Here is a 72,089-nt window from a genome sequence, read left to right as displayed (position 1 = left end):
ATAGAAACGGATTTTTTTAAAACAAAAATACAAGAAAATAAATCTACACCCTTGTTTATTTATTTATTTGTTTATTTCCTTTTCAGCTGATTTAAATCCTTGAGGGGAACAGCATCACACAGGTTCTGTGGCCAATGGCTTTAGTAGGAAAGTTTATTTGTAATTTGGCACAAACTATGCCACTGTTTCCATGAGCATGAGTTACTTTTCCCCAGATGACTCTGGTTTTGTTCAGCTTGCCACCAGTAGTCACCATGTTTTTCTTTGCTTTGTACACATAAGCACATCTCTTGCCTAGATAGAATTCAGTTTCATCTCAAGCATAAACACTGTCAATTTTAAGAAGAGCTGTGTGCTCCCTCTGGTTCCACAGACACTGCATATAGCCAGCAAAAATGGCTTTGGACCACAGCCTTCTAGACATATTTGTCATCATAGGAGTCCTGTTCCCAGCAGGCTTCCACAGGTTCCAAGATGGTGGAAAGAGTGATAGAAACTGATTTTTGAATGTTGATTTTGTATTCCACAACTGTACTGAATTTGTTAATTACTTCTAATATGTGTGTGTGTGTGTGTGTGTGTGTGTGTGAAGTCTTTAGGATTTTTTACATGTGAGATCATGTCATCTGGAAATATAATTTTGTTACTTCCTTTTCAATTTAGATGCCTTTTATTTCTTTTTCTTGCCTAATTGCTGTAGCTAGGACTTCCAGTATTACATTGAATAGAAGTGGCAAGAGTCAGGAGTGGGCATTCTTATCTTGTTTTTGGTCTTTATTTTTATTAAAAAAATTCTTTTTAATGTTTATTTATGTTTTGAGAAGAGAGAGAGAGAGAGAGAGAGAGAGAGAGACAGAAAGAGGGAATGAGCAGGGGAGGGGCAGAGAGAGAAGCAGACACAGAATCCGAAGCAGGCTCCAGGCTCTGAGCTGTCAGCATAAAGCCTGACAAGGTGCTCAAACTCAGAGACTGCAAGATCATGACCTAAGCCAAAGTCAGATGCTTAACTGACTGAGCCACCCAGGCACCCTTTGTTCTTGGTCTTTAAAGGAAAATCTTTCAGTTTTTCACCTTTGAGTATGATGTAAGCTGTGGGATTTTTATATATGGCCTTTATTATATTGAGATACATTCCTTCCATACCTAGTTGAGAGTTTTTCATGAATAGGTGTTGTCAAGTACTTTTTCAACATCTATTGAGGTGAAAACTTTTTCCTTCATTCACATTAATGTGATGTATCACACTGAGTTTTTAATTTAAATTTTAGTTAGTTAACATACAGTGCAATATTGGTTTAGGAGTAGAATTCAGTGATTCATTACTTACATTCAACACCCAGTGCTCATTACAAGGACCCTCCTTAGTACCCATCACCCATCTAGACCATCCCCCCTCCCTCCCTCAACCCATAGTTTGTTCTCTATCATTAAGAGTCTCTTATGATTGTTTCCCTCTCTTCTCTCCCTCTCACCCTCCCCACATGTTCATCTGTTTTGTTTCTTAAATTACACATACTAGTGAAATCATGGTATTTGTCTTTCTCTGATTACTTATTTTGCTTAGCATAATACATTCTAGCTCCATCCACATTATTGCAAATGGCAAGATTTTGTTCTTTTTGATGACTGGGTAATATTCCATTATATATACATATACCACATCTTCTTTATCCATTCATCAGTCAGTGAACATTTGGGCTCTCTCCATAGTTTGGCTATTTTTGATAATGCTGCTATAAACATTGGGGTGCATGTACCCCTTCAAATCTGTATTTTTGTATCCTTTGGGTAAATACCTAATAGTGCAATTGCTGGATCACAGGGTAGTTCTATTTTTAGTTTCTTGAGGAACTTCCATACTGTTTTCCAGAGTGGCTGCACCAGTTTGCATTCCCACCAACACTGCAAGAGGATTCCCTTTCTCTTCATCCTTGTCAAAACCTGTTGTTAATTTTAGCCATCCTGACAGGTGTGAGGTGGTATCTCATTGTGGTTTTGACTTGTATTTCCATGATGATGAATGAAAATGTGTCTGTTAGCCATCTGGATGTCTTCTTTGGAAAAGTGTTGATTCATGGCTTTTGCCCATGTCTTCATGGGTTATTTGTTTTTTGAATGTTGGGTTTGATAAGTTCTTTATAGATTTTGGATAATAACCCTTTATCTCATATGTCATTTGCAAATATCTTTTCCTATTATGTAGGCTGCCTTTTAGTTTTGTTGATTGTTTCCTTTGTTGTGCAGCAGCTTTTTATCTTGATGAAATCCCAGTCGTTCATCACTGCTTTTGTTTTCCATGCCTTCAGCAACATGTCTAGTAGGAAGTTGCTCCAGCCAGGGTCAAAGAGGTTGATGCCTGTGTTCTCCTTAGGATTTTGATGGTTTCCTGGCTCATATTTTAGGTCTCTCATTCATTTTGAATGTGCTTTTGTGTTGGTGTAAGAAAGTTGTCCAGTTTCATTCTTTTGTGTGTCCCCATCCCCATTTCCCAAAACCATTTGTTGAAAAAAACCATCTTTTTTCCATGGGATATTCTTTCCTGTTTTGTCAAAGATGAGTTGACCATATAGTTGTGGGTCCATTTCTGGCTTTTCTATTCTGTTCCATTAATCTATGTGTCTGTTTTTGTGCCAGTACCATACTGTCTTGATGACTACAGCTTTGTAATATAGCTTGGAATCCAGAATCGTGATGCCTCTAATTTGTTTTTCTTTTTCATGGTTGCTTTGGCTATTTGGGGTATTTTGTGGTTCCATACAAATCTTAGCATTATTTGTTCTAGCTCTGCAAAAAATGCTAGTCGTATTTTCATAAGGATTGCATTAAATGTATAGATTGCTTTGGGTGTATGGACATTTTAACAGTGTTTGTTCTTCAAATCAATGAGCATGGGATGCTTTTCCGTTTCTTTGTGTCCTCTTCAATTTCTTTCATAAGCTTCTATAGTTTTCAGAGTATAGACCTTTTACCTCTTTAGCTTAAAAATTTTTTTTTAAAGTTTATTTATTTACTTTGAAAGAGAGAGAGAGCATGAGTGGGGTAGGGGCAGAAAGACAGGGAGAGAGAATTCTAAACAGGCTCTACACTGTCAGTGCAGAGCTCAACACAGGCTTAAACTCACAAACTGTGAGATCATGACCTGAACCGAGATCAAGAGTCGGCCTCTTAACCAACTATGCCACCCAGGCACCCCTACCTCTTTAGTTAGGTTTATCCCTAGGTATCTTATTGTTTTTGGTGCAATTGCAAATGGGATAGATTCCTTGATTTCTTTTTCTGCTGCTTCATTATTGGTGTATAAAAATGCAACAGATTTCTGTATGTTCATTTTATATCCTGTGACTTTGCTGAATTCATGTATTAGTTCTAGCAATTTTTTTGGTGGAGTCTTTCAGGTTCTCTACCTAGAGTATCATGTTGTCTGCATATTGTGAAAGTTTGACTTCTTCCTTGCTGATTTGGATATTTTTTATTTCCTTTTGTTGTCTGATTGCTGAGGCTAATACTTCCAATATTATGTTAAATAGTAATGGTGAGAATGGACATTCTTGTCTTGTTCCTGACTGTAGGAGAGAGGCTCTCAGTTTTTCCTCATTGAGGATATATTAGATGTGGGTCTTTCACATATGGTATTTATTATGTTCAGGTATGTTTCATCTATCCTTACTCTGTTGAGTGTTTTTTATCAAGATTAGATGCTGTATTTTGTCAAATGCTTTTTCTGCATCTATTGACAGGATCATATGGTTCTCATCCTTTTTTTTCTTTTCTTTTTTTATTAATGTGGTGTATCACATTGATTGATTTGTGAATATTGAACCAGCCTTGCAACCCAGGAATAAATCCCACTTGATCATGGTGAATAATTCTTTTTATATACTGTTGAATTAGATTTGGTAATATCTTGTTGAGAATTTTTGCTTCCATATTCATCAGGAAAATTGATCTATAGTTCTTTTTAGTGGGATCTTTGTCTGGTTTTGAAATCAAGGTAATGCTGGCTTCATAGAATGAGTTTGGAAGTTTTCCTTCCATTTCTATTTTTTGGAACAGTTTGAGAAGAATAGGTATTACTTCTTTAAATGTCTGGTAGAAGTCCCCTGGGAAGCCATCTGGCCCAGGACTCTTGTTTGTTGGGAGATTTTTGATTACTGATTCAATTTCTTTGCTGGTTTTGACCTGTTCAAATTTTCTATTTCTTTCTGTTTCAGTTTTGGTAGTTTGTGAGGAATTTGTCCATTTCTTCCAGATTGCCTTGTTTGTCGGTATATAATTTTTCATAGTATTCTCTTATAATTGTATTTTGATGGTGTTGGTTGTGATCTCTCTTCTTTCATTCATGATTTTGTCTTTTTGGGTCATTTCTTTTTTATTTTTGATAAGTCTGGCTAGGGGCTTATCAATTTTGTTAATTCTTTCAAAGAACCAGCTCTTAGTTTCATTGATCTGTTTTACTGTTTTGTTGTTGCTGTTGTTTTTTTGTTTCTATATCATTTATTTCTGCTCTAATCTTTATTATTTCCCTTCTTCTGCTGGCTCTAGGCTTTATTTGCTGTTCATTTTCTAGCTACTTTAGGTGTAAGGGTAGGTTGTGTCTTTGGGACCTTTCTTGCTTCTTAAGATAGGCCTTAATTGCTATATACTTTCCTCTTAGGACTGCCTTTTCTGCATCCCAAAGGGTTTGGACTGTTGTGTTTTTATTTTCATTTGCTTCCATGTATTTTTTATTTCTTCTTTAATTTCTGGTTAACTCATTCATACTTTACTAGGATATTCTTTAACTTCCATGTATTTGAGGTCTTTCTAAATTTTTTCTTGTGGTTGACTTCAAGTTTCAGTGTTGTGAATTGAAAATATGCATGGTACAATCTTGACTTTTTTATACTTGTGTAGGGTTGATTTGTGACCCACTTTGTGATCTATTCTGGAGAATGTTTCATATGCACTCAAAAAAGAATGTGTATTCTGCTGCTTTAGGATGAAATGTTCTGAATATATCTGTTAAGTCCGTCTGGTCCACTGTGTCATCCAATCCAAATCCATTTTTTCCTTGATGATATTCTGTTTAGGTGATCTGTCCATTGCTGTAAGTGGGTGTTAAAGTCTTCTACTATTATTATATTATCAATGAGTTTCTTTATGTTTGTGATTAATTGATTTATATATTTGGGTTATTTCAACTTGGGGGCATAAATATTTACAATTGTTAGCTCTTTTTGATAGCTAAACCCCTTATAATGATATCATGCTCTTCTTCATCTCTTGTTATAGTCTGTGTTTTAAAATCTAGTTTGTCTGATATAAGTAGGGCTACTTCTGCTTTCTTTTGACCTCCATTAGCATGATAGATGGTTTCCCATTCCCTCACTTTATTAGCACCATGCTCTAACCAACTGAGCTCACTGGCCACCTGCTCCATTCCCTCACTTTAATCTGCAGGTGTATTTAGGTCTAAAATCAGTCTCTTGTTGGCAGCATATAGATGGGTCTTGTTTTTTTTTATCTTTTGATTGAAGCATTTAGTCCATTTACATGCAGAGTGATTATTGAAAGATATGAATTTAGTGCCATTGTCTTGCCTGTAGAGTTAGTGTTTCTGTTGATGCTCTTTGGTCCTTTCTAGTCTTTGTTGCTTTTGGTCTTTTTTTTTTTTTTTTCCTTCACTCAGAGAATTCCCCTTAAAACTTCTTGCAGGTTGGCTTATTGGTCACAAACTCCTTTAATTTTTGTTTGTCTGGGAAACTATCTCTGTTTCTATTTTGAATGACAGCCTTGCTAGATAGAGTATTCTTGGCTGCATATTTTTCCATTCAGCACGTTGAATATATCTTGCCACTCCTTTCTGGCTTGCCAAGTTTCTGCAGACAGATCTGCTACAAACCTGATCTGTCTTCCCTTGTAGGTTAAGGACATTCCCCCCATCCCCCCTGCTGCTTTCATAATTCTTTCCTTGTCTGTGTATTTTGTGAATTTGACTATGATATGTCTTGGTGATGGCTGGCTTTTGCTGAATTTCACAATATTCTCTGTGCTTCTTGGATTTTGATATCTGTGTCCTTACCCAGATTAGGGAAATTTTCAGCTACAATTTGCTCACATAAGCCTTCTGCCCCCTCTTCTCTCTCTTCATCTTATGAGACTCCTATGATACAAATGTTATTATATTTTAATAAATTGCTGAGTTCCTTAAATCTGCCTTTGTGATACCTGACCTTTGTTTCCCTCTTCTTTTCAGCTTTATTATTTTCCATAATTTATCTTCTGTATTGCTAATTCATTCCTCTGCCTCATCTGTCCTCATTTTTATGGCCTCCATTTGAGTTTGCATCTTGGCTACAGCATTTTTAATTTTCACCTGATTAGATTTTTGGTTCTTTTCTCTCTGCAGAAATGGATCCTGTGGTGTTTTTTTCAAGCTCAGCCAGTAGCCTTATAATCATTGTTTTAAATTCTAGTTCAGACATCTTACTTATATCTGTGTTGACTAAATCCCTGGCCATCATTTTTTCCTGTTCTTTCTTTTGAGGTGAATTCTTCTGCCTTGTCATTTTGGAGGAAGAAAAAAACAATAAAAATAATAGAATGAAATAAAAATTAAAAAAATTTAAAAAATCAAATAAAGGAAGCTAGATCCTAGGTGTATTTTAGTCTGCTTGTTAAGAGAAGCTAGATATAAAGAAGAGAAAAGAGAAAAGAAGAGAGAAAAAAATTAAAAATTAAAAAATAAAAAAAATTTTAAAATGGGAAATATTGCTCCCTCTGTATCAAGAAACAAAAGAAAAGAAAAACAACAACAACAAAAACAAAACTAGAAGCAACAAAAATAAAAACAAATGAACAAGCAAACAAAAAACCCAAATGAAGCTAGATCCAGTTTTCCCTAGAGGTGAAACTTTGTAGCAGTCACTAAGCTCATGGAAGGGATTTGTTCTGGTCTTCTGGGGGAGGAGCCTGTGGCTCTGATTCTCAGGCTTACTCACTCTAGTGGAGATGTACCCGGAGGGCACAGTGGGGCAGGGCTTGGTGTAACGGCTTCATTCTCCAGTTGGTGGCTCACTGGGGTCCATCAGTGTTGGTGGGCTAATGGTGAAAATGACTTCGCCCCACTCACTACTCCAGAGTGGGAAATTTGTGCCCTCACAAATGAGCAATCAGTCACCCCTCTTGTGTTCCCTGCTTCCAACAGCTCTCTGCATTTCCCATGTCTGTGTCTGAGCTGTCTCCCTACTAGGTGGCACCTTTCTCCAGAGTTTTATCTCAGATGTGGCTGTGTTTCTAAACTCCACAGTTCAGAGACTCCCACAGTTTGGACCCTCCGTGATCTTCTGGGAGAGGGTCTTGCCACACTGTGACCAGGGCTGGCTTGTCCCAGGAAATGGTTGTGCAACCATGCAGAGGCAACAGCTCAGAATTTATGGTAAATCACAACACACAGCCAGTGTCAGGGTTTGCTGCCCTCAACCAGTGTCTTTTGTTCCTATATGGGTGAACGTGGTTGCTTGATGGTGCCCTCTGTGTCTTTTGCCTGCGGAGAAGCCATATCACCTCTACCAAATGCACTCTAAGTAGGGGAACCACTTCTCCCTGTGCAACCTAGGGGATCCTCACACTGTGTTGCCCCCTACCGGAGCTCCATCTTTATTCCTTACAGGAGCACCACCAGGGCCTGACCTCTGAAACTTCAGACTCTGTGCCCCACTGTTTATAAAAACTGGCAGTATTGAAACCCTCTCCTTTCCCCCCTGTTAATGGTTTTGGGGAACTGCTCTCTTTCCCCTTCTGTCTTTCTTCTCTCCATGAAAATGGCTCCCTCCCCTCTGTTCATCTCCCCCAATTCACCTCTGCACCACACCACATACCTGCTGTGTTCTCTCCCTCAAATTATGCAGATTGTTCTGTTAATCCTCAGATTGATTTCCTAGATATTCAAAATGGTTTCTTGTTGATCTAGCTGTGTTTGAGGGTCAAGACAAACCCAGGGTCCCTTTACTACTCTGTCATCTTAACTCCTCCTCTCCCTTAATTGATTTTTATGTGTTCAACCATTTTTGCTTTTCAGAGATAAGGTCAACTTGGTCATGGGATATGATCCTTTTAATGTGTGGTTAAGTTTAGTTTGCTAGTATTTTGTTGAGGGGTTTTTATATCTATGTTTATTAGAGATATTGGACTATAGGTGTGTATGTGTGTGTGTATGCATGTGCGTGTGTGTGTGTGTGTGTGAGAGAGAGAGATATGTCTTTGGCTTTGGTAACAAGGTACTAAAGCCTTCAAAAATTAATTTGGAAGTGTTTTTTCTTCAACATTTGGAACAGTTTAAGAAATATTGGCATTAATTCTTCTTTAAATGTTTGATAGAATTTACCAGTGAAGCCATCTTGTCCTGAGGTTTTCTTTGTTGGGAAATTTTGCATTACTAGTTCAATCTCCTTACTGGTTATCGGTCTATTCAGATTTTCTATTTCTTCATGATTCAGTTCTTGTAAATCATGTGGTTCTAGGAATTTATCCATTTCTTCTAGGTTACCCAATTTGTTGTTCATGTAATGTCTTATGATTCTTTTATTCCTGTGGCATCAGTTTTAATATTTCCTCTTTCATTTCTGATTTTGAGTCTTTACTCCTTTTTCTTAGTCTACCTAACTGTGAATTTTGTTTATCTTTCTAAAAGACCATCTGTCAATTTCATTGATTTTTTTAAAATTGTTTTTCTAGTCTTTTTTTGCTTGTATCTTTATTCCCTTCCTTCTGCTGACTTTGGGCTTAGTGTGTCCCCTTTTTTTCTAGTTCCTTGAGGATAAGTTTAGGCTATTTATTTAAAATCTTTCTTAATGTAATCTTTCTTTTTTTAATGTAAGCATTTATTGCAATAAAATTCTCTTTTAGTACTGCTTTTGTTGCATTCTATAGGTTTTGGTATATTGTATTTTCATTTTGTTTGTTTCAAGGTATTTCCTAATTTCCCTTTTAACTCCTCCTTTGACCTAATGATTGTTCAGGATTGTATTATTATTTAATTTCCACACTTTTGTGAATTTTCCAGTTTTCTTTCTGTTATTGGCTTCCTTCCACTGTATTCAGAAAAGATACTGGGTGTGATTTCAAAATTCTTAAGTTTGTTGAGACTTTTTGTGTGTCCTAACATGATATCTCATGAAGAATGTTTCATGTTTATTTGAGAAAAATGTGTATTCTGGTTTTTTGTGTTTTTTTGTTTTATTTGTTTTTTTGGAGGGGGTGGAATGTTCTGTATGGGTCTGTTAGGAGCATTCAGTCTGTAGTGTTGTTTGAGTCCTTTGTTTCCTTATTGACATTCTGTCTGGATGGTCTATCCATTGTTGAAAATGTAGTTGAAGTCTTCTACTATTATTGTGTTGCTATCTATTTCTCTCTTCAGATCTGTCAATATGTGCTTTATATGTTGAGGGGCTCTAGTGTTGAGTGCGTATATGTTTATAATTGTTATATTTTTGTTATGAATTAGCTTTTTAATTATATATCAACCTTTTTTGTCTCTTGTAACAGTTTTTGATTTAAATTTTATTTTTTTTCTGATATAAGTACAGCCATCTGTACTCTCTTTTGGTTACCATTTGCATGGATTATCTTTTGCATGGAATATTCACATTCAGTCTACATATGTCTTTAATTCTGAAGTGAATCTCTTGTAGGCAGCATATAGTTGGATCTTGTTTTTATTTTATCTATTTAGCCACTCTATTTCTTTTGATTGGAGAGTTTAATCTATATATTTTTATTTTATTAAATGTTTATTTATTGTTGAGAGAGAGACAGAAAAAGAGAGAGAGAGAAAGAGAGGCAGAGAGAGAGGGAGAAAAAGATGATTTGAAGTGAGCTTTGCACTGACAGCAAAGAGTCCAGCATGGGGTTTGAATTCATGAACTGTGAAATCATGACCTGAGCTGAAGTCAGATGTTTAACCTGCTGAGCCACCCAGGCGCCCCGATCTATTTATTTTTAAAGCAATTATTGATAGGTAAGAACTTACTATTACCATTTTGTTAATTTTTATTCTGTTTGATTTGGGTTCTTTTGTCCCTTTTTTCCTACTTTACCATTTTCCTTTGTTATGGTGACTATAGTGATATGCTTTGATTCCTTTCTTTTTTTCTTTTATGTATCTACTATAGATATTTTCTTTGTGGTTATCACAAGGCTTACATAAAATATTTTATAGTTAAAACTGTCTATTTGAGCTAATAACAACTTAACTTCAATTGCATACAGAAACTCTACACTTTTACCTCTCTCCTCCAATTTATGTTTTATGGGTATTACAATTTACATATTTGTATATTGTGTATTTGTTAATACATTCTGTATTTATAGTTATTTTAGTACTATTTTCTTTTAACTTTTGTGCAAGAGTTAAAAGTGATTTACACAACCCCACTACAGTATTACATTATTCTGTATTTGTCTGCATATTTACTTTTGTTAATGAATTTTATACTTTTGCATGCCTTCAATGTTTATGTGTAATATATATATATAGTTTCAACTTAAACAACTTCATTATTTATGTTTATGTGTTATATATATATATATGTATATATATATATATATATATATAGTTTCAACTTGAACAACTTCATTAACTCCATTTAGCATTTCTCATAAAGCAGAGTAGTAATGAACCCCCTCAGATTTTATTGGTCTGGGAAAGTGTTTATTTCTTCTTCATTTCTAAAGGATGGTTTTGTTAGATACACTTTTCTTGGTTATCAGTTTTTATCTTTCAGTACTTTTAATATATCAGCCCATTCTTTTCTTGCCTGAATTTTTCTCCTGAATAATTTACTGATTATCTTCTGGGGGCTCCCTTGTATATGAGGAGTTGCATTTCTCTTACTGGTTTCAAAATCTTCTCTGTGTCCTTGACTTTTAACAATTTGATGTTAAAGTCTTTTAATGTAATCTTTGGATTCACCCTTTTTGGTTCTTTTAAGCTTTATGAATCTGGATGTCTATCTCCTTCTTAAGATTTAGGAAGTTTTCAGCCATTATTCCTTTAAGCCTTATGCTTCTTTCTTTATCTCTCTCTTTTCCTTCTGGGATTCTCATAACGTGTATCACAGTTTTATTGATAGTATTTCATAATTCTCTTAAGCTTTGTTTTTCAGTTTTTTAAAAATCCTTTTTTCTTTTTTTCTTCTGAATACATAATCTCAAATGATTTGTCTTCAAGTTCTCTGATTCTTTCTTCTGCTTGATCAATTCTGATGTTCAACTTCTTAGTGAATTTTTAAATTCAGTTATTATATTCATCAGCTTTATGATTTCTGTTTGGTACTTTTCAGTATTTTTAAGTCTCTGTTGATATTCTCATTTTGTTAATGTATTGTTTTTCCAATTTTGTTTACTTGTCTATCTTTGTTCTCTGGTAAGTCATTGAACTTCTTTAAGATTTTTTTTCAGGCAATGCATAGGTCTCCATTTCTTTAGAGTCAGTTACTTTCTGGGGGTTTATTTTGTTCTTTGATTATGTTGTGTTTCCTGATGCTTCATGTTTTCATAGTCTTGCATTGGTGTCTGCATATTTGAAGAAACAGCCAACTTTCCCCGTTTTTATAGACTGGTTTGACTGAGAAGACCAGTCTTCTCTGTCATCCTGGCTAGAGATTCTTGGCCTTTGTTTTTAGCTGCCCTAGGTGTCCAATCTTTCTTTTTCTTTCAAGAACCCATAATCTCTTGGTCTCTCTGGTGTCTGAGTATGTCACTTCCTTCAGAGCTCTGTGTGAGGTGAGGCAGAAACCAACCCTTTGGGAAGTATGGGATGTTGGATTCAAACTCAAATCATCTCTCTCCTCTAGAGAAAAATCCTCTTTCGTGTGCATTTTCTGAACCTCATAGATCTGATATGGCTGCAAGGAAGATGTCTTTTGTTCTAGCTGACCCAGGGGTCTGAACTCTGCCAGTTCTTTCAGCAATCTCTTGTGTGAAGTGAGACAGAAACCAGCTCTTGGAGAGTGCCCTGAAAGTCAGCAGTAATCTGGAAGCCTGGGGAAATTGGATGTTCACCCCAATCTCTCACCCTTTTCCCAGGAAAGAGTAAGATCTCTCTTGGCACTGAGCTGTGCTTATTTAGGAGAAGAGCTGACCTGGGTAGAGTGAAATTTCTCTTGCCTATTAAAGTGTGTCTACTTTCATGTTTTACACATCTACATACTTCAATTTCTTAACTGGATTCTGGACTTCTTATAAAGGTATTTTGTTTCTTATGCAGTTGTTAAATCAGTGTTTCTGGTGGGGTGGGGGTGGGGGTGTGGATGAGAGCTAGGGCTCCTAGGACTCTCAGTTCCATTATTTTGCTGCTGCCACCGTCCCCCCCTTTTATTTCTTGGCTTGTTTCACTGGTTAGCACCTCTACTATAATGTCAAATAAAAGGGGCAAAAATAAGCATCCTTTTCTTATATCCGATCTTAGGGAGAAAACATTAAGTGGAATGTTAGCTGGAGGTTTTTCATGCATGTCCTCTAGAAGTGTGAGGAAGTTCCCTTCTATTCCCAGTTTTCTAATGGTTGGGTTATTCTCCCTCCTCACTAGTCCTTTGACAGCTGAATTTTGGGCTTCTTGCTTTGTATGAAGGTTCATGCTTGACTTTTCATTTAGTACAGACCTTGATTTCTGCCTTTATGTGAGGCTTATTGCATCTGAATTTCTAGGGTTTTGGAGATGGGCAAGTGCCCTGAGGAAAACCTTGAGTTTGAGCACCTTTTTAAAAAAACATTTTTGGCTGGATCCGGGGAAGATGGCGGTGTAGGAGAATGCTGGGCTCACCATACGGCCTGCTGATCACTTAGATTCCACCTACACCTGCCTAAATAACCCAGAAAACCACCAGAAGACTAGCAGAACAGAGTCTCCAGAGCCAAGCGCAGACAAGAGGCCCACAGAAGAGGGTAGGAATGGCGGTGAGGCAGTGCGCGGTATACGGGCGGGTGGGAAGGAGCCGGGGTGGAGGGGCGGCCCACCGGCCAAGCAGAGTCCCCGAGTCTAGCTTGTAAAAGTGGAGGGGCTGGACGGAGTGTGTTCCGACAGCAAGCGGGACTTGACATCTGGAAGGTTATAAGCTAACAGCTCTGCTTGGAGAACGGGAGGGCTGAAGGACAACAGGAGGGAGAGTTGTTGAGCCCCAAACGACAGAGCTCAGCTTGGCAGGGAACAAAGGCGCTTGCCAGCGCCATCTCCCTCACCCAACGTTGTGCTTCTGTGGATCCATCCCTCCGGTGGGTCTGACTGCCTCCTGGTGCTGCAGGACCCCTCCCAAAGCGGATCTCCAAAGGAAAAGTGAGCTGAGCCTGCCCCTCCCGCCACCCCCCCCCCCCCCCCCCCCGTGCACCATGCCAATCCACCCCAGCTAATATGCCAGATCCCCAGCACCACAAGCCTGGCAGTGTGCAAGTAGCCCAGACAGGCCACGCCACCTCACAGTGAATCCTGCCCCTAGGAGAGGGGAAGAGAAGGTACACACCAGTCTGACTGCAGCCCCGCCCACCAACGCAAGTTATTCAAGACAGCACAGGGGAAGTGCCCGGCAGTTCCGAACCACTCCAGGGACTATCCAAAATGACGAAACGGAAGAATTCCCCTCAAAAAAAGTCCAGGAAATAACAACAGCTAACAAACTGATCAAAAACGATTTAAACAATATAACAGAAAGTGAATTTAGAATAATAGTCATAAAATTAATTGGTGGGCTTGAAAACAGTATAAAGGACAGCGGGGAATCTATTGCTACAGAGATCAAGGGACTAAGGAACAGCCAGGAGGAGCTAAAAAATGCTATCAATGAGCTGCAAAATAAAATGGAGACAACCACGGCTCGGATTGAAGAGGCAGAGGAGAGAATAGGTGAACTAGAAGATAAAATTATGGAAAAAGAAGAAGCTGAGAAAAAGAGAGATAAAAAAATCCAGGAGTATGAGGGGAAAATTAGAGAACTAAGTGATGCACTAAAGAGAAATAATCTATGCATAATTGGTATTCCAGAGGAGGAAGAGAGAGGGAAAGGTGCTGAAGGAGTACTTGAAGAAATAATAGCTGAGAACTTCCCTGATCTGGGGAAGGAAAAAGGCATTGAAATCCAAGAGGCACAGAAAACTCCCTTCAGGCGTAACTTGATCTTTTGCACGACATATCATAGTGAAACTGGCAAAATACAAGGATAAAGAGAAAATTCTGAAAGCAGCTAGAGATAAACGTGCTCTAACATATAAAGGGAGACCTATAAGACTCGTGACCGATCTCTCTACTGAAACTTGGCAGGCCAGAAAGGAATGGCAGGAGATCTTCAAATGTGATGAACAGAAAAAATATGCAGCTGAGAATCCTTTATCCAGCAAGTCTGTCATTTAGAATAGAAGGAGAGATAAAGGTCTTCCCAAACAAAAACTGAAGGAATTCGTCACCACTAAACCAGCCCTACAAGAGATCCTAAGGGGGATCCTGTGAGACAAAGTACCAGAGACATCGATACAAGCAGGAAACCTATGGACATCACAATGACTCTAAACCCATATCTTTCTATAATGACACTGAATGTAAATGGACTAAATGTGCCAACCAAAAGACATGGGGTATCAGAATGGATAAAAAAATAAGACCCATCTATTTGCTGTCTACAAGAGACTCATTTTAGACCTGAAGACACCTTCAGATTGAGAGTGAAGGGATGGAGAACTATTTATCATGCCACTGGAAGTCAAAAGAAAGCTGGAGTAGCCATACTTATATCAGACAAACTAGACTTTAAATTAAAGGCTGTAACAAGAGATGAAGAAGGGCATTATATAATAATCACAGGGTCTATCCATCAGGAAGAGCTAACAATTATAAATGTCTATGCACCGAATACAGGAGCCCCCAAATATATAAAACAATTACTCACAAACATAAGCAACCTTATTGATAAGAATGTGGTCATTGCAGGGGACTTTAACACTCCACTTACAGAAATGGATAGATCATCTAGACACATGGTCAATAAAGAAACAAGGGCCCTGAATGATACATTGGATCAGATGGACTTGACAGATATATTTAGAACTCTGCATCCCAAAGCAACTGAATATACTTTCTTCTCGAGTGCACATGGAACATTCTCCAAGATAGATCACATACTGGGTCACAAAACAGCCCTTCATAAGTATACAAGAATTGAAATCATACCATGCATACTTTCAGACCACAATGCTATGCAGCTTGAAATCAACCACAGGAAAAAGTCTGGAAAACCTCCAAAAGCATGGAGGTTAAAGAACACCATACCAAAGAATGAATGGGTCAACCAGGCAATTAGAGAAGAAATTAAAAAATATATGGAAACAAACGAAAATGAAAATACAAAAATCCAAACGCTTTGGGATGCAGCAAAGGCAGTCCTGAGAGGAAAATACATTGCAATCCAGGCCTATCTCAAGAAACAAGAAAAATCCCAAATACAAAATCTAACAGCACACCTAAAGGAAATAGAAGCAGAACAGCAAAGACAGCCTAAACCCAGCAGAAGAAGAGAAATAATAAAGATCAGAGCAGAAATAAACAATATAGAATCTAAAAAAACTGTAGAGCAGATCAATGGAACCAAGAGTTGGTTTTTTGAAAAAATAAACTAAATTGATAAACCTCTAGCCAGGCTTCTCAAAAAGAAAAGGAAGATGACCCAAATAGATAAAATCATGAATGAAAATGGAATTATTACAACCAATCCCTCAGAGGTATAAGCAATTGTCAGGGAATACTATGAAAAATTATATGCCAACAAACTGGACAACCTGGAAGAAATGGACAAATTCCTAAACATCCACACACTTCCAAAACTCAATCAGGAGGAAATAGAAAGTTTGAACAGACCCATAACCAACAAAGAAATTGAATCAGTTATCAAAAATTTCCCAACAAATAAAGAGTCCAGGACCAGATGGCTTCCCAGGGGAGTTCTACCAGACATTTAAAGCAGAGATAATACTTATCCTTCTCAAGCTATTCCAAAAAATAGAAAGGGAAGGAAAACTTCCAGACTCCTTCTATGAAGCCAGTATTACTTTGATTCCTAAACCAGACAGAGACCCAGTAAAAAAAGAGAACTACAGGCCAATATCCCTGATGAATATGGATGCAAAAATTCTCAATAAGATACTAGCAAATCGAATTCAACAGCATATAAAAAGAATTATTCACCATGATCAAGTGGGATTCATTCCTGGGATGCAGGGCTGGTTCAACATTCGCAAATCAATCAACGCGATACATCACATTAATAAAAGAAAAGATAAGAACCATATGATCCTGTCAATTGATGCAGAAAAGGCCTTTGACAAAATTCAGCAACGTTTCTTAATAAAAACCCTCGAGAAAGTCAGCATAGAAGGAACATACTTAAAGATCATAAAAACCATTTATGAAAAGCCCACAGCTAACATCATCCTCAATGGGGAAAAGCTGAGAGCTTTTTCCCTAAGATCAGGAACATGACAGGGTGTCCGCTTTCACTGCTGTTGTTTAACATAGTGTTGGAAGTTCTAGCATCAGCAATCAGACAACAAAAGGAAATCAAAGGCATCAACATTGGCAAAGATGAAGTTAAGCTTTCACTTTTTGCAGATGACATATTATACATGGAAAATCCGATAGACTCCACCAAAAGTCTGCTAGAACTGATACATGAATTTAGCAAAGTTGCAGGATACAAAATCAATGTACAGAAATCAGTTGCATTCTTATACACTAATAATGAAGCAACAGAAAGACAAATAAAGAAACTGATCCCATTCACAATTGCACCAAGAAGCATAAAATACCTAGGAATAAATCTAACCAAAGATGTAAAAGATCTGTATGCTGAAAACTATAGAAAGCTTATGAAGGAAATTGAAGAAGACATAAAGAAATGGAAAAACATTCCGTGCTCATGGATTGGAAGAATAAATATTGTCAAAATGTCAATACTACCCAAAGCTATCTACACATTCAATGCAATCCCAATCAAAATTGCACCAGCATTCTTCTCCAAACTAGAACAAGCAATCCTAAAATTCATATGGAACCACAAAAGGCCCCGAATAGCCAAAGTAATTTTGAAGAAGAAGACCAAAGCAGAAGGCATCACAATCCCAGACTTTAGCCTCTACTACAAAGCTGTAATCATCAAGACAGCATGGTATTGGCACAAAAACAGACACATAGACCAATGGAATAGAATAGAAACCCCAGAACTAGACCCACAAACGTATGGCCAACTAATCTTTGACAAAGCAGGAAAGAACATCCAATGGAAAAAAGACAGTCTCTTTAACAAATGGTGCTGGGAGAACTGGACAGCAACATGCAGAAGAATGAAACTAGACCACTTTCTCACACCATTCACAAAAATAAACTCAAAATGGATAAAGGACCTGAATGTGAGACAGGAAACCATCAAAACCCTGGAGGAGAAAGCAGGAAAAGACCTCTCTGACCTCAGCCGTAGCAATCTCTTACTCGACACATCCCCAAAGGCAAGGGAATTAAAAGCAAAAATGAACTACTGGGACCTTATGAAGATAAAAAGCTTCTGCGCAGCAAAGGAAACAACCAACAAAACTAAAAGGCAACCAACGGAATGGGAAAAGACATTTGCAAATGACATATCAGACAAAGGGCTAGTATCCTAAATCTATAAAGAGCTCACCAAACTCCACACCCGAAAAACAAATAACCCAGTGAAGAAATGGGCAGAAAACACGAATAGACACTTCTCTAAAGAAGACATCCAGATGGCCAACAGGCACATGAAAAGATGCTCAACGTCGCTCCTCATCAGGGAAATACAAATCAAAACCACACTCAGATACCACCTCACGCCAGTCAGAGTGGCCAAAATGAACAAATCAGGAGACTATAGATGCTGGAGAGGATGTGGAGAAACAGGAACCCTCTTGCACTGTTGGTGGGAATGCAAACTGGTGCAGCCACTTCGGAAAACAGTCTGGAGGTTCCTCAAAAATAGACCTACTCTATGACCCAGCAATAGCACTGCTAGGAATTTACCCAAGGGATACAGGAGTACTGATGCATAGGGGCACTTGTACCCCAATGTTTATAGCGGCACTCTCAACAATAGCAAATTATGGAAAGAACCTAAATGTCCATCAACTGATGAATGGATAAAGAAATTGTGGTTTATATACACAATGGAGTACTACGTGGCAATGAGAAAGAATGAAATATGGCCCTTTGTAGCAACATGGATGGAACTGGAAAGTGTTATGCTAAGTGAAATAAGCCATACAAAGACAGATACCATATGTTTTCACTCTTATGTGGATCCTGAGAAACTTTACAGAAACCCATGGGGGATGGGAAGGAAAAAAAAAAAAAAGAGGTTAGAGTGGGAGAGAGCCAAATCATAAGAGACTCTTAAAAACTGAGAACAAACTGAGGGTTGATGGGGGGTGGGAGGGAGGAGAAGGTGGGTGATGGGTATTGAGGAGGGTACCTTTTGGGATGAGCACTGGGTGTTGTATGGAAACCAATTTGACAATAAACTCCATATATTGAAAAAAAAAAGAAAAAAATTTTTGTGTACTATATGTAATTTACATATATATGCATACATTTCCATATTTTTGAGACATTTTTCATTAAACAATTTATCTTAGCTATGTTTCAGTGTCAGTATAGATCTACATTATCACTTTAAATGCCTTTGTATTATTTAATGTATGAATAAACAATAACTTATAATTTGAATTCCCTCTTTTTGAACATTTAAATTGTTTCAGAAATTTTAGTATTATAGGCAACACTGAAATGAACATTTTTATAATTGTTTTTGATCACTATTATTACTTGTTTTTTGTGGGGCTTGAACTCATGACCCTGAGATCAAGACCTGAGCTGAGATCAAGTCAGATGTGTAACTGACTGAGCCACCCAGGCATCCCACTTACTATCATTCCTTTAAAAAAATTCCTTGAAGATTTGTTGGGTCAGAAAATATGCACATTTTAATGTTTTTATTAAGTATTGCCAAATAATACTCCAGAAAATGTGTACCATTTTACCCTTTCACTTGCAGCATGTGAAAGGGTATTTTCTTCACATTATGGAACAATGATGGGGATTTTTAAATTTTGCCAACAAAACAGGTGAATAGTAGTGTCTCCTTGTTATTTTAATTTTCATCTTTTTTATTAGTAGTGCAAGAGAGCATTTTTATATCTATTAGCCACTATAGGTTTTTAAAGTTGAAATGGCCTTTAAGGTTAATTTAAGCAAATGGTTTATTTTATAGATTAGTAAATCAGGATCCTGAGATTTTATCTGAATTAATTTGATTCATCTGATTTCACATATTGTACAAGTGACAACAGCAGTTCTCTAAATTGAGTCTTCTGACCCCAGTGTTCTTTTTCCTACCTTAAAGGCCAACAAATTACATATGTATGTTCAGTCCAGTGTTCTTTTTCCTACCTTAAAGGCCAACAAATTACAGCAAGAGGCCAATTTGGTTTGCCACCTGTCTTTACATGGTATGTGAGATAAAAATGGCACTTATATTTTTAAATGATTTTTAAAAATTTAAAAAGAACATTTCAGCATACATAAAAAGTATGCAGAATTAAAATTTCAACATCCATAAATAAGTCTTATTGAATTGCAGCCACACTTATTCATTTATGGTTGTCTGTGGCTGGTTTTGTGCTACAATCGCGGAGTAATTGCAACAGAAATTGTATGACCTTCAAATCCTAAGATATTTGCTATCTGGCCATGCACAGACAAATTGTGGACTCTTTTTCTATACCACACATTGTCTTCACTTTCAGTGAAGCCAAAAGAACAAATTCCTAATTGGGTCTCCAGAGGGAGACATTGAGGAGGGTCTTCAGATAGGGTTCGGTTTGTTTTGAGTCATACCAGACACTAATGATTTTATATACAACTCATGTATATTTCAAAACTTACTCCTATATTCAAAGGCCATATAGCTCAAAATAAAATATCCATGAGAAACATGTGTAATGCTTTAGAAAAGCAGCTTAAAACCCCACTAAGATGATGGAAATCAGGCTGCATTGCTGTTTAACAGATGGAGAAGAGGAAGTGAGTTTGGGGTGTCATTGAGGGATGGTTTGTAGAATGTTATGATCAAGTTTTGGAGGTTGAGAACTTAAAGTCCACGTCTAGAATCAAGTTGATCTGGGTCTAATCCTGACGCTGCCATTTTAATACTTTGTGGTAGTAAATACACAGTTCCATTGAGCCTAATTTTTTCACATCAATAATATTCCATACATTTAAATATATAGGCCATCTGGAACATAAGGTGATTTTCTCATTTTACCAATAAAAAAATTTCTAAAAACTTGAGTATGTTTTTAGGAAAGTAAATGAAATAGTCAAATGTCTACCTGTAATAGTTTATTAATATAGTTTCAGACATTTTAAATCTCCTATATTAGATATATTAATTCAAAAGTAGTACTTCATTAATTCTCACACTTTAAGAAATAATTTTATTCAAAGTTTTCATAAATGGCTTTAATTTAATGGAATTGGCATCAACTAGAGTTATTTTTTGAGTTATTTAACACAGTTTTCAGGAGCATATACTCTTACTTTCATTATGTTGTTTGATATACAGTACCTTTGAATTTTAGTATGAAGCTGTTCTTGGAAATTTTTTCCAGGCTACAGTTTCTCATTCACATGCTAGTATGGTAGATGGTCCTTTACACGTTTGTGATTTCCGCCATCTAACTACTTGTTAGATTGTTTCCTATTTTTTTTTTTTTTTTAATTTCTGTAGCTGGAGTGGAGGGCTACAACAGCACCTGGCTCAAAGGGACCCAAACCATCTCTGACAAAATCCAAAGGGCAGAGAGATGAGTCAGAAACCAGAAAGGAATGTATTTCTGTGAGGCCAACACCAAGAAGACAGTGAGCTGATGTCTCAAAGACTGTCTCCAAAATGCTGAAAATACTTCCAGGTTTATATAAGAAAAATGTGGGACAAAGCTCAGTGGGTACCAATGTGCAGGTGAGTAGTGAAGGTCAAGTTAATCACTGTCTTGGGGTCAATCACACAGGGTCTTGTTGGCTCCGGCAGTCCTTATTGCTTGAGGTGGCAGTTTGGTTCTCATCACCAGGATGCTCTGCCTGCAGGATATTTTGCCTGAGTTAAGAAACAAACTGGAAAGAAGAACTTACTCAGTTAGGAAGTACAGACAGAGGTCAAAATGGAGGTAGTTGAAATCCTCTTTCATTTAGCAATAATTGTATAGTTGCACACAGTTTTTAAAAATGATACAGAAGGATCCTGTGTCCCTTTACCCAGTTTCCTCCAAAATGGGAACACTTTGCAAAACTATGGTACAATATCATAATAAGAAAATTGACATTGATACAATCTACTGATCTTATTCAGAGCTCCCAGTTACACATATACTCATGTGTGTATGTGTGTTTACCTCTATACAATTTTATTACATATAAGTTTGTGTGCCCACCATCACAGTCAAGCTACAGGACTGTTCCATCACCACAAGATTACTTCTGGTTGTTCTTTTATAGCCATGCCCACCTCCAAGCACTCATCAGCTATTCTCTTTGGCAACCAATAATCTGCTATTTCCATAATTTTGTTACTTCAAGAATGTTACATAAATGGAAACATACATATATAAACTTTTGGGGTTGACTTTTTTCCCACTCAACATAATTCCCTTGAGATTCATCAAAATAATTATCTGTATCATTAGTTCATCCCTTTCTACTGTATTTTTTTTTTAATTTTTAAATGTTTTTTTTTTTTATTTTTAAGAGAGAGAGAGAGAGAGACAGAGAGCAAATGGGGAAGAGGCAGAGAGAAGGAGACACAGAATCCAAAGCAGGCTCCAGGCTCTGAGCTGTCAGCACAGAGTCTGACGCGGGGCTTGAAATCATGAACCGTGAGATTGTGACCTGAGCCAAAGTTGGCTGCTGAACCGACTAAGCAACCCAGGCACCCCTATTCCTTTTTACCATTGAGTTGCATTCTACAGTATGGATTTATCACAGTTTATTTAACCATTCATCCACTGAAGGACATCTGGGTCGTTTCCAAAATGTAGCTTTTATAAATAAATTTGCTCTGAACATTCATGATCCACTTTTGTCTAAAACAAGTTTTAATTTTAAAATGATCTTTAGGGACTCCTGAGTGGTGCAGTTGGTTAAGCATCTGACTTTGGCTCAGGTCATGATCTTGTGGTTAGTGGGTTTGAGTCCTGCATCGGGCTCCGTGCTGATAGATCAGGGCCTGAAGCTTGCTTCAGATTCGGCGTCTCCCTGTCTCTCTGCCCCTCCCTTGCTTGTGCTCTCTTTCTTTCTAAAAAATGAATAAACATTAAAAAATTAATAAAATGATATTTAGAAGGTTATTGACTACGAACATTTGCAATTTTGAATTCATGTCCCCAAGGAATGTATTCATTAATTTCTCAAATATTTATTATTTTCTATGTGCCAGGTAGTGTTCTAGGTGCAGAATACATAGGTAAACAAAGTTCCTGTTTTCTTGGAGTTTACATTCTAGTGAAAAGTGACAAGCCAAATATATGTATATAATAATTATAATTATAATTATTAAAAGGGTGCTACTTTTTTTGCTTCTTCTTCTCCTCCTCCTCCTCCTCCTCCTTCTCCTCCTTCTTCTTCTTCTTCTTCTTCTTCTTCTTCTTCTTCTTCACCTGATCCTATCAGTTGACTTGTAGCCATCCACAACTAGTATTAGTTGGGTCTCTTCTGGCTCATGTGTCTTCTCTAAGCAGTAGTTTTTTATTCAAAATAAAGTTATTGAGAGAACTCCAGGTAATGTGAGGGACTTCATAAGTTTAGTGAAGGCAACTTCCTTTTTTTTTTCTGAGGGAAGCTTTGAGACAAAGTATTGCCTTATATTTAGGCTGATGCTGTCTTGTCTTGCAATATTACTATGATAGAACCCCATAGAGCTAATGCTGTTTTGGGGGATGAGAGTGTGTGTCTGTTGCTGTTGTCCTCATTTAAAGGAAATTGCTTTTGATCTTCCTTACTGCTAGGGTTTAAAGGATTGCACTTTAAATGCAATTTTTAAAAGTTACCAGAAGCCATGTTAATCTGTTCCAGTAAAGATATCATCAGTAGCTTTAAGTCTACTAATTGGTTAAATTTACAATTTACAGTGTGTTGTCATCTGCTTTAATCCATCTGATTTCTGTAGGGCAATATAAGTAAATTACACATGGATATGGCGACAACCACCTTTTTGCATCCTTATGTCTTTGGTGGTGATGCCAATCTCTGCAATTCTTTTTGACATGAAGTTTTGCCTTTGATTTACCTTCTTGGGAGGGGGACTTTAAGAGTGGGAACAGTTTTAAGAACTTATACTTGGTCCTTCTTAACAAAATGGCCCTTACTTTACAGGACAGGGAAGCAGCATGAGGGTCTTGTTAGTTTTGAATATACTCAGTCACATTTATGCACTCAGTGGCCAAAGAACTAATCATAAGTTCCCTGTGAGATGAAACTGGCTGAGTGTTCCATATATCATCTGACATTCATAAGCTCCCACTCTGAATGGGAGGCCATAATGGTATTTTGTGTCCTTGGTATCTGTGCTGGCTCAGATGCTGTATTTAGTAGCTCTCTAAAGATTTGGTTATTCTCCTTTCTCATCTTTTGTGCTGTGGCCTTTTGTGTAACTCTGTTACCTTGGTAATGAAATCCTGGGCTTGTGGTCTGTCCTGCAGCTACAGAAGATAAGGGTATCTTTACACACTGCCAGGACTGCTATCTGACTTTCACAGAAAGACTTGAGTTGATAGACTAACCTGAACCTAACATTTTTTTCAAGACTTCTGAAGTGTTTATAATAGTAAGCCAACTCTGCAACCATTATGAATACCAATGTCCCCATACCATTTAAAAACTATTGTTTCTGCCTGTGTCAAAGAGTCACTGTCATCTGTGTTTCCTTTCAATCCACCAAAGGTGAAATTGTTAGTTATTGTGATGTTACTGCATGCCAGGCATTATCCACCTCACATTTTGTATCAACTGTCAACCTAGATTCTCTTTAGGTAGAAAGCAGAGCCTGAGACAAGGGTTTGCATGTAGGTCGTTTGTTTTAGGAAGTGATGTCAGGGAGTAGAGTTGGAGGTCTTGGAGGAGGAAAGGAAGCCAATATAAGAGTATGCTATCAACTATCACCTTTATGGATAACTGGGACTCAGTACTGCTGTGACCCATTGATGAACTCTACATTCCTCAGAATTATCCTCCTAAGAGGCAGGGAGGGAGCACTGAATCCTGAATCCCTGCCAGTTAAGGATTGCTCCATGAGGTTATCTCCCTGCATTTGCATGTTTACACTCATGAATTATGGCTTTCCACAGACATCTCAAACATAGCTCAGAGAGGTGAGGGCAGAAAACAAGGATATGAATTTCAGTGGAGACAAGATACTTTTGGATTAGTCATGTGTGAAGGTGGTTGTCACAGCAAAGACTGGGGATAAAGGTGGGCCAAGAGGATATAAGGGGGCAAAAGGTGCCCTTTTCATCACCTTGTCCCTTTTTGTCCTTTTTCCTCATTTTAATTCTTTGTAGGTGCCAAATAATGTTGGATATCTTGCACTGGCCTCCTAACTTTCAAGTGGCTGAACTTTCCACCATTAGATTTACACTGTTTGCTTTAGGTTATAATAGTCAGCATTCAGTAGGAATATTTGAGTGTATTGGGAAGGAGATCAAAACACATCAAGAACAGGGGCTTGTATACATGATTGGGCAGATTGGGACCAGACTGTGTAAATGTTTTCACTTATCGTAGGAAAATGAGAAAAATAAAGGCAATAGAGTTATTTATTCATGAAGTGAGAAATGAACAATTTAAAAGACCTGTACTTATCTTGAGATCATATCCTTAAGTATTTTGGGGGAGCCATGTCTGTTTTGAAAGATGAAATGATGTAAGCAAATATTTTCTAAAAAGCATTTTATATGACAAAATAGAAATTTGGAAACTGCAAGTCTGTCTCTTTGTTTTTCTTATCTTTAAAAATGTACTGGTCTGCAAGATCCCTAATTTGGACAATCCCTAATCTAGAGCATGGAGTCCCATCAGAGAGCAGGCCTGGAATTGGTCCCCAGGAAAAGGAAGAACTGGATAATTAGAGGTTGCTCTGGGAACAGTAAAGACTTGGCTATGAGAGAGAGAGAGAGAGAGAGAGAGAGAGAGAGAGAGAGAGAGATCTTGTCCACCTTGTGTCCATGGCTAGCACTGGAGCCAGAATGGTAGATGTACAAGAGAGGATGGGCCTAGAGTAATTCTGATGGAGATAGAGAACACTTCTTTTTCTCTTGGCTCAGCAAAAAAGCTATCAAGGTGCTAAAGAAAATCTCATTTCTTACCCAGATGGGTGGCTGTGATCAGCAAAAGACTGAGATGGGCTAGAGAAATTGATGTCTATCTATATTTCAGTACCAGCTGGCTTTGTGGTTGAGTGAAAGACCTGGCCCTCAGACTAGGACTTCCAACACTATGTTGAATAACAGTGGTGGGAGTGGGACATCCTTGTGTGTTCCTGACCCTAGGGGGAAAGCTCTCAGTTTTTCCCCATTGAGGATGATATTAACGGTGGGTCTTTTGTATATGGCTTTTATAATCTTGAGGTATGATCCTTCTATCCCTACTTTCTTGAGCGTTTTTATCAAGAAAGGATATATTTTGTCAAATGCTTCCTCTGCATCTGTTGAGAAGATGTTTCTTTTATTTTAACGAAGGAATTTTAATAATCTTTCTTTTGTTAGTGTGATGTATCACATTGATTGATTTGCAGATATTGAACCAACCCAGCATCACAGGTATAAATCCCACTTGATATTTGGTGAATAATTCTTTTAATGTACTGTTGGATCCATTTTGCTAGTACCAGAGAAATTGGTCTGTAGTTCTTCTTTGTAGGGGGGTCTTTGCCTGGTTTTGGAATCAAGGTAATGCTGGCCTCACAGAACGAGTTTGGAAGTTTTCCTTCCATTTCTGTTTTTTGGAACAACTTCAAAAGAATAAACTTTAACTCTTGTTTAAATGGTTAGTCGAGTTCTCCTGGAAAGCCATCCAGCCCTGGATTGTCATTTTTGGGAGAGTTTTGACTACTTATTCAATTTCTTTGCTGGTTACAGGTCTGTTCAAATTTTCTATTTCTTCCCATTTCAGGTTTCTTCCTGTTAAACATAGAAACATAGTTTCTATGTTTCTGGGAATTTGTCCATTTATTCCAGATTGTCCAATTTGTTGGCATATAATTGCTCATAATATTCTTTTATTATTGTTTCTATTTCTGTGGTGTTGGTTGTGATCTCTCCTCTTTCATGTGTAATTTTATTCATTTAGGTCCTTTACTTTTTCTTTTTGTCCAATCTGGCTAGGGATTTATCAATTTTGTTAATTCTTCCAAAGAGCCAGCTCCTGGTTTCATTGATCTGTTCTACTGTTTGTTTTTAATTTCAATACCATTGATTTCTGCTCTAACCTTCTATTCTTTGTTTTTAAAATTTTTAAAAACGTTTTTTATTTATTTTTGAGATACAGAGAGACAGAGCATAAGCAGGGGAGGGGCAGAGAGAGAGGGAGACACAGAATCTGAAGCAGGATCTAGGCTCTGAGCTGTCAGCACAGAGCCCAGTGCGGGGCTTGAACTCACAGAGTGTGAGATCATGATCTGAGCCGAAGCTGGACACTCAACCGACGGAGCCACCCAGGTGCCCCTGCTCTAACCTTTATTATTTCCCTTCTTTTGCTGGTTTGGGCTTTTTTTGCTGTTCTTTTCCCAGTTCAATTTGGTGTAAGGTTAGGTTGTGTATTTGAGACCTTTCATCCTTCTTTAGGAAGGCCTGGATTGCTATATACTTGCTTTTTAGTACTGCCTTTGCTGCATCCCAGAGGTTTTTGACTGTTGTGTTTTCATCTTTATTGGCTTCCATGTACTTTTTAATTTCCTCTTTAATTTAGCAGTTAACCCATTCATTCTTTAGTAGGGCATTCTTTAATCTTCCAGTATTCCTGGTCTTTCTAAATTTTTTCTTGTGGTTGATTTTAAGTTTCATAACATTGTGGTCTGAAAATATGCATGGTATGACTTGATCTTTTTGTACTTGTTGAGGGATGATTTTTATGTAATCTATTCTGGAGAATGTTCCAAGTATACTTGAGAAGAATGTGTATTCTGCTGCTTTAGGATTGAATGTTCTGAATATATCTGTTAAGTCCATCTAGTCCAGTGTGTCATTCAAAGCCCTCGTTTCCTTGTTAGCATGATAGATGGCTCTCCATCCCCTTTCAATTTGCAGGTGTCTTTAGGTCTAAAATGAGTCTCTCTAACAATAAGCTACATATAGATGGGTCTTGTTTTCTTACCCATTCTGATACCTTATGTCTTTTGATTGGAGTGTTTAGTCCACTGATACTTAGAGTGAATACAGAAAGATATGAATTTAGTGCCATTGTGTTGCCTGAAGGTTGGTGTTTCTGGTGATGTTCTCTAGTCCTTTCTAGTCTTTGTTGCTTTTGGTCTTTTTTGTTTTGTGTTATCTTTTCTCCACTCAAGGAGTTCCCCTTAAAATTTCTTGCAAGGCTGGTTTAGTGGTCACAAACTCCTTTAGTTTTTGTTTGTCTGGGAAACTCTCTATCTCTGCTTCCATTTTGAATAGCAACCTTGCTGGAAAAGTAATCTTGGCTGTATATTTTTCTGACTCAACACATTGAATATACCCTGCCACTCCTTTCTGGCCTGCCTAATTTCTGTGGATAGGTCTGCTGCAAACCTAATCTATCTTCCCTTATCAGTTAAGGAATTTTTTCTCTTGCTGCTTTCATAATTCTTTCCTTGTCTGTGTATTTTGTGAATTTGACCATGCTATGCCTTGGTGATGGTCAGTTTTTGTTGAATCTAATGGGAGTCTCTGTGCTCCTTGGGTTTTGATGTTTGTGTCCTTCCCCAGATTAGGAAAATTTTCTGTTATAGTTTGCTCATGTAAGTCTTCTTCCCTCTTTCCTCTCTCTTCATCTTCTGGGACTCCTATGATTCAGATGTTATTCCTTTTTTAAAAAGTCACTGAGTTCTCTAAGTCTTGTATCATGCTCTTTTGCCTTTGTTTCCCTCTTTTATTCTGCTTCATTATTCTCCATAATTTTATCTTCTAAATTGCTGATTTGTTGCTCTGCTTCATCCGCCCTTGCTGTTGTGGAAATTATTCAAGATTGCATCTCAGTTATAGCATTTTTAATTTTGGTATGACTAGATTTTATTTCTTTTATCTCCACAGAAAGGGATTCTCTGGTGTCTTCTAAGCTTTTATTCAACCCCAGCTAGTAGTATTATTATCGTGGTTCTAGTTCAGATATCTTACTTTTATTTGTGTGAGTTAAGTCCCTGGCTGTCATTTCTTCCTGTTCTTTCTTTTTGGGTGAATTCCTTTGTTTTGTCATTTTGGAGGAAGAAAAAAAAAATAAAATAAAAATTAAAATTAAGAAATTAAAATCAAAACAAAAAATCAAATAAAGGAAGCTATATCCTAGGTGTGTTTTGGTGTGCTTGTTGAAAGAAGCTTGATAGAATAGAAAAAAAAAAAAAAGAGAGAAAGGAAAGAAATAAAGTTAAGAAAAAATTTAATAATTAAAAACAATTTTTAAAATTTATATAATAAAATTGAATAAAATAAAATAAAGAAAATGAAATAGAAGAGTAAATTTTAAAAAAAGTAAAAAAAAAAAAAGTTTCTCTTTCTGTATCCAAGAAAGAGCAAGAAGAGAAATCAAGAAAAAAGAAAACAATTTAAGTAAAAACAGAAGCAAAGAAAATGAACAAATAAGTGACCAGCAAACAGAATGAAACCTGAATGAAGTTACATCCATTTTCCCCTAGAATTGGAACTATGAAGCCTTCTATAATCTGTACACTAAGCAGGTGGAGTGACTTATGCTCATCTTCTGGGGGATGTGCTTGGAAGGCTCAGTTGGGCAGTCTCCATTCTCCACTAGGTGGCGCTGCTTAGCTTACTGGGGTGGATCAGTGTGTGTGCATGCATGCGGGGAGAGGTGGAGATGGCTTTACCCAGCTCCCTAGTCTCTGGTGCAGGAACTTCACACTCTTACCCGCGATCAAGCATCCCTCCTTTGGCTCAGGCCTCTGTCCACTCCCCACCTCTACCCTGTCTGTGTCCAAGCTGTCCGCCTGCAAAGCAGCACTTCCCTCCAGAGTTTTATCTCAGATGGAGTTGTGTTTCAAAATCCCACACTTCAGAGACCCCTGTGCTGGACTTGTGCTGACTCTCTGGGGGAGGGTCTCACTGAGCAATGGCTGGTGCCAGCTTGCCCAAGAAAAATGGTTTGGTGCTGACCTACCTGCATTTCAGAGATGAGACAAGTTCAGAGTCTCCATGCTACTTTCCCATCTTAACTCCTTCCTCAGAAGTCACACACTTTAGGGGCACCTAGGTAGCTCAGTTGGTTGAGCATCTGAATCTTGATCTCAGCTCAGGTCATTATCTCATGGTTTGTAAGTTCGAGACCCATGCCAGGCTCTGTGCTGACAGTGGGGGCCCTCCTTGGGATTCTTTCTCTCTCTTCCTCTTTCTCTGTCCTTCTCTGGGTGGCTCTCTTTCTCTCTCAAAATAAATAAATAAACTTAAAAAAAAAGAATTCACACATTTTAGGTTAATCATCTTCCCAATGTTTAACATTTTTATTACCAATGGATTTACAGCTTACTGACCTTTAAATTAGCTATACTTTCTTGTTTGCTTTTAATTTTTTAAAATAATATGGATAAATTATTTTTTCTGGCTTAAAAAAAGTTTCCTATAAAAAAGTTTTCCTAAAGATTGCAAAAAAAGTTGTTATATTTTGGGAATTTTAGCATTTCTCACAATGTCAAGTACATTAAGAAAGCCTTCATATTTAGAAAGGGAACTGAAAAAAAAGAGAATCTACCTTATAATTCTTTCTTCTATTTTATTGAGTTTAACTTTTGACACGTTTTATCTGATATGTCTCATTTCTCAGATATCACAATCAGTAGTTTCTCTTCTCTGAAGCTTAGTTTTTATTTTGCCATTAAGCTTCTTCAAACAGATTGGTATGATTTTTCAATTTTTAAAATCCTAGATTATCTGTCTTTATCTCCAAGTTATCTATGAGTATTGCAAACACAGATAAGCTTTTTTTCCCCACACAATTCAGATGATGGAGAAATGCAAAGCCGATGGAAAGATAAGGAAGAGTATGTGACACACAAAAGGTACAAGGCAGAAAGAACAAGTTTATCAGAATCTCAGCCTTAGATCATTCATGTGAAAATGTTCTCAATTTAAAAATACAGAAGTGTCTTCTCAACATCAAATTCTTTGTTTTCTGTCGTGTGTAGTAGTTTTGATAACAAAATGTTTCTTGGATCGAACAAAAGAAATCCCCATCAAATAATTTTGTTTTCTTTATTAATCTAGTTTTTTGCCTTAAAAAATAATTATAAGTGAAACAACCTTTGGTCTTTGTAGGCAAAGGTGCCTCAGACATTGAGAAACTGTAGATACTTTACAATAAAAAGAATTACTGATAATGGACACTTACAGGTTTTGCTTCTATGAAGAACCTTGACTAAGATTTTGGTAATGAAAGAGGTTCTAGAGGAACAGAATTTTAAGAATGGATTTTCTGAATTGGTTCTGGTTTTATGGAATTGATTCTCCAATCTGATTAGATTTAAAGATGCTAATGATTCTATTTCTAGTAGTAAAGGGAACATAGCATAGTTCATGCTATGATCTGGCTTTTGAGATATACAAAATAGCTCCATTGTCCACTCCTAATCACTCACAATAAACAAGAATCTGGATGCCTGTGTATATGATACTTCCAAACATTTTTGTTAAACTAATGAATATAATGAGATTTGTTGTTTGCTCCTATTGTCACTGGACAAAGTGGGGAAAGAAAAGAATGAGCTCAGAGATTTGAAGCTCAGCTCATGTGCCACATAAGTGACCTGAAAACTTCTATATGTACCCAGAAGGAGACATTTATCTTCTGTAGCTGCAGGGCTGAAATTGCTGAAAGTCAAATCCAGGATCTTATCTTGTAACTGACTGAATTACAAGGAAAATGGAACTCCTAGATTTGCAGTTTGTCTACTGTTAAAGTGATGGCATTGTTAGGGAAGAAATGGGATCTTAAAAGTTGGAATGGGAATATGTGGGAAGACCCTGATAAAGCTGGGGATATTGGGTAAACTCTAGTAAGTTTTATCAGTGGAAGCAGCTTCTCCACTCCCCATAGAAGTGGCCTGTCTACCCATTTGAGGGAATTAAGCTTGCATTGCCTGAGGAAATGGTAATGGACTCCCCTGATACAGTGGCCATTCAAGACAATGCTGTTGCCCTCACTGTTTTTTTGTTTCACAACCTGTAACTAGACCTCAAGTCCCAGCAGGTCTCTAAAGGTGAAGTACAAAGTATGACCTATGAGGAGGTGCACTACACTCCAAAAAAACTACTTGAATTTCCTAATTGGAATGAACAGAAACCTGGAAGACATGTGGGAGAACAGATATGAAGGGTGTGGAATAATGGTGGAAGGAAAAATATGTTGGATCACGGGAATTTATTGATATGGGCTCACAAACAGATTCTGCATTTAATGTTCTGCAGAACAGGGAATTAGAAGGGGCTCCAACTGTTTGTAAGATTGGCTGGCTGAAACACAAACCAAAAGGTGGCCACAATGAGCAAGTTAGAAGTGCTGGGCCTGCCCTTGGTCTTATGTAGAGGAAGGGAATCAAAGGCTTAGGGAAATTGGAATGTTATAGTGGACTTGTCATGTAAGACCTACTCACCCACACAGGGAGGGTCCAGAAGACACATCTTTCTCCCTATGAGAAATATATTTGTAAGGGAGACCAGAATCCTAATGAGCTCTGTGATCATTCTTCTATGTAGGCCACCTTACAGTGGGAACTGTGGTCACTGAATTGAGATACCTAAATGCAATGGGAATCACTGAATCTCAGGATGCAGGGGCTGGGTGGTGGCATGCAATACCAAAGGCAAGGTGAACATGGCTGTCATCACGGACAACAGCATCAAAGCAGCAATCAGAACAATGTGACTCACACCCAGACCTATGGAATTGCCTAAGTACAACTAGAAGAAGAGGTCTACTAAGTTCCTACTTGGTTTGTATATGCAAACAAGTTATAGGTCAAGTGAACAAAGGTTTAATCTGAATTGTATAAATGGAGTCATGGCCCCTCAATAAATTCTGACTTAAGCCAGCTTACAAACCCAGAACCCCTTGAAGGAGGGGAGGCCAGGTTCCCTTGAGGAAAGATGCTGCTACACTGTCAAAGACTTATATTGTTAATCTTTCTCTTAGTATTTCCAAATGGGACCTATGAGCTTTTACCAGGGTAACTATGAATTAAGGAAAAGTAAAATAATCAGACCTTTCAGGGACTACTGGACACTGGCTCTGAATCAGCACTGATTTCAAGAGACCCAAAAGATCATGGTAGCCTATCAGAGTAGGGAGTTATGGAGTTCAGGTAATCAATGGAGTTTTAGCTCAGGTCCACCTCACTGTAGGTCCAATGGGTCCCCAAACCCATTGTGGTTATTTCCCCAGTTCCAGAACCATGAATAGAGCAGACATAATCAGCAGCTGGTAGAATCCCTCACTGGTTCCCTGACATATGAAGTGAGGGCCATTATGGTAAAAAGATCAAGTGGAAGCTATAGAACTGCCTCTACCTAGGAAAATAGTAAAGCAAATGCAATATCACATTCATGGAGGGATTGCAGAGATTAGTGCCACCATCAAGGACTTGAAAGTTGCAGGGATGGTTACCCTATCACATCCTCATTCAACTCACTTATTTGGCCTGGGTCTTAGAGAATGACAGTGGAATATCATAAGCTTAACCAGGTGGTGACTCCAGTTGCAGCTGCTGTACCAGATGTGGTTTCATTTCTCTAGCAAGTGAACCACATGTCCTGGTACCTGGTATGCAGCTATTGATATGGCAAATTCTTTTTCCTCTATACCTGATAACATAGACCACCAGGAGCAGTTTGCTTTCAGCTGCCAAGGCCAGTGATACACCTTCCTGAGGGGTGTATCAATTCTCCAGCATCATGTCATAATTTGCCTTTCTCTTCCACAAGACATCATACTGTTCCATTACATTGATAACATGCTGATTGGAACTAGTGAATAAGTAGCAACTACTCTGTATTTATTGGTGAGATATTTGTGTGTCAAAGAGTAGAAAATAAATCTGACAAAATTTCAGAAGACTTCTACCTCAGTGAAATATCTAGGGTTCAGTGGTGTGGGGCATGTTAAAACATCTTTTCTATGGTGAAGGATAAATTGTTGCATCTGGCCCCTCCTGCAGCCATAAGAGACACAGTTCTTAGTAAGCATCTTTGGATTTTGGAGACATGTTTCTCATTTGGGTGTGTTACTCTGGCCCACTTACCAAGTGACCTGAAAAGCCTCTGGTTTTGAGCGAGGCCCAGAACAAGAAAAGGCTCTGCAATAAATCCAGGCTGCCATGCAAGCTGCTTTGCTGGTGCAGACAGATGATCCAACAGATCCAGTTGTGCTTGAACTGTCAGTGGCAGATAGGGATGCTGTTTGGAGCCATTGAGAGCTCTCCATAGGTGAATCACAGCACAGATTTTTAGGATTTTTTAAACGAAGGCCTACCATCTTTCTTTTGAGAAAGAGCTCTTGGCTTGCTATCTGGGATTTTATAGAGACTGAACACTGATCTATGAGCTACTGAGTTACCGTATGACCTAAGCTGCCAATCATAAACTTGGTGTTATCTGACCCACCATGCTATAAATTTAGGCATGCACAGCAACACTCCATCATCAAGTGAAGATGGTATATACATGATTGGGCCCAAGCTGGTCCTTAAGTGAATGGCCCACTCAAATGCCCATGGCCTGCACTATTGCGACACTGCCTTGTCTCTCCCAGCCTTCACTTATCACCTCATGGGGAAGTTCCTACTTAATTGACAAAGAGAAGACTCAGACCATTTTTATGGGTGATTCTGCATGATAAGCAGACTTTACCCTAAAGTGGACAGCCCTTTTGTGGGACATTTCTGAAGCACCGTGGTGAAGGGAGATCCTCCCAGTGGACAGAACTTTGAGTAGTGCACTGGTTGTACACTTTGCATTGAAGAAGAAATGGCCAGATGTGTAATTACATACCAATTCATCGACTGTGGCTACTGGTTTGGCTGAATGGTCTGGGACTTGAAAGGAACATGATTGGAAAATTGGTGGCGAGGAAATTTGGGGAATAGGTATGTGAATATACCTACCTAAATGGGCAAAAAACTTGAATATATTTATGTCCCATGTGACTGTTTACCAAAGGGTGACTTTAGTAGAGGAGAGTTTTAACAATTAAGTGGATACCAGTCAGTTTTTTCCCAGCTCCCCCTATCATCACCTAATGGGTTCATGAATTATGTGGCCTTGGTGGGAGTGATAGAGGTTATGCATATACTCAGCAACATAGACTCGTATTCACTAGACTGACCTGACTATGGAACTGCTGAGTGCCCAATATGCCAGCAGCAGAGACCAAAACCAAGTCTCCCTACTATGACACTATTCCCTGGAGTGATCAGCTCTTACCTGGGCAGGTTGATTACATTGGACTGCTTCCATCATGGAAGGGCAGCATTTTATTCTTATTGGAGTACACACTTGCTCTGGATATGAATTTTCTTTCCCTGCATAAAATGCTTCTGCCAACTTTATCATCCATGGACTTACAGAATGCTTTATCCACTGTCATGGTATTCCACACAGCATTGTTTCTGATCAAGGAACTCAATTCATAGCAAATGAAGTGTGGCAATGGGCTCATGCACATGGAATTCATTGGTCTGAGCATGTTCTCCATCATCTGGAAGCAGCTGGCTTGATAGAACAATGAAACAGCCATTTGAAGACTCAGTTACAGCACCAGCTATGTGGCAAAACCTTCATAAAAATTGACCAAAATGAAAAAAGTAGAGCTTTTATAGGACATATTCATTATCATGAAGCAATGAAATTAGAAATAAGCATAAAAAGGGGACTAACAAATCATAACTACTTAGAAATAAGAACCACAGTCCTAGATAACACCAGAATCAGAGAGGATGTATAAAAAAAATTACTATCTAGAAACAAAAAAATGGAGAATTACTGAAATGGAAAACCAACAAAAAAAGCAGAAGACCAAAGAATCTCACCAGTGAATTAGAGAAAAACCATCTGAACATAATAATGCCAGAAAGGCATTGGATTAAATTTATCAGTGATTCTTTTTTTTTTTTTAATTTATATTCAAGTTAGTTAACATACAGTGTAGTCTCAGCTTCAGGAGTAGAACCTAGTGATTCATCTCTTACATATGACACTCAGTGCTCATCTTGAAAAGTGCCCTCCTTAATGCCCATCACCCATTGAACCCACCCCCCTGACCACCCCACCACAGCAACCTTCAGTTTGTTCTCAGTATTTAAGTTTCTTATGTTAATATAAATAGAAAGAAGAAAACTCTGGAATATGAAAATGACTAAAAACCAACAGCAAATATTACCCTAAAGTGAAAGGCACTAAGACAATTTCAGTTACAGTAAAAAACTGGAGAGAAGGATGCCTACAATCACCATTATTATTTAATGTCATTTTGAAGGTGTTAACAAATGTAGTAAGGTACGAAAATGAAATAATAGGCATAAGTATTGGAAGAATAGGTAAAATCACCTCTTCTTGTTACTAATAAGATTATACCAAGACAATCTGAGGAATCATGGGGAAAAACTTACTGGATTTAATAAATAAATTTGGATGCAAGATAATTATATAAAAAAACAAGAAATTTTACCTACTCTGACAAGTAATGGAAATGGAAAAATTATATCATTTAAAATAACATTAAAAGTGACAAAATTATTTAATAGTAAAGACACAGAATCTATATAAAGAGACCTGAGATATCTTACTAAAAGACATAAGATCTGAATAAATGGAGAGACAACTTATGTTTTTGGATGGGTAATATAATAAAAATAATAAATCTCCCAAATTGATTATAAAAATTGCCATTTCAATTTAAATTCTTAGTGGGGTTTTTCTTAGAACTGGATGCAAATACCTTAAATTCCATATGGTAAAATGCTTAAGAATAACTAAGATTATTATGAGGAAGGAGAACAATGAGGCATGACTTGCCTCCTATGCAATATATACAAAAAAGCTTTTATAATAAAATCAATATGGCATTTATATAAGAATAGACAAGTAGGTCAGTGGAACAGAATTAACAGTGCAGAATTTGTTGGACAACATAGGAATTTAACGTAAGACAAGTGAGGTAGTTCAATTCAGAGGAAGAATAATGTACTCTTTCATAAATGATGCTGACATAACTGCATATCCATCTGGAAGAAAAAAATGGATTCCATTCTTATATCAAAAACAAAAATAAATTCCAGATGGATTAAAGACAATTGTAAAAAAAATAGAGCTGCAAGAAAATGTAGAGTTAGAGAGATTCTACCAACCAAGATTGGAAACCCAGAAGTAATAAAAGACTTACTTAGCTATGTAAAAATGTAAAGTTTTTGGATAGAAAACGTTTCCATATACAAAGTCTATAGATTAATAATAGACCCGGGAAAATATTTGTAATGCAGATGTCAAAGAGTCAATTTCTATAATATACAAACAGTTCTAACAAATTGTTGAAAGACTTACCAATCATCAGAAAACTAAGCAGTGTGTTTGGAAAGACCCTTTATAGAATGAACAGTAAAAGACTATATGAAAAGATGCTCAAATTCATCAGTAATCAGGAAAATGCAAAGTAAAACAATGAAGTACCAGTTTACACCTATTAGGCAAGGAACTCTTAAACTCATTCTTTTCAGGTGTGTGTGTATGACACTTATACTTATGAAAATGTAAAGTGTTATATTTGGAAAGTAAGTGGGACAATCTATCAAAATTTAAACTATCACACACCCTTTGAGAATGAGCATTACACTTCCAGGAATTTACTGCATAAAAACAAATGTACACAATTCATGAAGGCATATATGTTTGCTAATTGCAGTATTGTTTGAGTGGCCAAGAACTGGAAAAAAAAGTGAATTTCTTGTCGATAGGGATGTGACTGAATAAATAATGATACAGCCATACAATGAAATATTGTGCAACCATAAAAAAAATTAGAGTCACATCAAATGACTTGGAATTATTTCTCTAAGGAAATGTTTGAGTGAATAGTGCAAGAGGCAGAAAACTGCAATAGAGCAAATGATGCTAGAAAAAAGTCTTGTGAATATGAATGTGCTTGTGAGCATGCTTGTGCACAGTGTGCATGTGTGAGTGTGTATGTAGGATTATCTGACTGTGAAGGAAAGTACAGAAAAACACCCATACATTTTTTTTTTAAGTAGGCTTCACGCCCAGCATGGAGCCCAACATGGGGCTTGAACTCATGCCCTTGAGATCAACATTGGAATTGAGATCAACAGTTGGGTGCTTAATGCACTGAGCCACCCTGGTGCCCCAACTCCCATACATTTTTAAACGCAGCTTATGTGGGGCATGGGGAATGGGGAATGGGGTGTGAGATGCAGAGAAGGTGAGGAGGGGGCCAGGAAAAGGTATCAAGGAAAAATGGCATATATATTATTTTCCTAATTGTGTAAAATTATCTAAGATTCAGTGGCAACAGATCAAAGTGAGGACACAGTTCTGATATGCACGAGTGTCATATGCATATGTATGTAAAATGTAAATGCTTTCCCATGAAACAAAATGCAATGAATAGTGAAGAAACTTCTGAAGAAAATGTTACAACTCTTTGAAAAGACCACCGGACTGTATGATCCATAAAGGCAGGTACCAGATGATCATTTTATCTCCAACATGTAGTATGAGGGTGACATTTGGTTTTTGTTGGATAATATTGTTGAATAAAATGAAAAAAATTGTAACTACCATTATTTTTGCCTCTCCAGTTGGTAATGATTAAAAATTACAATATTTAGAGATATGGGCATGCATGGAAGGGGATGATGGACGTGTAAATCTGCTGATTACTTCTGAAGGGTGAGTTCTTCCAGACTTTCAAGGAATGAAAAATTCCCATGATATGTAATCTCCAGAGTTTAAAAAATCTATTCACTAACTTTATGAAACTCCTTTTAGGAGCCCTTTCTTATAAGTCCTGCTGTTTTCCTTCATGCCCTTTACCATAATTTTTAACTTTATTTAAAAGATCTATATACTGAACTATACTGTACTATATTCTATATTGTGCTATATCATTGTATATTATTCAATACTATACTATACTATACTATACTCAGAGAGATGAAATCACCATTCATTCATTTATTTCTTCCTTCATTAAAAATTCATGGAGGGGTGCCTGCGTGGCTCAGTCAGTAGAGCATGAGACTCTTGATCTCAGGGTCATAAGTTCAAGCCCCATGTTGGGCATAGAGCCCTTACTATGTGACATGCCTTATTCTAGGTGTTTACACATATTATCTCATTTAGTTTATGGTTAACTCACACCCAGTGCTGTACTGATCTATATTAGAACTAAAACAAAAGGAAAAATCAGTAATACCAACCCTATTTTGTTCATCATGGATCTCTTTGCATTAATTTTATTTAAAAATATTGCATTAAAATGTTATTTATCTTGATTATTCTGCTTTTTGGTACCCCTTTAAATTTTGTGTCTGAGGCAAATGCCTCGCTCACCTCCCCCTGGTCTTAGCTCTGCTTATAATCCTGTGAGGTAGGTATTATCCTAATCATGTTACAGAAAAAGAAATTTCAGCTCAGGGATATTAGCTAACTTGCCCAAGTTTACAAAACTAATAAGTAGGAAAATAATAATTTAGATCCAGTTCTATGTGACTTTATGCCACTACAGGAAAAGTCCTTTAAAATCTAGAAAATGCTATTTAGTATTGCCACTCTAAAGCTTATTTATACTCTGTGTGTTTTGTTTAGAATCAAATGCTCCTATAATTTAGAGACCCTCATTTTCTTTGTATGGCACGGCATTATATACAGATAGGAGTGTGATTAATGTCAATTACATATGTATCATCTACAGTGTGCTTCCACACATATTAGCTGTTTGTTCTTCACAAGCCAGTGAAATAGAATAGATAGATATATTTCTCCATTTATTGGATGAGGAAGCTGAGGTTTACCAGGAATCAATGACTTACAGAATTCCACACTTACCTTCCTTTTTAAAAATTTTGTTATCATAACAAGTCAATAGGTGGGTAAAGTGATTATCCTCATGCTATTTTTGGAGAAACTGGGGCCAGAGAGATGTGCCTTGCCTGAGGTCACAGAGCTGCAAGTGGAGAGGGAGATTTGGATGCAGGTCTCTCTGGCTCCAGAGCCCAAAGGCCCATCTCCACCATCTACCTGGTATTAGCTGAAGAATTGGGCAGTGTGGCTGAAGGAGGAGGGGAGTTCTGACTCCTGCTCCCCTTGTCTTCCAGACAGATGAGAAGGTGAGTGTGTGTCATTCTGGGGCTGTGGGGAGCCACCATGGACAGGGAGTAGTGTTTGTTGGGGAGTGTACTGAGGGGTAGAGAACCCATCCTGGCCATGCTAACTCCTAGCAGGAAACACTTTTGTTTATTCAGCCAGGCTGTGGGCAGAGGGTAGCAGTGTGGGGTACCCACTGGCACAAGCTGGAGATGGTGATTAAGGGCAGAGGGTAAATAATTGCCCCGGTTACTTGGGTGTGCACCTGGGATGATGGGTCAGCTCTAGAATATTCTGGGATGGTATATAGTCTCTGCAATGTTTTTTTTAAATTTTTTTTTATTTTTGGATGCTAATAATGGCAGGGGTCTCCACAGTTCTAGAGTGGGAAACCCTAGGAACAAACTTAGTACATTAAATCAACAGTGAGATGATACTGTAAGAGTCTGAACCTTCATGGAGATCCATGTCAACCTGTTATTCATAATCACAGAACCCCCTGACACATAGCAGGTCTGAGGAACTTCCTGTGGATTAGTACTCTCTGGAAACTTCTCAGAGACAACTTAGAGCTGGAATGGGGTGTTTATTCTAAGTGTGCACAGTATTATCATCACCCTCATCAAGAATCCCTCCACCAGGGAGGAGGAAAGAATGTGTCTTGTCTTTGCCCACATCTTTCAAGTTGTGTGGTGTGTGAAGCTCCAGACCAGTAGAGGGCACTCCTGCCAGTTGGCAAACCACTCACTTGTTGACATGCCCCATGAATCTAAGAGGAGTTATTTCATGAATACCAGCCCCAGTCTCATGAAGGTCAGCAATGTGACACTATCTTTGGGCACAGATCTAACTAGAGTTTGAAGAGGGAAATCACCACAACAACCTCCTCTGTGGTCTGTGTCCAATTTTACTCTTCCAAACTCATTCTCCAAACCATAGCTAGAATGATCTTGGTCTACTTCAACGTTTTCTCTTCCCACTTTCCCTTAGATAAAATCCAAACCAGAATGGCTCTTTACAAATATTTACAACCCCATTTCTTACAGCTCTCATCCTCACATGTTATGATTCAACAATTTGGAGCCATTTTCAAAAACCTGAATTCACTGACCTGTCTCTTCAAGAGCTGTGCACGGGTTATATTTTCTGCTTAGTTTCTCTGTCCCCGGGACACCTTTTGCTTGGCTAACTTCTCGTCAACTCCTAGGTTAGATGTTATATTGTCTGGAAAACCTTCTCTGTCCCCTAAGATGGGATGATGGGAGCTTCTCACATGTTCCCATGCCCCCTGCCTTGCCCAGGTGTGGCACTCCTGTGTCATAATCATGCGTTTCTCTGACCCCTCCACTCAACTGTAAACTCTGGGGTCTTCCAAACCACCGGTCTTCATGTTCCTTGGTTACCTCTCCTCTGGTGCTCCTACTGTATTTCAGTTGCTTACTCTCACGAGTATCCCTTACGGCTTTTTACCCTATACCTTCTGCATAGTAGAACTCACCTGAGACTATTCAGTGAGTGAAATGTTTATTAAACAATTTGTTCTACAGCACCTTCCTAATGTGTCATTCATATCTCCAATTGTTATGATGTAGGTCCTTGGACACCACTCTCAGAGATTCTGTTAGATATGGGGTGGGGCCCAAGAGTGTATTTTAACAGATTTCTAGGTGACTCTTATGCATATTGAAAAGTAAGAACAACTGTTCTCATTTTGTTAATGATGGAGAAAATCCTTCTGTGTTTGTTGCCACCAACACAGTCAAACCCCCATCCAACAATCTCTTAGACTATGGATCTCCTTCAGTAGAGGGTGAATGTGATCTGGTGGCCTCTCCAGGACAATTTCTCCATTCTGTCTGATCCTCCTCACTGGAGACCCCATCCTCCAAAGAGAAATGCCCTTGCATTTAGCAGACGGTTCCCATCAGGTATGGGCATGACCATGGAGAAAGGGGCTTTGTTCTTTTAGGGAGAAGGGCCTCCTTTGGTGGGAGCCAGCCTATTGGCTAACATGTTGACTCTCCGTCTCCAGATTATTTCTCCCTGTGTGTGCTAAGCACTTTGTAAATGTGATAATGAGGGGTCCAATTTGCTGTGCTTACAGATAAAACAGGGAAGCTGAGCGGCAGGGTTCTCTGGGAAAGCAAATATCTTGCTCATATTATTCCCTCATTTCCCCCTGCCTTTGCTACCCGCCCCTCAGCTTGAACTAATCAGGCCACTAGCACTTTATAATGAATGTTAATAAACGCCTAATGGATAGTCTTGAACAAATAAGCCTTAAGGGCTAGAGCAAAACCTGGGCTCCCCATCTCTGTGCTCCTTGGGAATTAGGCCCCTGCTGGGAGCCAGGACAGGTGAAATGACTCAGAAGCTCCTCAGGCACCTGAGGCCAGAGTCTGGGCCATGGGAACGATATGACCGATATGACTGTCCCTTTCTTTGCTCAGCCTTAGAGGATATGCCAGTATAGCCAAGGCTCTTGTATTGGCCAGACCTTAGTTTGGAGAGACAGAAAAACAGCTGCCCCTCCATGTGCAACCACCTCCCCTGCCCACCCCCATGTCACCTGATAACAGGAGTTGGGAGAGGGAAGTGTCAAACTCACCCTCCCCCACCCAGGCTCTCTTTTGTGCTCGCAGAATAATCGAGTTTCAAAGAAGAGAACAGATGGATTGCATTTTCCTAACTTTTAGCTGGTTCCAATGTGCAAACGGTTAAGATCATAATGTTAACATTTTCTCGATGTTTTATGTGCATATAAAATATTCCTGAAGAATGTGCTTTTGAATGCAAAGTTTGATCCAATTACAATTTTATAGAGTTTATAAAAACATAAAAAGTATGTTTTCTGGGTGTCTGAGACCCTTTTGGCCTTTACAGTAAACTTGGAAGCTTGCAGGGAAACATAATTGCCACCATGTCAGAGAGGGCCCTATGGAGCTTAAAATGATGAGCCCATTATGTAAATATGGAAACATCCCATAGTCTCTTGGGGTGAATGAGATACTGATGAATGGAATTAAAAACAATCCTGTGGTCTGGGATCAGATTGGAAATGGTTGTTGTTTTCTGTCTTTGAAGAGCCGTTTAAAAAAAAAAAAAAGGAAAAAGAATCTTGCAAACTTAACTTCTGTGGTTTAGAAAACATAAGGTGGCTCCGTGCAAAATCAGGCAGCTTCCCCATTCATGGGGCAGAAGAAACAGCCCCATAGCAAAAAGCACAGCCAGAAGACCCTTTTCAGCATGAACTCAAATGTCTGCAGAACGTGCAGAAAGCTTCCACTTGAGGACGAAGTGTAAGGGGATGCTCCTGGGAATAGAGACAAGCTCTTTCCAGTCTCATTGTCACTGTACCTGGGCAAATAACTCCAGCAATCTGAGCCTTGACACTTTGCTTGTAAAAAGAAAAGGTTGGGTTTGAGGATCTCTCTTCAAGCTCCAAACGCTGTGATTACTTACCACCGCACCCCTGCCCCAAAGTAATTACAAGCTGTTGGGATACATGAGACAATCAGCAGCAGCATGTCTGGAGGAGGAGTCCATTAACGAATGTCCAAAACTGAGTCCCCAATCAGAAGTCTTGGTTCCTGGAAAATATAGTTGCATAACAATCCTGTGTCTGAGTTGATTTGCTTGCTGTATTTTCTGGTTCCATATGTAAGTAGTTCATAACGTTTCCAGACTGTTCCCATTCTGAGATGTTGATTAGGAAATCTCTTGATACCCATAGTGAGAGCATGCACAAGATTGTAAAGAATAGTTTTGTTAAGCAAATGTGGACTGGATTTTGTTCCAGGGACTGGTCCAGCTCCAGCAGCTTCCCTGTGGCATTCAGGTGCCTTACGAGGGTGAGAATTTTTCCAATGCAAACATCTGGGGCAGGTCTAGCTCTGGAGAAAACCAAGGTCATCTAATGAGAATTGCCCTCAGTGTATGGATCTGAGTCTATATCATTTATTAGTAATAGTTGCAGCTTTCAGAAAGAAATCTAGATAATGTCATGCCTTGTACATAAGGAAAATGTATGAAGCTTAGAGAGACTTGGGCAAAGTCACACAGAATCTCTCTGCCGTTTTGATATAATACTGTTGGCATCTTCCACATCCATATGGGGCATTTGAGGAACCCCATATAACTGGAACTCAATGAAGGAGGGAGAGTATGTGAGTTTCATAGTGCTGCCATTAGAAATTGTCATCAACTTGGTGGCTTAAAACAATGGAAATTTATTCTTTCACAGATCTGAAGGTGAGAAGTCTGAAATCAAGGTATCAGCAAGGCCGTGCTCCCTCTGAAGACTCTAGGAAGGAATCCTTCCTTATCTCTTCCAGCAAGCATGGCCCCAAGCATTCCTTGGCTTAGGCAGTATAACTCAACCTCTGTCCACCCCTGTTTTCACATGGCTGCCTTCTCTGTCTCTGTGTGAGTATTCTTTTCTTCTTCTAAGGATATTAGTCATTGGATTTAGGGACCACCCTAATCCATTACAGTCCCATTTCTATGCTTAACTCATTATGTCAGGCTATTTCCAATAAGGTCACATTCTGAGGTTCTGGGTCAATAAGAATTTTGGGGAACAGTATTCAACCCACTATAAGTGAGTGGTAGGAAAGGAAGTCTGAGAGAAGAGCAGGATCCTAGCTATTTCTGGGACATGCCAAGTGCATTCTCTCCTCACAGCTTTTGTACTAGATGTCTTTCCCCAGACATCAGTGTGGCATGCTCCCTCACTTCCTTCAGATCATGTCCTTCCTCACTTCATTCAAGCCTTCTTGATGAGGTCGAGTCTTATAGGCCACTTGTAACAATTTTATTAGCTTTTATTCTATGAGATGAGGAGAACTTTGAAGATTTTGAGCAAAAGAGTCCCATGATCTGACATGTTTTGTAAGATTCATTTTGGTTGGAAAATTGGCTATAGGAGGTTAGGGTAAAAGGAGAGAGAGAGAATGATATGGTTTCTCTGTAGATTAGGGGAAAGATGCTCAGAGTTGGAAGTGGTGGGAATGTAGGATGTGATTAGATTCTAAATATATTTTGAAGATATAGTTGGAGTTTTGGTCATTAGTGTTTGAGATGCCTATAGACATCCAAATGGAGATGTTGATTAAGCAGCTGGATTTATAAGTCTGGAATTAAGGGGGAGAGGTATGCATTAGAGATAAATATTTGGGAGTCACAGCAGTTAGATGGTATTTAAAGCCATGTCACAAGAGGAGCTTACCTGAGGGGTCAAATGAAGATAAAGGAAAAAGAAATCTGAGGTTTGTGTGTTGGGAATCTGCATCATTTCGAGGTTAGAAATATGAGGAGGGCTCAGCAAAGGAAACAGACTACGTGACCAGTGAGAGACGATGAGAACAAGAGAAGGGGGTGCCCTGCAAGCCAGGTGGAGGAAGGTTTCAAAATGGAGGGAGTCATCACGTGTGTCAAGATTGGTTGACAGGTCAAAGAGGATGAGGCCTCAGGACAGTGGGGGTCGGTGCTGACTTTTACATGAGAGAGATGTGATGAGGATTAAAGCATAATTAAATGCCTGCCCTGCCAGACTTCTGGGTCAGGTGGAAAATTACTGTCACAGAATCCACCCCTCCTACTCCAGGGGTGGATCCAGAGCTGCCTTGACCATCAGCAGTCTCACTGCACTCACCAGTGAGGTTAGGGGCCATGTGACCTAACACTGCACAATGAGACCAGAGGGGAAGTTGGCTGAGGGGATCAGGTGAAAATGTGTACTCATGTCTAGAAAGGACTAGCCAGAAGACAGACACTCTTTCTCTTTGTGGAGATGACACATGGATGAGCAGAGCCCAGGCCTGTGGAGGGGTTCCTTTTCCGTCTGAGCACAGAGAGGCTAACTTGCTCTCTCCTTTCACCTCCAAGACTTCTCTGAGGAAGGAGGCCAGAGCAGAGGGTAACCCAGACCTGATAATTTTGTCTCCTACATTTTGAGCATCATTGCATGGCTACAGCTTCCCTTCTGGTGTCTGTCCCAGTCTCCTCCAGTCTCGAGCATCCAACCAGCTCATGTCCTCATTCACAGACACTCCATTCCTGCCTTGGTAGGACTTGCTCCTCAGAACCTCTTTGCAGTTTAAGAAGGGGGTTCCTGAAGTTGGAAAAATCTTGCCACAACATTGATATCAGAATGGAAGATTCCTAGGCCTCCAGGTGGCCCCCAGGAGATTCATTCTGGAGCTGACAGGTTCATCCAAGGGGCCTCAAACACATCACCCAGAGGGAGCAAGCCACTTCATTTTCTTCAGACCTTTCTGTCTCCCAGGCAGACTCCCTCGGGGTTCTTCAGACCAAAGTACTTCACAGGAAGCTAGAAAAGGAGTTCTTGGAAACATACAGAGGCCAACTACGTGGGGGTGAGCAAGAGGTAAAAGATTTTTGCTCCAAAGGGAGGAAGCTTAGTGGAGGATGCTTTCATTTAGCCTGTGATGACAAGATAAGGAATTAATAGCTTTAAGTTGCATTGAAGAACGCAGAGATAACAGTGGGCGATAAACCTCCCAACCAGATGGTGCTCCAGACAACACGGGAGGGTCCCTGGGCTCCAGCCCAGCTTCCCTCAGAGTTACAAGAGTTTTAGAGCATTCACAAGGCCAGCTCATGGCCTTGGGAGTGTGTGGAAAATAACAAAGCAACCTGTAGAGACCTGGAAAAGAAACGCATGCAATAAGGAAGGTTCTGTTCCAGCCTAGGGAAGCACAGGGGTAAGCCAAGACTGACCTTGTGCAGGAGATTTGCTTATACCCTTCAGGAGACTAAAAACTTCCCAGGTTCCACACTAAGAATCCAGGATCCCCCAAAGTGAATTTACAGGGAAGTGACACAATTTATTAGAAGTCTAATAAATCAGGGCACTTGGGTGGCTCAGTCGGTTAAGTGTCTAACTCTGGATTTCAGCTCAGGTCATGATCTCACAGTTATAAGATCAGCCCCGATTCTGGCTCTGTGCTGGGCACGGAGCCTGCTTAAGATTCCTAATCTCCCTCTCCTTTTGCCCTTCACCTTCTCTCTCTCTCAAAAAAAAAAAAAAAAAAAAAAAAAAAGGAAAGTCTGTGGAATTGCACACTTGGTCTTGATATTTATGGGATCAGTGGGAAAAAAGGAAGATGGAGAGAGTTCTGCTCTCTGAAGCTGGACATGTGCAGCCTCCAATTCAACTGTCTTATGAGCAGAACTTAGCAAAAGTGTGTACCTTCTCTCTAGAAGCAAGGATGGGGAGTCCATTTTGGACTGCTCAGTAATTTTAGGAAACAAATTCTGGCCACCATGGCACTCACTCTTGTGATTCATTTCTCCTATCTAGAATGGATCATATTGTCTAAACGTCAGGCCTATCCTTTGCACCCCACCAAAAAAAGAAAAGAAAAAAGAAAGGAAGAGCCAAACCAATGCAGCAAGTGGATTTACAGGATGCATTTGGGCAGCAGCCAGTGTCTCAAGAAGCTGTCAAAGCAAGTGTCTCCACGGCACAGAGCAGAACCTGTTGGGGCCAGAGTGACTCACCAGCATTCTTTTTCACCTATTGTTCTGGGAGAGGGAAGCTCCCTACTCCAGATGCTCTTTCTTACTCTCTTGATCAGATTCAGGCTCCCATTCCCCAACCATCAACCATCACCCCCACCTGAGTCTTCCTTCATCACTACTATTCTGTCCTCTGTTCTCATCACCCCCACCTCTGGGAGGTGATGAGAACAGAGAGGCATCTTCCTTTCTCTCACTCTGCCCATTAACTCTTCTGAGGCCCACCCCAAAACCCCCACGCTGAGCTCTGGAACACTAGGGTAATTTGAACCTGCATCTGTGGATAGCTTCGTCTGTGTTTACAGATAGAAGACAAGCTGCAAGAAACAGGATTGGATTTGTTATTTGTAAGTCAAACCAGCTGTGATCTCCTGTCTGTGGCTGCTTCCTTTGCAAATGCCAAATGTCACTTGTGGTTGGAGACACTTTTCTTCCCAGAGAGTTGTTTTACCCTCCTGTAGCCAGCTCTCCTCCTGTGCCTCTTCCTCTGCCAGCTGCTCTTCTGCAAGGTGTGTGGAGCCAGCCTGTGCCCCACCCCCAGCTGGCTCCTGAGAGAATTCTATGGCTCAGGAGTTCCAGCACCTTTTGGAAGTCTGCTTAGCTGGGGGGGGAGTGGGGTACTGGGCTGGATTAGACTAACTCCTTTCCAGAGTCTTTCTTTCCCCTCCACATTTTAGAAGTCAACTTGAAGTGTATCTCCATGGAGTTCTAAACTAAGAATCACTTTGGGGAAAAAAAAAAAAGAAACACTTGGCCTAACTTACTACCCCCCTAGGAGGGAGCATCAGAGTGAGTTTATATGTGTTTGGGGACAACTGCATTTCAAATTGGTAATATTTAAATCATCAACAAAAAGAAACTTTTACATTTAAGTTGGTCAGTATCCATCCTTTGGATGCAAGCTTCTTGGGAACAGGGACATGGTCATGTTATCTAGGGAGTTCCATATACAGATCTCCATTCAGCATTTGTTGAATACCTACCAGGTACTCAGCTTATGCTGTTAAAGAGCACACAATCTACAAGGTAGAAGAAAAGTATATAGCCATGGGAAAAGGTTTGTTTTATTCCCTTGCACTATTAACCAAGGGCTAGTTGAGGCTTATTGGCATACAATGCAATGGGAGTTTAGTGTGGGGAACGATATTAGGCTGGGGGTGATCAGGGAAGGTTTCATGGAGGAGGGAGGGCTTAAACTGAGGCCCAAAGGAGTGACTCCATGTTTATAATAAAGGGATGTGTTGGAGCACCTGGGTGGCTCAGTTGGTTAAGTGTCTGACTCTGGCAGATGGGATTTCAAGTGTGGGGTGGTCACCCACTAAAATCATTTCAATTAACATCCCATCCTGTCCCAGGAAAAAAAAAGAAAGATTTGTTCAGCAACTGAGACATGGAAACAACTTGTAGGTTAATGTCTAACAGACTCATTGATTCTCTTACTTTCCTTTAAAGTATCATCATTCCTGGGACACCTAAGCAGGCTCCATGCTGTGAGTGCAAAGCCCAATGCAGGGCTCCATCCCAGGAACCATGAGATCATGACCCGAGCTGAAATCAAGAGTCAGCTGCTTAACCGACTGAGCTACTCAGGCACCCCTAAAAACACTTTTTAATTTAATTTAATTTAATTTAATTTAATTTAATTTAGCTTAGTTTTATTGCGTGTAATTGACAAATAGAAATTTTACAAATTTTAGGTATGCAACTTGATGTTGTGATATATGTATACAGTAGTCTCCCCTTTTCCATTTCCATGGGGAATGTTGTCCAAGACCTCCAGCTGATGACTGACACTGCAGATAGCACTGAACCCTATATATACTGTGTTTTCCTACACATACATACCTATGATAAAGTTTGATTTATAAATTAAGCACAGTAAGATATTAACAACAACTAATAATATAATAGAACAATTGTAGCAATAGATTCTAATAAAAATTGTGTGGATATGGTCTCTCTCTCTCTCAAAATATCTTGTGCTATACACTCACCTTTCTTGTGATGATGTGAGATGACAAATTTCCTACATAGTGAGATGAAGTGAGGTGAATGATGTAGGCATTGTGATGTAGTGTTAGGCTACAGTCTAACAGGGGTGGAAGGTTAGGGAGAGGGCCAGTCTACATTGTGAGATAATCACCAGAATCAAGCTAGTTAACATATCCATTACCTCATATAGTTACTTTTTTGGCTGTGTGTGTGATGAGAGTTCTTAAGATCTACCCTTTTAGCAAATTTCAAGTATACAATATAAGTAATATTAACTAGTCACCATTGGTATATTAGATCTCCAGAACTTATTTATCTTGCATAACTGAAATTTTGTACCCCTTGACCAACATCTCCTCCCCATTTTCCCCACTTCTACCCCCTGGTAACCACCATTCTACTCTGTGTGTCTATGAGGTCAACAATGGTAGAATCCGTGGATACTTCTTTTGAATCTTCTTGGCTCGATCCTCTTCTCTTTGGTCTCTAGATCTTGGTTGGCCTCTAAGTCTTGTAGTGTCACAAGATTGTAATGTAGGCCTCATTGTCTTCTTTCTCCACATTTTTCTCCTAAGTGATCTTATTTAGTTCCATGACTTTAACAATGACTGTCTTAATGCTTTTTAATTTTTATCTCTGATGACATTTTAAAACATTAGGTTTATATTTTACTGCTTGCTTGATCACACCATTAGAATGATAAATATCTCAAATGTATCCGGGATAAAATGAAATTATTAATTTCCTATCTTTTTCCCATCTCACATGTTTCTCCTAGTCTTCCCCAACTCATTATGTGGCTTTCCTATTTATTAAGCCAAACCCTAAGAAGGGGCCTTGATTTCATTCTAATTTACCTCCCACATTCATAGTTTTGTCTCTATAATACAGTGCTTTGCACAGAGTAGTAATAAAACATATTCATTAAGTGAATATTTTATAATATAATACATAGTAAAATGCATCCCTAGTTCTAAACAATTAATAAATGAAGTTTGGAAAAATAACGTTGCTGTTAGTTTTTGGCCTTTTCGTTTTAGACATGGCTTATTTATTTACTTAGGGTCTTCCTTATTGATATGTCATTCCTTGTCATGTTAGTCTTTCCATTTATCCTGTTGAGTGTTTATTTTCCAAGGATTGCTGGCTCCCTCTTTCGAGAATGGAATTGGAAATTCAGATCTGGGCACTAGATGTGTTCATTGCTAGTGTAGTATTGTTATTTCTAGGCCTTCTCAGTTGAAAAAGCAAGGAAATATAAATGAGTATACTAACTATTTTATATACACATATCTTAAAATATTTCTATATGGAACCATGTAACTTATATTAAGCTAAACAGGAGTACACATTGATGTCTCCAACTCCAATCCATCACCACATGGATCATGGATCATTTTGGCTTCCTCCCCTTGCTTATCTGTAATTCCCTCTCATACAATGAAAAAAATGGCTCCCACCACCCACCATACATTTACTTATTTGTTCAATTACAGTATACATGTATTGTAGCTGTATCAGAATTGTTAACCCATACCCCTGTGGAAAACAAGTTTATCAACTAGAGTACAGTGTTTATGTAAACTTCCTTTTCCTATTAGGTTTACAGACTCCATTCATTTCTAAAGTTAGTTAGGTTCAATAATATCTCTTCCTTTCAGTAAGATTGTTTTGTACATATATTTTAAAATTATTTTAATATTTATTTATTTTTTGAGAGAGACAGACAGAGACAGAGCATGAGTGAGGAAGGGGCAGACAGAGAGGGAGACACAGAATCCAAAGCAGGCTCCAGGCTCTGAGCTGTCAGCACAGAGCCCAATATGGGGCTCAAACTCAAGGACTGTGAGATCATGACCTGAGCTGAAGTCGGACACTTAACCAACAAGTCGGCACCCCGTTTTGTACATATTTAATACCTGAGATCCTTTGACCTCCCAAATGATTTAATTTTTTTAAGTTTATTTATTTATTTTGAGAGAGAGAGAGCGCAGAAGTAGGGGAGGGGCAGAGAGAGAGGCAGAGAGAGAATCCCAAGCAGGCTCTGCACTTTCAGCACAGAGCCTGATCCCGGGCTCAATCTCACAAACCATGAGATCATGACCTGAACCAAAATCAAAAGCCAGGCACTCAACTGACTGAGCCACCCAGGAGCCCCAATGATTTAATTTTTTAAAAATTTTGCATACATTCAGGTTGGCTTTTTGTGGAATAAAATTCTATTGCTTTTAACAAATGCATATCATGTATACACATTACAGAATCCCACAAAATAGTTTTGTTGCCCTAAAAATCCTCTGTGATTCACCTACTCAAACCCTGTCCCCATCCCCCTGGCAGCCACTTATCTTTTTACTGTCTCTATAGTATTGTCTTTTGCAGAATGTTATATAATTGAATTATCTAGTATGCGACTTTTCCAGACTACCATCTTTCACTTAGTGATATGCATTTAAGGTTCACCCATGACTTCCTGTGGCTTGATTGCTCATTTAAAAAAAAATCATGAAATAATATTGTATTATGTTAATGTACCACAGTTCATCCATTCGTATACTAAAGGATATCTTGGTTGCTTCTAGTTTGTGGGATTATGAGTAAAGCTGCTAAAACATTCATGCTAAAATATTTCTGTGTGGTCAAAAGTTTTCAAATCAGTTGGGCAATAGGGAGATAGAGAGCCAGGAAGAGATTTCCAGCCCAGTGTTACCTTTCAGACATAAAAACCCAACTTCTCTTGTTTGTGTCCCTAAGCCAGCTTCAGACAATACACTTAGAGTTTCAAGAATAAAAATCTGTCTTGGGGCACCTGGGTGGCTCAGCTGATTAAGTGTCCGACTCTTGGTTTTAACTCAGGTCATGATCTCATGCTTTATGAGATTGATCCCCTTGTCTGGCTCCATGTTGACAGCATGGGGCCTGCTTGAGATTTTCTCTCCCTCTCTCTTTGCCCCCCCCCCCCAACCTTGTACATTGATATCTCTCTCTCTCTCTCTCTCAAAATAAACAAATAAACTTTAAAAAATCCGCCTCTACTGCGCTTCAAGGACTGTCATCTGGAGCACTGGGTCAGCACTGAGTGAGACTCACCAAATGATCTCTGATCAGTCAGCCAGGAATGAAGACAAAGTTGGCAAAGGTGCTCACTTGAGAGATCTGGGGTGGGGGTGGGGCCAATGATAAATTGGATTTGACTGATGGCATTATAAATGCTGAAGAAATAAATTGTTTATGATACTTGTTAAAGATTATAAGGAAAATTTTATTCAGAGGGAGCTAACACAATGGGGTTTTGTAGTAAGGGAGAGAGATTGGGTCAAATATGAATGTGACAAAGAAAAGTAAAGATTTATAGCCAAGGATTCATAGAAGCAGGGTTCTAGTAAGTGAAAAATTACTAAGAGATAGCATAATTCTTTGCTAAATTGACCTAACAGGATTTTGGCTGACGGCAGCCAAGAGGATAAGATACACAGGGTAGGGAATGAAAAATTTGATCAGATATCAAGGGTTATTAGGCCAAGGTTGGGTATTTTCACTTAAGTAATTCAGTGAGATTCTTACTAAAACTTGAGTAGGTGGACCAAGGACAAGAGTCCAAGGTTGAGGCTTAGTCAGAAAGATGACTCCAAGGAGCCTGATTCAAGTTTGGTCAAAAGAGAGTATTGTCACTTAATAAATGATGGAAAGAAGGAAGGAAGGAAGGAAGGAAGGAAATGAATGCTTTCTTGAAGGAAAGCATTTGTCTTGGTATGGGAAGGAATGTTGTACTTCAGACTGGAGGAGAGAGTACTTGTTGGAATGGAGGGGGTTAGAGGTGTGCTGTGGGGAGATGATGCTAGGAAGTGAGTTTCAATAGGTTAGGAGAGGGGTTGATGCCAAAAAGAGACAAGAAAGCCTGCAAATGAGATTAGTTTGTGTCCTGTGGATAGAGGGACAAGGGAGCCTGGGCATTCAAAATGTGACTCAGGTATAAACAGCATCTCTATCACCTGGGAGCTTGTCAGACATGAAACTCTTGGGCCCCACTCCAGATCTACTGAATCAGAATCTGCACTTGAACAAGATCCCAGGGGATTCTTAGACACATCAAGGTTTGAGAAGTACTTCTCTAGGAGTTCTGTGCAGGGATTACTGTGGCTAGAATTGAATTTTGAAATTCTTTCATCTGTGACAATTAAATTTTTCTAGTGCAAACTCATCCAGTTTCTTGTGTGGGGGGCATATACCTGGCAGCAAGTGTTCGGGGAGCAGATAGGGGATGACTGCTGTGTCCTCAGCTCAATATTCAGGCTTTAATTTTATCTGTCTGCTTTCAGCATCATGCCCCATCCCTACCATTTGGACATTATTTTGCACAATCTTGACCCTCTCCTGAGAATAAACTTCTGGTTTCTTGAATAGGGTGAGTGTGGATATTGTTTGGTGGGGGAAAGAATCCAGGGGTCCAATTGTTGTATTTATTTATCAGTATCCTTACTCTCAGCCCCACACCTCATTGTCTGTAGTGCTTCCACATTCAGAAGGATAAATTGGCTTATTTCTCAAGGGACCACCACTCTCCAGGATTGTACCTTGCTCTACTGAGAGAGAGGCGATACTTCTTTATCCACTTTACTATTTCCTAAAATTCTCCTAAATTCTCACAAGCACTATTACTGTCTGTCTTTTTTGTACTTGAAGATTTATATTCCTTTAGTGACTCTTCAGTTGAGTTTGGGAGAAAACAGACGATTCTTCCACATTTAAAGGAAAATTTTCGAGATTATGCTCTAATTTCTTTTTTTTTTTTGAAGTAACTTGACTTTAAACAAATCTATACATATAATAAAATGCACCCATTTAAGCATACTCTCTGATGAGTTTTTATTCTCAATCAAGATGTACAATATTTCTATCAACTCATAAGTTTCTTTCCTGCAGCAGGCAGTTTCTAAAAAGGCTCGTATTGATTGCTACCTCCTAGTACTCTTTCCCTTGAATAATTCCCTCCCATTGAAGGTGAACTGCACCTAGGGACTTGATTCTAATGAATAGAATATGGGAAATGTGATGAGATATTGCTTCTGAGATTAGGTTACAAAAGATTGTGACTTCCATCTTGCTGGCATTCTCTTGCCCTTTGTCCTCTTGCTAGCTTTCTCTGGCAAAACCAGTTTCAATATTGTGAGCTTTCCTGTGAAGGAGCCACCATGTCAAAGAACTGGGGGCATAATCTGGTCAACAGTTTATGAAGAATTGAGGCCCTCAATCCAACAACTGGCAAGGAACTGAATCCTGCCAATAACCACCTGAATGAGCTGAGAAGTAGATTCACTCTAAGTTGAGCCTTAAGAAGATTATAAACCCAGCGGACAACCCTGATTGCAGCCTGTAAGGCATCCAGAGCCAGAGGAACCAGTTAAGCCATGCCCAGATTACTGGCCCACAGAAACTGAGAGATAATAAATGTGTTAAACTTTTAGTTTGGGGGTAATTTATTAATAGATAACTAATATGCCTCCTGACTGTTTGCAAATGGTCAGTCAAGTATCCACTGATCAGCAGATTACTTCAATACTGTAGAGTTGTCTTCCTCTTCTAGAATTTCAGATAATATAGTATGTATTTTTGTGATCTACCCATGTTGCATATATTAGGTATTGGTTCATTTTTATTGAATAATATTCCATTGTATGGATATAACAAAATTTGTTCTCCCATTCGTCTATTGTTGAACATTTGTGTTGCTGCTAGGTTTTGGTTATTGTGAATAAAGCTGCTACAAGCATTCATGTATAATCTGTATGTGAAATATGTTCTATTTCTCTTGGGTAAATACTTACAATTGCTGGATCATATGGTAAGTGAAGACTTGTATATTGTTCTTTTTAAGATCTGTTTCTTAAAGTGTTTGTAACTTATTCAAGATCCCTTTTTCTCTTGGGCTTTCAGCAGTTGACAGTTATGCACCTTTGTGTGGTTTTCTTTGTATTTGTCATATTTGGGAGCATCAAGTTTCTTGGACTTTTAAGTTAATACTTTCTTTTCATAATTTGGAAAACTTCTCTGCTCTTTATTTAAATATTTTTGTGTTCTTTTCTTTCTGGGACTCCAATTACACATTTGTTAGACTGGTAGGCTACATATCTACAGGCTTGTAGCCTGTAGGCTACATATCTTGTAGGCTCTTTTAATATTCAAATCTATTATTTGAACTAGATAATTTCTACTGATTTATTTGCAAGTTCATGGATTCTTCCCCCATCTTTATTCTACTGTTGAACTCATCTAGTAAATTTTTCATTTCAGTTGTTATGCCTTTTGGTTCTAGAATTTCTCATGATTTCCATTTCTCTATTTAAATTCTGTTTTCTCATTAGAACTCCATTTTCCTTTAATTATTAGTTCTTATTTTTCTTTAATACTTTAAAAATACTTATAAAAATGATTTTAAATCTTTGTCTGCCAAATCCAACATCTTGGGCCACTCAGAGTCAATTTCTATTGACTACTTTACTTTCTTATTTCTTCATATCTAGTATTTTTTTTGAAGTTTATTTTTATTTATTTTGAGAAAGAGAGAGAGAGCAAGTGGGGGAGTGATAGAGAGAGAGGGAGACAGAATCCCAAGCAGGCTCCTTGCTGTCAGCACAGAACCCAAATGGGGTTTGAACTCATGAATCATGAGATTATGACCTGAGCTGAAGTCAAGAGTTGGACGCTTAACTGACTGAGCTACCCACGTGCCCCTGTATCTAGTAATTTTTGGTTGAAAATTAAGTAGCATAGTACAATGTTGTAGTGGTTCTAGGTTCTATTATATTCTTCTAAGAGTTTTTGTTGTTATTGCTGTCGTTCTGATAGTTAACTGTCTTAACTCAGACTGAAAATTCTGCTTCCTCCATGGTGTGCAGTAATTAATGTAACTGCTCAGTTCTTTTAGTTTCCAATTGCTGTGTTTTTTACCCTGGCCTCCCGAGTGGGTTTTTTTTCCCCCAGGTGCTTTGCCTCCTCCCCACACATGCATAATTTTGTGCTCATTGAGGACTTTAGGGCATAGTTTGCATACACGTTTTTAGTCCCACATTTTCTATAGTTCTTTTGCCCCCAGGATTTTAACCCTAAATTTCTACTTCTCTGCCACTGCTAAACTTTTTCTTCTGAAAATTTGAATTGGCAAGCCTCATTAAAAAAAAATAAACAAATAAACTTTCACAGCCATGAGGATTGGAGAGTGCTCTGAGGCAAAAACAAACAAACAAACAAACAAACAAACTAAACAAAACAAAATAAAAAACAACAAAAATAAAACACAGAGACCCCAAAGACAAAAACTCATAAACTTGTAATTCTCACCTGAAGCAGTTGTAGTCTTTCCAGAATAAGGTCTTCTCTGATTTACCAGTTTCTTTAAATAACTGATTATTAAAAAAAAATAATTGTCTATTTTATTATTACTACCTAGGAAAGGATCCACCAACTACTTCACTTCATCATTATTAGAAGCAGGTTTATATAGTAGCACTACAGCCTTTGTTGTAATAGTTTGTAATAGTTTTCCTGTCTTCTGCATGACTTTAGAAGTTTTCCTGCTGCATAAAAGGACTCTCCAGAGGGGCACCTGGGTGGCTCAGTCGGTTAAGTGTCCAACTTAGGCTCAGGTCATGATCTCACGGTCCGTGAGTTCGAGCCCCACGTCAGGCTCTGTGCTGACAGCTCAGAGCCTGGAGCCTGCTTCAAATTCTGTGTCTCCCTCTCTCTCTGCCCCTCCCCTACTCATACTCTGTTTCGCTCTGTCTCAAAAATAAATAAATTTAAAAAAAATTAAAAAGGACTCTCCAGAGCCTACTCCATGATCCTCCTCCAAATCTCCTCTTTCTCTCCTTCAGTCCCTGCTGGGTACTCATGAAACTCAGTGACTTGATTTTTCATTTTATAAATGATATTTCTTCACATAAAGAAGACTTACACTTTGGTATAGTAATTTTTGATCTTTTTCTTTGTTTTCTTTTGCCTTATTTCCTTCTCAAACCTTAGGTTGTATATTTACCTGTATATTCATCAATTTTTGACATAATATCTTTCCATTTAATACTTAAGCAATAGATAATTTATTTGAGTGTATGGCATGAGGTAGGACTTGAACTTCATTCTTTTTTCACTTGTTAACCAGTGTTCCCAGCACCATTTTATTGATTAATGTGTCCTCTTCCCATGAAAGCAAAATGTTGCATGATAGGGAATAGTTCTTCCCCATTTTAGATGTTTTTACCTTTAGGTGCAGGAAGTCTATTAGTGTGATACTTTTGATATCTTTCTATCTCTGTCCTCATTCCACTCCTGAGAAAGTTGAGTGACTTCTCTATTTAATAAATCTTCCAAAAAAAAAAAAAAAAGAAAAAAGAAAAGAGTCAAGCATATTTAGTTTGTTTTTGTCTTTTCTGTTGGAATCAAGGTGTCCATAGGGAACAGTCTTTCGGTGTTAAATGTTTTTGACCTATGCAGCTACCATGGGATTTCTGAAGGGCATTTCTCTTCTCCACAGGAATTCTGAAAAAATTGAGATGATAGAAGCCATTCTTTATTACTGATAAAGGTTAAGTTGGAAGATGCAGTTTATTATGAGAGCCAAATGTGCTTGTTGACTGAATCTTGGGTTGGGCAGCTGGACTCAGTGCATGGAAATACTAGACCACAGCAGCCCTTCCTGCATGAAGGAAGATCCTGTTCCTGGAATTAGGGGAGAATGCCTGCCCCTTGTGTATAGCCCAGTCCCAAGTGAAGCATTGCCTCTATTTTCTTCTATATTTATAATTGAAGTGCTTTCAGGCACAGATACACACAGATTTATTTCTGAGCTTTCTTTTAGGTTTTGTTGGTTTGTTAATCTGTTATTAAGTCAGAGCCACTCTTTTAAAGTATTAGAGCTTTATAATACTTGTTAATGTTTGGCAAAGTGAGTCACTCTTCATTACTTTTATTTTGGTAATTATTGGTGATTACTTGGTATTTTTTGATTATTTTTGAAAATTATTTTTTAGAATAATTTTGTTAAGTGAAACATCTTGTTATTTTTTACATTGAAAATGTGTTAGGGGCACCTGGGTGACTCAGTCAGTTAAGCATCCGACTTTGCCTCAGGTTATGATCTCACAGTCCATGAGTTCAACCCTGCATAGGGCTCTCTTCTTTCAGCACAGAGCCCACCTCAGATCCTCTGTTCCTCTCTCTCTGCCCCTCCCCTATGCATAAATTGAAAATGTGTTATATTAATTGAAGAAATAATGACATATTTTTAGTACTGAATTTCTCATTTAGGAATGTGTATTTCTCTTGAGGTTTATGATTTTTAAAAATTTCCAATAAAATATTATAGTTTTACATATAGATAACCTGTATATATTTTCTATTTAAAGCAATTGAGAGAGATCTGATTTTTTTCATTATGAGCACATTTAATGAAATCAGTGGAGATTTCAGTGTTCTTCAGGGTAGCTTTTGTGCATAGAAAAAAATTATATGCAGGATGTTAATGTTAATATTTGATTTATTCAAATTATAAATTTAGAAAACTAGATTTTCCTTAATCATCTTTGTCCACATTACAAACCTTATAATTCTATTAATAAAATTAGCAATATACAAAAAATTACTTTTCCTTTGATTAAAGTTTAATTAATGTAAAATGAATAGAACATATCCCCTTAAACAATCAGCCCCATTTACAAGTCTGTTAATTAAATTCCTTCAATCATGAAAGCTGTATTTATTAAGTTTAACATAGTTGAATGCCTCTAAGCAGCATTGCTGAACAGCTCTATTAAGTCTGATAGAACAAACTGATAAATATGGCAAATCTTTAAAAACATTCCAGTGCTGTTTAGAAACTTAGCTAAAGTCTCTTACACCTTTCAACTTACAACTACAAAATCGATTACCTAATTGCATGTTGTAAAATGGAATCACAACTTTAATCTGTTAGATTCTTTCATATGCCCAAAACTCTTAAACCCTGCGATTACTGTAAATACCAAATACACACAGATTGTTCCAATGATTACAAAAACCTGTTTTTGAATGTAACACAAAAGTATTAATATCATTGAGTTATTTACTCAATTTGTATTTAATTCTAAACCTTCTCAGAATTAAAAAGACATCCCATAACATCCAAAAGACAATAACAAAAGTTATTACCCCAGTCAAGTGGGGGAGAGATTTTAGCAGAATAAGTTTGCTTCTGGGCCAGAGATTTTTGGCCAGTTACTAGATCTGATTCTCCTGGAGTCACTCAGCAACACATCAATTCAGTTTTTTTTTTTTTTAAGAGAGAGAGACAGACAGAGAGAGAGAGAGAGAAGGGTGTGTGTGCTCATGAATGCGTGAGGAAGAGAGGGAATCCCAAGCAGGCTCCATGCCCAGTGTGGAGACTGACATGGGGCTCCATCTCACTATGGTGAGATCATGACCTGAGCTGAAATCAAGAGTTGGATGCTTAACTGAATGAGCTATCCAGGCACTCAACTCAGTTTTTAATAGTCACTGAAAAACAGGGGTTCTGAGTCTATACCCTTTGGAAGAGATTGATCTTTTCTGAGTTTAAGATATACCATTACTTAGCTACTGTTGGGTGTTAAGTCTGCAACGTCCCATCCAGTTTGCTTCATCACATGTTTAGGTCAATAAATCAATTTCTGCATGATTTCATTCCATATTCCTTTCAGTCCTTTCTGTATGCCTCAGTCACACTTTCATAGCTGTTAATTACACCCTGTTGAATTCAGCATACACTCCCTATTTGGTTCACTTCCTTCCCAGGACTGAAGTCATCCTCACTGCAATAGAGACTATTATACAAACATACTTTTGCTCATCACTCAGCCTTTTCAAATCTTTAATTTTTTGTTATGTTTGCTTCAAGTTTTAAAAAACATTAAAACATTTCAGATGCAGTGGGAGCCTCCAGTGTACTCTTTCTTAATTTTGTGTTTTCCTTCCTCAGAGGAACACTCTCCTGAATTTTTTGTTTAGAATTTCCAGTGGAGATATAAATTATTAATTTTAGAATGTTAGTGATGTCTCTTATCAGTTATAATAGTTTGTAGTATTCTAGATTGGTTTTTCATGTATAAAAACATCATCTGGGGATAAGGACAGTTTAAAAATTTTTTTCCCAATAATTATTTGTTTTATTCTTCTGTTTTATTGTATTGGCCAGGACCTCCTCTGTAATGTTGAATGTAAGAAATGATGGTGGGTATATTTGTCTCACTCCTGACTTTATTGATAATGCTTCTCAAGTTGTACCATTAATTATGATATTTAATAAGTCTTTTGTATCATGTTTGATAATATAGGTTATGAGATTAAGGAAATCAGCTCATATTTCAAATTACTTGGGATTTAAAAATTTATTTTTATTTTTATTTTTTGATGTTTATTAGAGAGAGAGAGAGAGAGAGAGAGAGAGAACAGGAGTGGGAGAGGGACAGAAAGAGAGAGAGACAGAGGGTCTGAAGAGGGCTCTGTGCTGACAGTAGATACCTGAGAGAAAGTCAGACACTTAACAGACTGAGTCACCCAGGAACCCCTTTTGAGATTTTTTTTAAAGTATAAATTGACTTTTATCAAATGTTTTCAGCATCTTTTGAAATGATTGTGTATTTTTCTGTTTTAATCCATTAATTTACTTATACTACTAGTATTCTGATATCAAATCATATTTTCATTCCATTTAGTTAATGCTAATGGTTATACTATACCAGAGTAAAATGCATTAGGTAGTCTTCTTTTTCTTTCCAATTTTGTAAAAGAGTTCCTTGAATGTTTTGGAAAATTCACCTATAAAACATTCTAGCCTTGGTGCCTTTTGTAGGGAAAGGCTTTTGATTACCAATAAAATTGCTTTAACCTGGTTTTTTGTTGAGGTTTTCTATTTCTTCTTAAGTTGATCTTGGTAATTAATTGTGTTTCTAGAAATATATATAATTCATCACATTTTCAAATCTGTTAACATTTAATTCATATTATTATCTTATGATTTTTAAAACTACTGTTCTGAGATTATCTTCCTCTTTCTGTTTTAAACATTGTTGATTTGTGTCTTTTCTCTTGGCAGTCTTACTGCAGATTTGTTTTATTAATTTTTATAAAGCCCACCTTTCATTATTATTTATACTATGATTTGTGTTCTATTTAATTAATTAAATTTTTTTTTAATGTTTATTTTTTAAGAGAGAGAGACAGCGAGCGAGTGAGGAAGGGGCAGAGAGAGAGGGAGATGCAGAATCAGAAGCAGGCTCCAGGCCCTGAGCTGTCAGCACAGAGCCCGACAAGGGGCTCAAACCCATGAGCTGTGAGATCGTGACCTGAGCCGAAGTCGGATGCTTAACCGACTGAGCCACTCAGGTGCCCCTCTATTTAATTCATTTTAGCTATTAACTTAATTCTTTCCCTCTTCTATTTTCTTTGATCTAAGATGTTGTGTCCTGTTTTGCTTTGTGAGTTGAGTATTTAGTTATTATCTTCAAGCATTTTTTACTGAATGACTTTATAACTACAGTTTTGGTACAGCTGCACCACACTAGTTTTCCTATGTACCACTTTTATTGTTATTCAGTTCTAATATTTAACATTTCCATTTTAATGTTGTCTTCATTTTGTGAGTTATTTCAGAGTTCATCTAGAAATTTCCAAACATACATTTCTTAAAAACTATCTTATCATTGCTTTCTAGTTAATTTGACCGAGATTAAAGAACATAGTTTGTGTCATTGATTCTTTGAAATCACTTGAAATTTTCTTTGACATCGAAGATATGTTCAATTTTTGTAAAAATTTCATGTGTAATTTAAAAATTGGAGTGCCTGGATGGCTCAGTCGGTTAAGCATTGACTTCGGCTCAGGTCATGATCTCATGGTTTCTGAGTTTGAGCCCCACATCAGCTCTGTGCTGGTAGTTCAGAGCCTGGAGCCTGCTTTGGATTGTGTGTTTCCCTCTCTCTCTGCCCCTCTGCTACTTGCACTCTGTCTCTCAAAAATAAATAAACATTTAAAAAAAATTAAAAAATTATTTTTCCCACTTCTGGGGTAGAAAGTCCCTCTTATATGTATTTCAAAGAAAGTTGAATTTAGTAGTTGAGATTACAATTTTTGTAATTACAATTACTGACAATTGTGACTTATTTCTACCATCTTTTTTTCCTTTTAATCATCCTTTTCTTGCCTTTTTTTGTACCCCATATTTCCTTCTTTTGATGTATTGATAAAAATTTCTATACCTGCCCATTTTCCTTTCTCAGATGGTTTGGAAGCTCTGGATGATATTTCTATTCTTTTGACATGTTCATACTTAAGTGTAATTTTTTTTTTTTTTTTTTTTTGGTAACAAAGCCTACAGTTACTTAGTGTGCTTTTTTTTTCTTAAACATGAGAGAGAACTTATCAGTGGTTGACAACTCATTAAAAAAATCCTCTGTCTTCTGCCTTGCCACTCCATCATTTTGAAATTGCTATCTAGAAAGTGCTGAGAGTCACATAGGTAATATAAAATTTTCTTGTAGTCGATTAAAAAAAGTAAAAAAAAAATAGTGAAAATAATTTCAATAATGTTTTCTTTAATTCATATCCCAAATACTATCATTTTAATATGCAATCATTTAATATGCAATCAAAACCATTAATGAGATATTTTAAATTATTTTTCATACTAAATCATTAAAATGCAGTGTATATGTTAAACTTCATCATACTTCAATACAGATAAGCCAGATTTTAAGTACTCAGTGCTCACATATAGCTAGTGGCTACCATATTGGACAGCTCAGTTCTAGAATTTTCATTTTTACCATATTCCAAACATAAAAATTACCTATAATTATTAATTATAGTATATATACACATATATAATATATGTTATATACTATATGTTTATATATATATATATATATATATATAGTATAGATATGTTAACTTTACCAACAAATCTATTTATTTTTAGTTCTTACTATTATTTCTTCTATACCATGTTTTCCCTCTGTATTTGCTTTTCTTTCTGTTGAATCACATGATTTGTAGTTCTTTTAGTGAGGGACTGTTAGATATAAAAATTGAAACGTTTATAGATCTGAAATGTTCTGTTTTGGCCTCACTCTTGAATAATGGTTTAGTTGGTTATAACACTATGTTGACAATCATTTTTCCTTATGGTTTTAAAAATATTACTCCACTGTCTCCAGGCTTCAACAGTGAGCCTAGCTATTTTCCCTTTTCTTGGAAAGAGTACTTTAAGTGCCCTTTGTCATTAAGGAGCTGAATTCTGGACCAATTGGCTTGCTCCTGGATGAAAGCCTAGCAGGCCCATAGCTTTGAATTTATTTATTCCCTTGTACTTCTCTTCAGTTTCTCAACTGTGGTGATGTTTATTTTATTTTTGAATTAGCTATGGTTTTCTAATATTCTATTTTACATTTCTTCTGTCATTGACAAGGGGTGTGTCAAAGCATGAGCTAACAGAACCATCTTGTTCAGAAATCAACAACTTTGCTAAAATGGAATCTTAGGTATTGATTGTTTTCTTGCATCTGTAGTATCTTTGCCTTTATAATTTCTATTTTTTTTTTTTTTTTGCTTCATGGTGTTCAGGAAAAATATTGATTTCCGTACACATATTTGTAATTACACACCTTCCTTTCTAATTGTTCTGCTTATTTTTTCAGTTGATTTTGTAGGCAAAAGGTAACATAACTTGCAAATAATTTATTTTATCTTCCTCTGTTTGACATGATTTATATGATTTCTTTTTCTTATTTTATTGCATGGGTCAGAACTTCCATGTTAGTTAACAGTGGTGATAGCTAATATGCAGATATTGTCTCTAACTTTAAAGAAGATTTAATCTAATGTTTCATCATTAAGAGTAATAGTGGAACTTGATTCAAAATAAATATTCTTGATTAGGTTAAGTAGTATCCTTTTAATTCTAGTTTTCCAGTTATTTTTATTTTTTTTTCAACGTTTTTTTTTTTTATTTATTTTTGGGACAGAGAGAGACAGAGCATGAACGGGGGAGGGGCAGAGAGAGAGGGAGACACAGAATCGGAAACAGGCTCCAGGCTCCGAGCCATCAGCCTAGAGCCTGACGCGGGGCTCCAACTCACGGATCGCGAGATCGTGACCTGGCTGAAGTCGGACGCTTAACCGACTGCGCCATCCAGGCGCCCCTATCCAGTTATTTTTAAAATAAGTCAGAAATGACTGTAAAATTCTTCTAAACACCTTTTACTTTCCCTCAAGATATTCATATGCTTTGACTTATTATTGTGTTAATGTATATTGATTTTAAAATATTGAATCATTCTTCATTCCTGGAATAAATCTTATTTGGACATGGAGTACAATTCTTCTAATATACTGCTGGATTCCATTGCTAATATTTTAGTTAGACTTTTAGATTAAAATAACAAGAGAGATTAGCCTGTAGTTTTCCTTTTTGTGCTTTCTTAGGTTTTGATTGGAGAGTTATGACGACTTTGTAAAATTAACTGGGAAGGTTTCCATCTTTTCATATGCTCTGAGAAAGTTTAAATAGCATAGGAATTATCTGTTCCTTGAAAGTTTGAAAGAATTCATCTGTGAAACCATCAGATTATTGTTTCTGAATTATTTTTACATTATGTATCTTCTGTTTCAGAAGTTATTTTTTAACATTTGCAATTAATTAGTTAACCAGACTTGCAGCAGCTCTTCCTACTTAACTGTTTGGTGCAGTTGCTCACTGTCATTTTATACCATAACTGCTCCATTCTTAGGCTTTCATTTAGCTAAGTGATATTTTAAGATTTAAAAAAATTGTTTATTTATTTTGAGAGAGTGAGCGAAAGCGTGTGTGTGAGAGAGAGAGAGAGAGCGAGCAAGAGAGAGAGACAGAATATGAGTGGGGGAGTGGCAGAGAAAGGGAGAGAGAGAATGCCAGGCAGGCTCCACGCTGTCAGTACAGAGCCTGACACAGGGCTCAATCCCATGAACCATGAGATCATGACCTGAGTTGAAATCAAGAGTTGGATGCTCAACTGACTGAGCCACCCAGGTGCCCCATGATTCTTTAAGGAAGATTATGTATATTTAGATCCCTTGTTCATATGATTTTTATACATGAAGGATAATTTCCCTGAAAGCAATTCTTGGGCCACAACCTTTTCTTCTCAAAACCGTGTAGACTTTCACCTGATATTTAGTATGGTGGTACAGAATTCTAAAATAGTCTAATGTTTATTCCTTTGAAGATAAGAAATTTTTTCAAAACTATATTATTCCTGGATCTTAGGGAATTTTTATCTGTAACTGATGATTTAAAAATTCCAAGATATGCATAGACTTGCATCATTGCTTATTGGTTTATGTTTAGAATGTAGTTTACTCTTTCAATATGCATTCCCCTCCTTTTTTCTTTTTGCTTTTTAATGTATTTTACTTACATATATTTTATGTACACATAAAGCTGTTGCTTTAGTTCCAGTTCTCATTTTTTTATGAAGAATAATCCCTAGGCTTGATTATTTATTTATATTCCAGATATTTGAGAACTTCTTTTGCAGTAGGGTCTGATCTAGGTACGTATGTGCAATTTCTCTCATAAATTTCTTTGCTGAGATTTTCTCTCTATATTCTGATTTGATTTCTTTATATTTTTTAAATCTCAATCATATTTCTTTTCACTTAATCTTGTTATCCTTTCATCTTTTCATCTTTTATTTTTAAGAATACTTGCCTCTGTTTTTACATTCTTTTGAGAATACCAAAAAGTTTTATGAATTAGTTTCCTAAATCTTGCATTAAATAATTTTGAAAAGTATGTTCTGTCCCTGAATCTTTGGATCAAGTTTCCTTTCCTCTCATTCTGCTATACTTTTTTTCATAGACTCCATTTACTTTATTTATTTATTTATTTATTTATTATTCTGGAATCTCTATGAATAATAGCTGTGTTGACTCAGAGCTTGCCAAAAGATTTTGAGAATTGCTTCTAGCATTCACCACATTCCCTCTTCAGGTCTACTGTTAGATGTATTCAGTTCTCATCCATGGTAAACATCTATTATTTTCCCTTCTCATTGCCCCACTTCTTTTAGGAACTGCTCACCCCTCTTCTGGGAGCTGACTCTCCCCTGCTCCATCTGCAATGCCAGGTTTATGCCACATTACCCCATCTCTGAGGCACTTTTAGGGTACCTGACTGAGACTAGGCCATTCACTCTTTCATAGGAATTTTGAAATTAGAAAAACAAGGAAATATCTGGTTTTCCCTGGTTCACTGAGGTTGTAGCTCAAAAGTTAGAAACTATTTGTAATCATATATGTGTATATGTATATTTTTCTATCATGGTATTTTTCTATCATGTGGACTGGAGAAGTGGAAAATGCTGCTATATATAGAGAAAAAGATGAATAAAGCAGATAAACAGGGAGAAAAGGAGATGATAAGACTCATAAGTATGGAAAGGGGTGTTGGACTGGAATCCAACACTGAGGTGTTGGATTGGAATTTGGAAGTATCATGAATTCATGGATATATATATATATATATATATATGTATATATGTATATATATATACATATATATGTATATATGGAAATACACACATATGTCTATGTCTATATCTATCTATATATACATCTATCTATATCTATATCTATATCTATATCTATAATCTAAAACCTCCAGCTAGATATGTAGGTAATTATAGAGGTATATGTATGTATATTCTTAGAGAAATAAATGAATCCAGACAGAGCTAAGAAAAATAAAAAATGAACCTGAAATATTTTACTGGGCTAGGAAATGTGATAGTGCTCAAAGAGTTAAGGGATATGTCAAAAGAACACAAGGACCAGCTCAAAGGGGCTCCCCCTAACCAAATTTAGGACAATGTGAGCCTTAAAATAAACAATGAGAGTAGTGGGTCATAACCTATTGAATAAAAAAGAAACTGCGAGTCCATGATAGTATAAGAAAGTAAGTAAATAAATGAATAACTATAAACAAATGGAGGAGAAAGGAAAGTACTTTCAGTCAGAAGAATGTCAACTAATAGTAACATTATTTGCAAACATCATAAAGGTATAGTTGACATAGGTAGGAAGTTATCAATGGATCCTAGGGCCGGTGGGTAGAAGTTTGAGGATGAAGTGGACAATACTGGGGTAATAGAAGAATATTCTCCCAGCAAAATACTAATCAAATACAAAGGGGGAATGGTGACTTTTACAGTGGAGAAACATGGCATATACCAACTTGACCAGGTCATAAAGGTTAATATGACCAGCACTGAGACAAGTCAACTTAACTTTCTACTGATGTGATGCATGGAGAAAAGAGCAGCAACATTTCTGTGATTATTTCTTAGAATTTTAATGGAAATACAGCATTATCTTTTAGTATTTCTTTAAAAAATTTTTTAAGTTTATTTATTTATTTTGAGAGAGAGAGACAGTGTGTGAGCAGGGGAGGGGCAGAGAGGGTGAGAAAGAAAATCCTAAGCAGGTTCCACACCGTCAGTGCAGAACCTGACATGGGCTCAAACTCATAAACCGTGAGATCATGACCTGAGTCAAAACCAAGAATCAGATGCTTAACCGACTGAGCCACCTAGGTGTCCCTTTTAGTATTTCTGTAAGGAGGTCTGATTCCAATGTCATTTTGGCTCCTTATATAAAAGCTGCTTTTGCTCTAAATTTTTTGCATTTTTTAGCCTGTGTTCTGAAATATCATGATGATGTGTCCTTTTTTTTTAAGTTGAGGGAGAGAGAGGAGAGAGAGAGAGAGAGAGAATGAGCAGCAGAGAGGCGGAGGGAGAAAGAGAATCTCAAGTAGGCTCCATACTCAGTGAGAGCCCAATACAGGATTCAATCTCACAACCCCAGGGTCATGACCTGGGCTGAGTTGGATGCTCAACTGACTGAGCCACCCAGGTGGCCCCATGATGTTATATCTTAAGGTAAATCTACTTTCAACCACTTTTTGGGGCACTTTGTGGGAACTTCCAAAAAAAGTTTTTTAATGTTTATTTTTGAGAGAAAGAGACAGAGCATGAGTAGGAGAGGGGCAGAGAGAAAAAAAGGGAGACACAGAATCTGAAGCCAGGCTCCAGGCTCTGAGCTGTCAGCACAGAGACTGATGTGGGGCTTGAACCCAGGAACCATGAGATCATGACCTGAGGTGAAATCAGTTGCTTAACTGACTGAGCCACTCAGGCACCCATGTGGGACCTTTCAACATGGAAGCTCAACTTTCTAGAATATTTCTTTGAAGTTTTCCTTTCTTTGTTTTCTCTGTTCTATCAGATTTTGGACCTAATTACAAAATTCTTTTCTCTCTGATTTCTTATTTGCACTGCAAATTCTTCTGTCTCCAACTTCCTGTTGGCTTTTTAAAAATCTTTTTGATTTCAGTCCAAGGTGGTGACAGAGGAAGCTCCTGAACTCACATTCTGCCATGAACACACTGAATCTACAACTACATATGGATCAACTCCCTCTTAAAGAAATCCAGAAGATATCTGGGCAATTCCTACACATCAGATGAATAAGAAATTACCCATACTGAAATGGGTAGGAAAGGCTGAGTCACATGTTCACCATAAATCCCACCCCTGTTATAGTGATTACAATCAGGAGGAAACTCCCAGCTCCCAGCTTCTTCCTAAGGAGTGAAGGGCTTAGATCCAACATCTACCATCCCAACTTTTAAGACTTCTGCCTGATGAATGGGCCCTCAAAATACCCAGCTCTGAAGGCCAATGGGACTTGCATCCATAAGACTCACAAGACTATAGTGAACAAAGAAATAGTTCTTAATGGGCTTACTAGTACCCTCAGTGAATTTCACCTTAAGGCTCAAGGCAGAAATTAACAGGCAGAAATGACCATCTCCCAGTCTTTCCCTGTAGAGGCTTATTTGCATACTTTAAGTGTTGCTGCCTGTGGATCAGGCTTCTAAATTAGCAAACATCTATGGGCTGACTGCAGTCCTTCCCAGAGATGTGGGTAGGCTGGAGGATGTTGTCTCTACATTCTCACTTTGGTGCAGTCCAGGTTGCTACTATCTCCCTGAAAGGAACTTATGCACATGTGTGGCACTTAGGGTTTTTTTTGCCACCATCCAGAGGACAAACACCTTGAATGTCTAGCTCTGGTGGCCAGTGGGACTTGTGCTTGTGGTCTCTCACAGAACTGTGACAAACAAACAAACAAACACCCCAGTTCTTAGCTGGCTATTCCTCCACTACTCAATATAGAGGGAACAGACAGGAGTGTTCATCTCCCAGTCTTTCCCTGAAAGAGGCCTATTTGCCATACTTTAAAAGTTCCTGCCTGATAGCCTGAACTTCCAATCACCTGTTTGTAGGTCTTCCCCTTTGAGACACTAACAGGTCTTGGCACATTTTCAACTGCTGGGAACCATTAAGAAAAAATAAGGTGGCTTGGACAATCATAAAGGTTTGAGACACAACCAAGAGCTTGGGCTGGGCTGTACTTTTATCTTCTACATGAGACATCTCTGTCAACACTGGGAGAAGTGGCTGTTTTATGCAGAAAATAACACGAAAATTCAAGGAAGATGAAATTAAAAACCACACACAACAGAGCAATATGTTCCAAACAAACAAGCAAGCAAGCAAACAAACAAACAAACAAAAACAAGGTAAAGTTCCAGAAACAGACCTTAATGAGACTGAAATAAGTGATTTTCAATAAGTGATTTTCATGATAAAGAGTTCAGAATAATGGTCATGAAGATGCTTACTGAAGTCAGGAGAATAATGCATTAACTAGGTGAAAAATTCAACAAAGAGATAGAGAATATTAAAAAGTACCAAACAAATCATAGAGCTGAAGCATGTAATAATTACAATGAATAATTCAATGGAGGGGTCAACATCAGACTAGATGAAGTGGAAGAAAGGATCAGTGAACTCCAAGACACAGCAGTGGAATTCATCCAATCAGTGGAACAAAAAGAAAAAAGAAGGAAAAAGGAATGAAGAAACCTTAAGGGACACATGAGATACCATCAAGTGGACTAATATTTGTATTATAGGGGTCATAGAAGGAGAACAAAGAGAGTAAGAGGCAGAAAACTTATTTAAAAAAATAATAGGTGAGAACTTCCCTAACTGGGGGATAGAAACAGACATCCAGATACAGGAAATTTAGAGAGTTTCAAATGAGAGGATCCAAAGAGACCCACACAGGGACACATTATAATTAAATTTTTAGCATTTTCTTCTTCTTTTTTTTTAAGCAGTCTTCATGTCTAGTGCAGAGCCTAACACAGAGCTTAAACTCATGACCCTAAGATCCAGACCTGAGTTGATATAAAGAGTTGGATGCTTAACTGACTGTGCCACCTAGGTGCCCTATCCTTAAAAATTTTAAAGTCAAAAACAAAGAGATTCTTAAAAACAGCAAGAGAAAATCAACTTGTTATGTACACAAACACTTCCAGAAGAAATTTTGCAAGTCAGAGGGGTTTGATGATACCTTCAAAGTGCTGAAAGAAAAAACTGCCAACTAAGAATACTCTACTAGGTAACAATGTCCTTCAAAATTGAGGAAGACATAAAGAGTTTTTGGACAAGCAAAAGCTGAAAGAATTCATCACTACTAAACCAGTCTTATAAGAAATGCTAAAGGAATCTCTTCAAGGTGAAACAAAAGGATGCTAATTAACAGGAAAACATATAAAAGTATAAATCTCATTGATAAATATATAGTTAAATTGAAAACATTCTAATGTAATAGTGGTGGGTAAATCATTTATAAATCTAGTATGAATGTTAAACGACAAAAGTATTTTAAAAAGCCTTATAACTAGAATAATTTATTAATGGATACACAAGGTAGAAAGATGTAAATTGTGACATCAAAAACATAAAATTTGGGGGGAGAGGACTAAACATGTAGAACTTTAGTATGCATTGGAAGTTAAGTTGTTATCAGGTTAAAATAGACTGTTATGACGGTGAGATATTTTATGTAAACCTTATGGTAACCACAAAACAAAAATCTATAGTAGATACACAGAAGATAAAAAGAAAGGAATATAAGCACTACAGAAAATCAACAAATCATAAAGGAAGGAAGTGAAAGTAGAAGAAAGGAACAAAGAAATTAGAAAATCACCAAAAAGAAAAGAAAAGAAAACAAAACAAAACCATAATAATAAATCTCTACCTATAAATAATCACTTTAAGTGTAAATGGACTAAATTCTCCAATCAAAAGACAAATAGTTGTTGAATGGATAGCCAAAGACAAACAGACAGACAAACAAACAAACAAAACCCCCCAAAACGAAAAAACCAAAAAACACAAGACCCAATTATACGCTGCCTACAAGAGACTCACTTCAGCTTCAAGGATTGAAAATAAAGAGATAGAAAAAGATAATCCATGTAAATGGAAATTAAAAAAAAAAAAAAAAAGGAAAGCAGGGATAGCTAGACTTATATGAGATAAAATAGACTTTAAGCCAAAGACTCTAATACAAGACAAAGAAGGTCATTATATAGTGATAATGGGGTCAGTTCAACAAGAGGATATATGGTTTGTAAATATTTGCACACCAAACATAGAAGCACCTACATATATGAAGCAAATTAACAGACTTGAAGAGAAAAATAGACAATAATACAATAACCGCAGGGAACATTAGTGCAATTGCCATCCAAATTTCAATGGCAGTTTCACAGAAATAGAACAAGGAATCCTAAAATTTGTATAGAACCACAAAAACACTGAATAGCTAAGGCAAACTTGATAAAGGCATCATACCTCATTACTTCAAACTATCTGACAAATTATAGTAAGCTATAAATTATAGTAAGCAAGGTAGTATGATACTGCATAAAAACAGACCTATTGATTAATGGAACAGAATAG

General features: G+C 37.7%; 1 long non-coding RNA gene and 1 pseudogene across 1 annotated transcript; both read right to left on the bottom strand.

Moving 5' to 3' along the window:
- Positions 1-91: 91 nt before the first annotated feature.
- On the bottom strand, positions 92-480 carry LOC125924007 (60S ribosomal protein L35a-like; annotated as a pseudogene).
- A 20,072-nt stretch (positions 481-20,552) lies between these two features.
- On the bottom strand, positions 20,553-49,266 carry LOC125923295 (uncharacterized). Its single transcript, XR_007457985.1, has 3 exons — positions 49,170-49,266; positions 34,741-35,091; positions 20,553-21,199 (listed from the first exon to the last, which is right to left on the bottom strand). It is a non-coding gene; the product is annotated as an uncharacterized LOC125923295 (long non-coding RNA).
- Between the last annotated feature and the right edge of the window lie 22,823 nt (positions 49,267-72,089).

This window comes from Panthera uncia, chromosome B1 (assembly GCF_023721935.1).
Source record: "Panthera uncia isolate 11264 chromosome B1, Puncia_PCG_1.0, whole genome shotgun sequence".
NCBI classification, from domain to species: Eukaryota; Metazoa; Chordata; class Mammalia; order Carnivora; family Felidae; genus Panthera; species Panthera uncia.
Note: the sequence above shows the minus strand (reverse complement) of the source record. Positions and strands in the feature narration are given on the sequence as shown.